This window comes from Stomoxys calcitrans, chromosome 5 (assembly GCF_963082655.1).
Source record: "Stomoxys calcitrans chromosome 5, idStoCalc2.1, whole genome shotgun sequence".
Classification (NCBI taxonomy): Eukaryota; Metazoa; Arthropoda; class Insecta; order Diptera; family Muscidae; genus Stomoxys; species Stomoxys calcitrans.
The window spans coordinates 22864868-22936956 of record NC_081556.1 but is presented as its reverse complement, the minus strand read 5'-3'; the positions used below and the strand labels follow the sequence as shown (position 1 = coordinate 22936956).

At 39.7% G+C, this 72089-nt stretch overlaps 1 long non-coding RNA gene across 1 annotated transcript; it reads left to right on the top strand.

Moving 5' to 3' along the window:
* The first annotated feature begins 19523 nt into the window (after positions 1-19523).
* On the top strand, positions 19524-54886 carry LOC106083153 (uncharacterized). Its single transcript, XR_009398359.1, has 3 exons — positions 19524-19639; positions 27353-27443; positions 54579-54886. It is a non-coding gene; the product is annotated as an uncharacterized LOC106083153 (long non-coding RNA).
* Positions 54887-72089: the final 17203 nt, after the last annotated feature.

The following is a 72089-nucleotide window of genomic DNA, read 5'->3' as shown; positions in this document are numbered from 1 at the left end:
ATCTGACATCCAATCGTCGGACCATGCGTTAGGGGGACCACCCCAACCCCGAAAACACCCCTAAATGCCTAAATGGGACATATTTACCGACCATGACAATATGGGACTGAAATGAAAGGTATTTGCTTGTAGAATACGAATCAAATATCCAAATGTGGGACCACGTTTCAGGGGATCCACCCCTTCCCCAAAACACCCTCCAAACATGGACTTATTTACTGACCATGTGGATATGGGACTTAAATTGAAGGTATTTCAGTGTAGAATTCGAACCTGATATCCAAATATGGAACGAAGTGTTTGGGGGGCCGCCACTTCCCAAAAACATCCACCAAAGGGGACAAAATTTACGAACATAGCAATATGGGGCTCAAATGAAAGGTCTTTGGGAGTAAAGCACGAATCTGGTATCAACCCCTATAACACCACCCAAAAAGGACGTATGTGCTGACCACTGCAATATGAGGCTCAAATTAGAGGTATTTTAGAGTAGAACATGAATCTGATATAAATTTTCAAGATCACTGAGTAGCCGCCCTAAACCAAACCCCAAACCGGTCATGTTTGCCGACTATGGAAATATGGGGCTCAAATTAAAGGTATTTGGGAGTAGACCACGAATCTGATATCAACATTAGGAACCAACTGCCTAGGAGAGTCCCACCACCATACAAACCCCCAAATAGGACGTACTTGCTCACCAAGACAATTTGGGTCTTCAACACAGTGGAGCTCGATATTGATAGTTTTTTGGGGCAATACCCAAAACGGAATTAATTGCTGATTTTTGCAATAAGGAGTTTAAATGAGATTAGAAAACGAATTTGATATCCAATTTTGAGGCCAATGGCTATATGGGGTTCAAATAAATGATATATAGATATATGAGAATAGAGTACGTTGCTGATGTATTTTCCGGTCTTAGTGTTTGGGGGACCACTCCAATCCCCAAAACACCCCCAAATCGGGCATGTTTACCGACCATGTCAATGTGGAGTTTAAATGAAAGGTATTGGGCGGTAGAGCAAGAATTGATACCTATTTTCGGGACCAATTTTCTGGGGGTCTACCCCTTACCCAAAATACCCCACAAACAGCAATTTTTCACTGACCATCGCAATATGGGGCTCAAATAAAGGTATTTGGAAGTAGAATACGAATTTGATATCCAAATCTAGGACCATGTATTAAGGGCATCACCCCTTCCCCAAAACAGCCCCCAAAGGTCTCACGAAAGAAAAACTTATTTTTAATTTTCAAATTTCATTAACGTAATAAAATTTTATTTGTATTTGAACTCCAAAAGGGAAACTATTTTGTTACCTTCCTTTGGGAATGAAACATTTTTCCAAATTCTAAAATGTGCTTCACTTTAACACATAGAATTGTCCCCAGAGCAAGGCATGTACTTAAACTAAAACCAGTAAGGACGGGCAAAAGTTTGGCGGTGCCGACTGTATAATATCCTATAAATAAAATGTGGGACCTATATCCAATTCTGAACCAATTTTGATGGACCTCGGCGAGCAAATATGTCCAAACTGTAAAAACTACGGTTGACAAATACAACATTATGGCAAATTACCTTAAATCTGACGAACATAAATATGGGAGCTATATCTACTTCTGATCGATTTCGAGAAAAACTTCTCAGATAATGTAGTAGTCGTCAAGAAAAGCACTGTGCAAAGTTTTGGCAAGATTGGTCAAATAATGCGCTTGCAGTGGCTCTTGGAGTGAAAATCTGGTCATATACATATATGACAGCTATATCTAAACCTGAGCCGATTTCTATAAAATTCAATATTGAGAGTCATAAGAAAATCCTTCCTGCAAAATTTCGACAAAATCGGTTAACAAATGAGCACTTTTTTTGTAATATTTCTCAAATTCGAACGAACATATATATGAGAGCTATACCTAAATCTGAACCGATTTCGACCAAACTCCTCAGATATTGTGGCAGTCATCGAGGAAAGCTTTTTGCAAAATTTTGGCAAGATGGGTCAATAAATGCGCTTGCTGTGACTCTAGAAGTTAAAATCGGGCGATATATATACATGAGAGCTATATCTAAATCTGAACCGATTTCAATGAAATTCACCAGTAATATTGAGAGTCAAGATAAAATCCCTCCTGCCAAACTTCGAGAAAATCGGTGTACAAATGACCATTTTATTGCATTATTACTGAAAATCGGACGAACATATATATGGGAGCTATATCTAAATCGGAACCGATTTTGACCACACTCTATGTATATTGTGATAGTCGTCAAGGAAAGCGTTGTGCAATATTTTGGCCAGATTAGTCAATAAATGTGCTTGCAGTGGCTCTAGGAGAGAAAATCGCCCGATATATATATATATGAGAGCTATATCTAAATCTGAACCGATTTCAATGAAATTCACCAGTAATATTAAGAGTTAAGAGAAAATCGGTTTACAAATAACTATTTTTTTGCATTATTACTGAAAATCGGACGAACATATATATGGGAGCTATATCTAAATCCGAACCGATTTTAACCCCACTCTATGTATATTGTGATAGTCGCCAAGGAAAGCGTTGTGCAATATTTTGGCCAGATTGGTCAATAAATGTGCTTGCAGTGGCTCTAGGAGAGAAAATCGCCCGATATATATATATGAGAGCTATATCTAAATCTGAACCGATTTCAATGAAATTCACCTGTAATGTCGGGAGTCGTAAAAAAATCTTTCCTGCCATATTTCGAGAGAATCGGGTAACAAATGACCATTTTATTGCTGTATTACTGAAAATCGGACGAACATATATATGGGAGCTATATCTAAATCCGAACCGATTCTGACCACACTCTATGTATGTGGTAGTCGTCAAGGAAAGCGTTGTGCAATATTTTGGCCAGATTAGTCAATAAATGTGCTTGCAGTGGCTCTAGAAGTTACAATCGGGCGATATATATATATGAGAGCTATACCTAAATCTGAACCGATTTCAATGAAATTCACCAGTAATATTGAGAGTTAAGAGAAAATCCGTCTAGCCAAATTTCGAGAAAATCGGTTTACAAATGACCATTTTATTGCATTATTACTGAAAATCGGACGAACGTATATATGGGAGCTATATCTAAATCTGAACCGGTTTTCAAGAAATTCACCTGTAATGTCGGGAGTCATAAGAAAATCCTTCCTGCCAAATTTCGAGAAAATAGGTTAATTATAGACCATTTTATTGCAGTATTACTGAAAATCGGACGAACATATATATGGGAGCTATATCCAAATCTGAACCAATTTCTATAAAATTCATCTATAATGTCAGGAATCAAAAGAAAATCCTTCCTGTTAAATTTCGAGAAAATTGGTTAACAAAAGACTATTTTATTGCAGTATTACTGCAAATCGGACGAACATATATATGGGAGCTATATCCAAATCTGAACCGATTTTTTTCCAATTTCAAATGGCTTTGTCTCTAGGCCGAAAAATATGCCCATACCCAATTTGCAGACGATCGGATGAAAATTGGAACCAGTAGTTTGTACACAAATTAACATGGACAGACGGACAGACAGACGGAATCAGAAAGTCATTCTGAGTCGATCGGTATACTTATCAATGGGTCCATTTTTCTTCCTTTTGGGTGTTACAAACTAATTCACTAAGTTATAATACCCTGTACCACAGTAGTGCTGTAGGGTAAAAAAAATTAATCTGTCAACTATGGAAACTCCTAAAATGAAGTGTTAAAAAATGCATTTTCCATAGCACTAAGAAATACTCAAAAAAATAAAAAAAATACGATATGAGCGACACATGCAATTGACAAATCAGATAAAGGAAAACCAAAAGCACTTAAGAAATTAATATTACACAAGGACATCTGCTCTACCAGCAGCAGTGTGCCACATTTACATGGCGACATGGAGCTACAAGTCATATCCTTTCGTTACAGCCAATGTCATACAAATTTGTACAAATTTGGAAGAAAAAAACTAAATGAAATGGAACAGAAAACGTTAAAATATTTACAGAATCTAACAAAACTGACAACCAACTAAATCGAAATGTAATGTAATGTAATGAAATGAAATGTATGCATTAGTACATCTGCCAGAGTAGATGTATGAGTCTGCCTATGAGTTTGTTATGTAAGAGCTAGGCAAAGGACAACTACATATCGCCCACAACACCATTTGAGTACAAGGGCTAGGTTATAACATACAGCATGCTTGCTAGTAATATGACCCAGAAATTATTTCCTTCACTTCATTTTTAAGAAATACGAACTGATTTTTTTAAATCATAAATTTCTGTTCCTTTGACATTTCAAAGTAATATGAGGCCCTTGCTGTAGTATTTTCATTTCGCGTCCTGAGTTTCTACTTCCATTGTCCTTTCTCTATCAGCTCTTTTTGTGTGTTAGTTTTACATGTTCAATGCCATATCAGAATTTTATTGATTATCATGTCACAAGTCACATGTTCAAACATGCAATTTGTTAAAGTCAAATTTATGAAGTTGTGCTGGTTAATGAACGATATCATTTTGTAGAGTCTTATGCAGGTATGGAAAGTCAAAAGAAACTGGGTTATTGCTGTGACAACTGAGCAATGTTAGTTGCATGCTAAAAATTTGAGGACAAGAAAGTCTAGGAGATTTTTGTGGTTCACTTCCATAAGGCAATTGATAACGCGCATATAAAGTATGCCAGACGAAATAAATAGTCCCGCAATAAAAACGAAGCTAACAAAACAGAAGTCAGCATGGACTTCCTTCGGTCAAAAGGAAATATTTAGTAGCCTTCCGCAGTCAGACTCACATATTATACTTCCTTACTTTACTTTAATTGGCTATTACAGAATATTTGTTTACTATCCGAACGTAGAATAGCTTTGCAAGCGCCTCGATCTTCTGCGCTCATTCTAAAATTTCTGACACCAAGTTTCGAGGAGTCTCCCACCACTTGATCTTTCCATCGGGCTTTTGGTGCTCCCGGTTTGCCTGTACCACCGTGTTTGCCTTCAAAAGACTTCTTTGCTGGAGCTTCTTCATCCATTCTGACAACATGGCCTAGCCAACGTAGCCCTTGTATTTTGATGCGTGTAACTATGCTATCGTCGTCATACAGCTCGTGGTTCATAAGTCGCCTATATTCTCCATTAACGCAAACTAGTCCATATATTTTAAGAAGAATCTTTCTCTCAAATACTCCTAGCACTGCCTCATCTGCTTTCACAAGTACCCATGCTTCAGAACCATATAACAGCACGGATAGTATCAGTGTCTTGTAAAGTGTAATCTTCATCTGTCGAGAGATGGTCTTGTTTCTAAACTGCTTACTTAGTCCAAAACAGCATCTGTTTGCCAGTATTATTCTTCGCTTTATCTCAAAACCGGTGTCATTCGTTTCGGTTACGGCGGTGCCGAGGTAGATAAAGTTACTGACAGTCTCAAAGTTGTGGTTCCCAACTTTTTCCATTTTCTTTATCTGCTCGGTTGTGAAAGGCTTTTTGGGAGTTGAATCCATCCATTTCGTCTTATCTCCATTTACTGCAACACCCATTTTCACTGACTCTCTTTCGATTCTTTCAAAGGTTGCAGTTACTACTTCCGGTGACCGACCTATGATATCGATGTCGTCGGCATAGGTGAGAAGCAAGTGTTCTCTTGGGATTAGTGTGCCATATCTATTCACATCTGCATCTCGTATAATCTTCTCAAGTAGGAAATTAAAGAGATCACACGATAGGCTGTCTCCTTGTCTGAAACCTCGTTTGGTATTAAATGGTTCAGAGAGATTCTTTCCTATTCTTACTGAGGAACGTGTATCAGCAAGTGTCATCCTGCAGAGTTTTATTAATTTTGCAGGGATACCAAACTCAGATATGGCTTGAAATACCTTCGAACGTAAAGGAGTATCGAAGGCGGTTTTGTAGTCAACAAAGAAATGGTAGATGTTGATTTGTCCTTCTCGGGTCTTTTCCAGAATTTCCGCAGTGAGAATATCTGGTCTAGTGTGGATTTACCAGGTCTAAAGACGCATTGATAGGGCCCAATTATCTCATTGACTTTAGGTTTTAATCTTTCACACAGTACGCACGAGAGTATCTTGTATGCGATGGGGAAAAGACTTATTCCTCTGTAGTTGGCACATTCCGTCTTGTCTCCTTTCTTGTGTATATAGTATGGTGAGATTCCAATCATCGGGTATGCGTTCTTCTAGCCAGATTGCGCAGATAAGCTTATGCATACGCCTTATCAGCATGTCGCCTCCGCTCTTAAATAGTTCATCGGGTAACCCGTCGGCTCCTGCAGCCTTGTTGTTCTTTAGTCGGGTCACTGGCACTTGGACCTCATTCTGACTAGGAGGTAAACATTCCACACCATCATTAGGGATTGGTTCTGCGGTATGCTCTTCGCCGCTACTATCGAATACTAGCAGCAGGGCAAAATGTTTTTTCCATTTTCTCATCACACTATCTTTGTCAGTGACCAGATTTCCTTTTTCGTCTCTGCCGAAGGATAATTATTTACCAGAATTTCCGAACTTCATTCTGAGTCCTGTATATCCTAATTCGCTCACGCTTACGTCTTTTCATTTCCTTCTTCTCTCTGCGGAATAGATGTTTTTCTTCTCTCCTCTTCTCCCGATAACTCTCGGCGCGTCGCTGCAGATTGCAGGGTTGCTTTGTATGACGCATTCTTGGCTTCAGTAGCATCTCGATACTCTTGGTCGTACCATGGGTTTCTTGGGGGAGGCGTCCTGTACCCAAGTACGGATTTCGCGACATTCTCCATGGATTGGGCAATGGAATGCCACTGCGCCGTTATATCATCGGGACAAGGAGTGCTTTCATCAAGCAGTTGGGTCAGTCGAGTGGAGTATGCAGTTGTTATCTGTTGTACTTTTCTCGCCAATACTCAAACGGGTGAGAACCGTTGCTGCAACAAGGTTATGATCCGAATCTATATTATTGTATCTCCACGGATCGATCGCAGTATGAATGCCTTCCATCTATCACAATGTGGTCAATTTGGTTTCTCGTGTTTTGATCGGGTGACAGCCATGTGGCTTTGTGATATGTTGAAATTTGGTGCTACTAACTACCATGTTTTGCCGCGGCGAAATCTATCAGCCTCAACCCATTACTGGACGTTATCTCGTGGAGGCTAAACTTTCCGACTGTTGGACCAAAAATGTCTTCCTTCCCTATCTTCGCATTAAAATCTCCCAGAACGATTTTAATATCATGGGCGGTGCACCGGTCATATTCTCTCTCTAGGCGCTCGTAGAAAATGTCCTTGGTCTGCTCGTCTTTGTCTTCCGTCGGGGCATGGGCACAAATAAGGGTGATGTTGAAGAATTTGGCTTTTATGCGGATTGTGGCTAGCCTCTCATTCAATGAAATAAAGCTGGAGACTAGGTGTTTCTGTCTCCGACTCACCACAAATCCACAGCCAAATTCATGCCTCGTGTCATGACAACTATAGTATAGTTCGTCACCGTTTGGTTTGTTGTGGCGCCATTCCCGGTCCATCGCACTTCCTGTAGGGCGGTTTTATCTGCCTTGTACTTCTCCAATACATCTGTTAATGCGTAGCTGCACCTTCTCTATAAAGAGTCCGGACATTCCAGGTGTAGATCCGCAAATCATGGTCCTTTTTTCGTTTGCGTGGGTCTTCAACGTTGGGGGGATCCGTTTTTACTATTCTTTTGTTTCTCATACTAGTTCTCAGATTTCCGGGGGCGGGTTACTGGCCCAGCGCTCCAACCGCATGGGTATTGTGGGATTGCACACGTACGCCTTGTTGTGGCGAACCATCCGATGCTCTCCTCCAGCCGTCCCTAACCTGGAAACAGACGCTGATGTTGGCCATTGGTTATTTGAAGGCGCCAATAACTCGCCTTGTCATCTCGAGTATCATTGGCACTCAGTATTTAATTAAGAGCCAGTGCCACCTGACTCCTCACTGAGACTCTCCTCTAGAAAATCACTGACTGCCCGTGGCCGCATTTGCAGCTACTCCGCATAAAACGGCGTTTTCCACCATCCGCAACCTGTGGACGCGCCCGGTAGCTTTCAGCTAAACTCAGTATATAATTAAGAGCCAGTGCCACCTGACTCCTCACTGAGACTCTCCTCTAGAAAATAACTGACTGCCCGTGGCCGCATTTGCAGCTACTCCGCATAAAAACGGCGCTTTCCACCATCCGCAACCTGTGGACGCGCCCGGTAGCTTTCAGCTAAACTTCCCGTGATAACGATAGGGACCACACAAGTCGGAACTCAAAGTTCCAGCCTGTGTGGTGCTTATAGTCATCCAGTATCGGCCGGGACGCGCGCAATGGATTTTGGTAAAAATCGGTTCAGATTTTTATATACAATAGCTCCCATATACGTGTATCGCCCGATTTGCATTCAAATGGCCGTTGTTACTTAAAATTTTCAACCGTTCTGCACATAATTGGGCACGGGTTAGCTTGTTACTGATCTTAACATATCTGCAAGATCAAAATCGGATTAGATTTTGATATAGCTTCCATACATATGTATCGCCCGATTTGCACTTCAATGGCCGTAGTAGCTAAAATTTTCAACCGATCTGCACAAAATTTGGCACGGATTGGTTTGTTGCTGACTTTAATATATCCACAAGATTTCATCCAAATCGGTTCAGATTTGGATATAGCTCCCATACATATGTATCGCCCGATTTGCACTTAAATGACCGTAGTTACCACAATTTTCAATCGATCTGCACAAAATTTGGCACGGATTGGTTTGTTGCTGACTTCAACATATCCACAAGATTTCGTCGAAATCGGTTCAGATTTGGATATAACTCCCATACATGTGTATCGCCCAATTTTCACTTAAGTGGCCGTTGTAAACACAATTTGCAATCGATCTGCATAAAATTTAGCACGGAATGGTTTGTTGCTGACTTTAACATATCCACAAGATTTCGTCAAAATCGGCTCAGATTTAGACATAGCTCCCATACATATGCATCGCCCGATTTGTACTTAAATGGTCGTAGTAACCACAATTTTCGATGGATGTGCACAAAATTTGGCACGGAATGGTTTGATGCTGACTTTAACATATCTACAAGATTTCGTCAAAATCGGTTCAGATTTGGATATAGCTCCCATACATATGCATCGCCCGATTTGCACTTAAATGGCCGTAGTAACTACACATTTCAACCGATCTGCACAAAATATGGCACGGAATGGTTTGTTGCTGACTTTAACATATCCACAAGATTTCGTTAAAATCGGTTCAGATTTAGACATAGCTCCCATACATATGCATCGCCCGATTTGTACTTAAATGGCCGTAGTAACCACAATTTTCGATGGATGTGCACAACTTTTGGCACGGAATGGTTTGTTGCTGATTTTAACATATCCACAAGATTTCTTCAAAATCGGTTCAGATTTGGATATAGCTCCAATACATATGCATCGCCCGATTTGCACTTAAATGGCCGTAGTTACCACAATTTTCAATCGATCTGCATACAATTTGGCACGGAATGGTTTGTTGCTGACTTTAACATATCCACAAGATTTCATCAAAATCGGTTCAGATTTGGATATAGCTCCCATACATATGCATCGCCCGATTTGCACTTAAATGGTCGTAGTTACCACAATTTTCAATCGATCTGCATACAATTTGGCACGGATTGGTTTGTTATCGACCTCAACATATCTGTAAGATTTCATCAAAATCGGTTCAGATTTTGATATAGCTCCCATATATATGCATCGCCCGATTTGCTCTTAAATGGCCGTAGTTACCACAATTTTCAATCGATCTGCATAAATTTTGGCACGGATTGGTTTGTTGCTGACTTCAACATATCCACAAGATTTCATCCAAATCGGTTCAGATTTAGACATAGCTCCCATACATATGCATCGCCCGATTTGTACTTAAAAGGCCGTAGTTACCACAATTTTCAATCGATCTGCACAAAATTTGGCACGGATTGGTTTGTTGCTGACTTTTAACATATCCACAAGATTTCGTCAAAATCGGTTCAGATTTAGACATAGCTCCCATACATATGCATCGCCCAATTTTCACTTAAATGACCGTAGTAACTTAAATTTTCAACCGATCTGCATGAAATTTTCCACGGATTATTTTGTTGCGGATCCTAAAGTTTCTGTAAGATATCATTTTGATATCATCTTTGCCCAAAATGCGTGTTTTGGGGATTTTTTAAAAAACTTTAGGCAGAATTAATTTATTTTTTTTTTATGTCACTTTTGTTTCCAAAACTCAAAAAGAATTATTAAGACATCTCTATTGGTTTTTTCTTAACAATTTTTTTACCACTATCCACCAAAAAAATGTCTAGAAAATCGGGCCACAAATGAAGATTTCGCAGTTCGAACAAAAATTTCGAAATGCCGAGATGACCAATTTTAGGGTCCTGACAAGAGACACCAGGTCCACCTAGGGTCTAAAAATTTTGATCCATGATCATGATTTCGATAATACCGCCGCTTAAACCATTTTAAATTTCAATTTGACCAATTTTAGGGTCCTAACAAAAGACACCAGGTCCACCTAGGGCCTTGAAATGTTGATCCATGATCATGATTTCGATAACGCCGCCGCTTAAACCATTTCAAAGAGTCATTTCTATTCGTTCTTAAATGGCATATTTTTTACTAGTTATATCCTCCACCATAAGATGGGGGGTATACTAATTTCGTCATTCTGATTGTAACTACTCGAAATATTCGTCTGAGACCCCATAAAGTATATATATTCTTGATCGTCGTGAAATTTTATGCCGATTTAGCCATGTCCGTCCGTCTGTCTGTCGAAGGCACGCTAACTTCCGAAGGAGTAAAGCTAGCCGCTTGAAATTTTGCACAAATACTTCTTATTAGTGTAGGTCGGTTGGTATTGTAAATGGGCCATATCGGTCCATGATTTGATATAGCTGCCATATAAACCGATCTTAGGTCTTGACTTCTTGAGCCTCTAGAGTGCGCAATTCTTATCCGATTGGGATGAAATTTTGCACGACATGTTTTGTTATGACATCCAACAACTGTGCCAAGTATGGTTCAAATCGGTCCATATCCTGATATAGCTGCCATACACACCGATCTGGGGTTTTGACTTCTTGAGCCTCTAGAGTGCGCAATTCTTATCCGATTGGAATGAAATTATGCACGACGTGTTTTGTTACGATATCCAACAACTGTGCTAAGTATGGTTCAAATCGGTTTATAACCTTATATAGCTGTCATATAAACCGATCTTGGGACTTGACTTCTTGAGCATCTAGAGGGCGCAATTCTTATCCAATTTGAATGAATTTTGGCACGTAGTATTTTGTTATGATATCCAACATCTGTGCCAAATATGGTTCAAATCGGTTCATAACCTGATATAGCTCCCATGTAAACCGATCTGGGATCTTGACTTCTTGAGCCTCTAGAGGTCGCAATTATTATCCGATTTGCCTGAAATTTTGTACGACGGATTCTCTCATGACCACTAACATACGTGTTTATTATGGTCTGAATCGGTATATAGCCCGATACAGCTCCCATATAAATCGATCTCTCTATTTACTTCTTGAGCCCACAAAGGGCGCAATTCTTATTCGAATTGGCTGACATTTACACAGGTCTCCAACATATAATTTAATTGTGGTCCAAACCGGACCATATCTTGATATCGCTCTAATAGCAGAGCAAATCTTTTCTTATATCCTTTTTTTGCCTAAGAAGAGATGCCGGGAAAAGAACTCGACAAATGCGATCCATGGTGGAGGGTATATAAAATTCGGCCCGGCCGAATTTAGCACGCTTTTACTTGTTTTTTTTCGTTTTTATCCCACTGTGCGTCGTTTACAAGTCCTTTCTTCTCTTTTAGCTCCCTTATATAATCGCCTCTTATTATTGATTTAGGATTTAGATAATTAAATGTAATATTTGCAGCATCGGTTAAATTATGTATTGGAGCTGGTATAATATACCTCAATTTGGTACATTCCCCGTTTCTTGCCGCACACACACACTTTGTATCTGAAAAATCTCAAAGTTGGACTTTCACAAAATCTCGTTTAAAATGCCGTCAAGTAGAGAAAAACAAACAAGAAACTATAACTAATAAAGGTGTCTTATCAAAAATATAAAATTTTAAGGGTTTCGATAAAAACGATTTACCTAACTGCTCATTATTATGGTTATGAAGCTGTTGCTCTCATTCATTAAATTTAGAGATAAACCAAATGAAAACACACTTATTTTTTAAAATTTTTAACCTTTTTCAGTTTGCCCGGTAAGCTTTTTGTGTTCATGGGCAGATCAGTTGGCTTTACGTTTTCGGCAGCAAAAAAAAACATAAACGCCAACAACTTTTTTCAAAAAAAAAAAAAATATTTCAAATAAAGTACACAACCAAATAGAGAATACCAGGCAGGAAGATGGAGAAAAAAAAATTGAATCGGCAATGAGACTTACAATTCACGCTATGAGATTTCATACTGCGGGAGTAGCCTTTTTTGGTAGCAGCTCTGGCACAAGCATGGATGAGGTCCGCACACACACACACACACACACAGCAGCCTTAACAGTGAATCTGGCCCGCTAAACAATAAAGATATAATTAATTATTTTTTTATTTAGATTTTGCGTCTTGGGCAAAGTTTTTGTTTTTCTTCGGATTTTATTACCTACAGTTCCCCCTGCCAGACAGAATGAAGCCATGCCAGCAGCATTTGATCCAGCATGCTTTGTGGCATGCCCAAGAAAGCCATCAAGCCATTCACTCATTCATGTTGCGGGTCTAGGAACACGGATGCTGGGCAAAAAAATAACCAAACAGTTAAAGAAATTTATTTTTTTTTATCAGTTTCGGTTATAGCCATTATCCAACCGAGCGTTGAAATCAGTTTTAGCCATTTTTCCCCTCTTCGTGGCTTCCACAGGTCAGGCTTAAATGATTAGAAGCAGAGAAAAGAGAAAAATTAGTTAATGTTGTGTATTGTTATAGAAAGGAAATTGAAAATTATTTAAAAACCAATTAATAATACGGTGCAGGTCAAAGCGATATCTCCCCCTACCTCAGACCTTTTCAAGTTTTATTCCATGCAAACAGATTGATTGGAAATTGGGGTATCTTTTTTATTCTTCCGTTGAGAAATGAATGATTTGAAATGTAAGTAAATATCTCGGAAAGTCGTGCAGCTGATTTTTTCTTTTCAATGCCCTAAAAACAGGGCTATTATTGTAAAATAATTACATTTGACCACATGGTGTGATGCTCCTACCAACAGAAGGCAAGTAAAGATATGTAAAATCAATGTTGCTTTTAAATGTTCACATATTGAGATTGAATGAATGAACTAAGACGACGATGATGATGATGATGAATTCAAGGGGGGGTTTGCTGGGCCCACAGCCTACCACCTCCAAATGTTTTTATGGCCGTCAATCATTGACGAACAGCCAGTAAATGATCTGTGAAAATCATTATCATTTGTATAGGATTTTGAAGAATGAAATTAAAATTTGCCATGGGAAAATTTTGTATGAAATTACACGTTTCTCCAATGGGTGGAGCTTTTGTTTAGGAGCTTAAAAGAGGGTATTGCCAAAAAAAAGGGAACATTAAGAAGAATTCCATGCATGGGATGCAAAAATAAGACAAACAAGTAAAAATAAGACAAACAAAAAAAATCTTAATCGATCTAGGCCGAATTGCAGAAATATGTCGAGGGGTATAACTTTTCTCGCTGTCCCAAATTTCGGCGACACCGAACAAAAAAATGAGCCTTTTATGGGTCCAAAACCTTAAATCGAGATATCGGTCCATATGGGAGCTATATCCAAATCTGGACCGATCTGAGCCAAATTAAAGAGGGATATCGAAGGGCCTAACACAACTCAATGTCCCAAGTTTTCGCGAAATCGGACTAGAAATGCGCCTTTTATAGCCCTGAAACCCTAAATCGAGAGATCGGTCTAAATGGCAGCTATATGCAAATCTTCATCGATCTAGACCAAATTGCAGATATATGTGGGAGGGGCCTAACACAACTCACTGTCCAAAATTGCGGCGACATCGGACAATTAATGCGCTTTTTATGGGCCCAAAACATTAAATCGAGAGATCGGTCTATATGGCAACTATATCCAAATCTGGACCGATCTAAGTAAAATTGAAGAAGAATGTCGCGGTGCCTAACACAACTCACTGTCCAAAATTGCGGCGACATCGGAAAATAAATGCGCTTTTTACGGCATCAACACTTAAAACCGAGAGATCGGTCTATATGATAACTATATCCAAATCTGAACCGTTCCGTGCCATAATGCAGAAGTATGTCAAGGGGCTTAACTTAACTCACTGTCCTAAATTTCGGCGACATCGGCCAATAAATGCGCCTTTTTATGGGCCCAAAACCTTAAATCGAGGGATCGGTCTATATGGCGGCTTTATCCAAATCTAATGCGATCTGAGCCAAATTGAAGAAAAATGTCGAAGGGCCTAAGACAACTCTTTGTCCCAAATTTCAGCAAAATCGGATAATAAATGTGGCTTTTTTGGGCGTAAGATCCTAAATCGGAGGACCGCTCTATATGTCAGCTATAACCAAATCAGGACCAATCCGGGCCAAATTAACGCAGGCTGTCGAAGGGTCTAACACAGCTCAATGACCAAAATTGCGGCGACATCGGACAATAAATGCGCTTTTTATGGCATCAACACCTAAAACCGAGAAATCGGTCTATATGACAAACTATATCCAAATCTGGACCGATCAGTGCCATAATGCAGAAGTATGTCAAGGGCTTAACTTAACTCACTGTCCTAAATTTCGGCGACATCGGCCAATAAATGCGCCTTTTATGGCCCAAAACCTTAAATCGAGGGATCGGTCCTATATGGCAGCTATATCCATATCTGATCCAATCTGGGCCAAATTGAAGAAAATTGAAGGTCCTAAGACAACTCTTTGTCCCAAATTCCAGCAAAATCGGATAATAAATGTGGCTTGAATGAGCCTAAGACCCTAAATTGGAGGATCGGTCTATATGGCATCTATAACCAAATCTAGACCGATCCGGGCCAAATTAACGAAGCATGTCGAAGGGCCTAATACAACTCACTGTCCCGAATTTCAGCACAATCGAATAACAAATGTGGAATTTATGGGTCTAAGACCCTAAATCGGAGGATCCGTCTACATGGCAAGCTATATCCAAATATGAACCGATCTGGGCCAAATTGAAGACGGATGTAGAGTGACCAAATTTCAGCAAAATCGGATAATTAATGTGGCTTTTATGGACTTAAGACCCTAAATCAGCGGATCGGTCTATATGGTGGCTATACCAAGATATAGTCCGATATAGCCCATCTTCGAACTTAACCTGCTTATGGACAAAAAAAAAAAAAAGAAATCTGGGCAAAGTTTCAGCTCAATATCTCTATTTTTGAAGACTGTAGCGTGATTTCAACAGACAGACGGACAGACGGGTGGACATGTCTAGGTCGTCTTAGATTTTTACGCTGATCAAGAATATATATACTACATAGGGTCGGAAATGGATATTTCGATGTGTTGCAAACGGAATGACAAAATGAATATATCTCCATCCTTCGGTGGTGGTTATAAAAATGTATTAGGTAAGGTAAGCTATGGTTGAAAACATGGTGCAGCTATTAATCCGTCCCATGCCACTATGGACATACACCTAAGCCAGTAATCGGCTTGTTGTACCCTCTAAAGAGGTACCTCGAAAAAGAATATTTTATATTAGAAACTTCATGCTGCTTACAAAATCCTTAATTTTTTGCCATAACACTCCCTTTAGTTGGTTGGTATCGTGTCCACACCTAAGTACCGTGGTCTGTGAGCCGCGAAAGCCGGGCAATGACAAAGGAAATGCTTCAACGTCTCATAATCTTCCCCGCATGAACTACACATGCTATCATTTGCCACACCGATTTCGCATAAGTAAGCTCGTAGTCATATGTGTCCCGTTATGACACCAAAAGCTATACTGACCTCATTCTTACTTCCTTTCAGTAATAGCCTCGTCTTCTCACGATCTGGATCACCCCATTGGATTTTCGCCTTCCTACCGACTGTTTCGCTTTGCATAGTATTACATGCGAGTTTGTCGCCCACGCCCTTAAATCGGACTGCGTCGAGACGGGTTAACCAAGTTTATCGACGGCAGGTACTCTATATCGTGAGATCGGTCTATATCCAAATATGGTCCGATCTGGAAGATATTCAACAAACGGGTTTAGAGGGGTACCAGAGCTTGCTGTGCCAAATTTCATCGAAATGCTCCTGTTATAGGCTCATTATACTTCATCAAGAGATCGGCCTATAAGGCAGCTATATCCAAATAAGGTCCGATCTGGACCACATTTGACAGGAATGTATCAAATTTAATCCAAATCGGATGAAAATTGCATCTTTTATGGGCTTAATACTCTACATCAAGAGAGCAATCTATATGGCAGCTATATCCAAATATGGTCCGATCTGGACGAAATTCAACAAAAAGGTGTTGGGGGGTACCAAAACGCACTGATTCAAGTTTAATCGAAATCGGATGAAAAATGCTATTTTTATGGGCTCAACAGCCTTTATGGGAGATCGATCTATATGGCGGCTACATCCAAATATGGTCCGATCTGGATGATGTTCGATACAAAGGTGTAGATGTTAATCAAAACTCACAGTTTCAAATTTCATTAAAATGGATGAAAAATGCTTATTTTATAGGCTCATTACACTATATCGGGAGATTGGTCTTTATGGCAGCTATATCCAAATATGGTCCGATCTGGACCACATTTGACAGAAATCGGTAGGGGTCTACCAGAACACATGGTGCCAAATTTTATCGAATTCGAGTAATAAATGGATCTTTTATGGCCTCAATACCCTATATCGGCAGATCGGGAGTTCAGTCTATAGGGCAGCTATATCCAAATATAGTCCGATCTGAACCACACTGCACAGAAACAGGTAGGGGTCTACCAGAACTCACTGTGCCAAATTTGATCGAAATCGGATGAAAAATTACCAATTTATTTTCTCAAGATTTTAAGTTTGAAGATGGGTCTATATAGCGGCTATATAAAACTAAAATCCGGTTTTTGGAGATCAGAAGTTCAGGCTTACGAAAGCCATGAAATCATACGAAATCATCAAAAATTGTTTGGAAAATGTTTTTATACCCAAGATATCTGCAATGTGCAAAATACCCAGCTATTGGGTATAAATGGGTAAATACCCCGGTATTTAACCTATTTACCGAGTAAACACTTTTTGGGTATTTACCCATCACCCATCTCTAGTAATAAGTTATCTATGGTGGTCACCCAAAGGAGTGGTCATAAAATGCCTCCCTTTGGCGTGCCCTATGGCACTTTCTCCCTTATATTTATGTCATGGGACTCGCAATTTATCCACTTGTTCCTTAGCATATGGTTTATCCAGTCTCCAAGGACCCGGTCTACCTTGGTCTAAGAATTCGATCAATGTGTCGGTCCGCACATTATTAAACGCCCCCTCGTCATTAAATAGCGTTTCTAACGTTTCAGTTTGGACATGGGATTTTGACAGAAACTTTTTCATCTTGGCGGCGTTATTAACGCTATTGACCTGGTCGCAGAAAAGCTTCCAGGAGGCACGTTTTGCCGCTCTGGCAATCTTATTGTATTCCTTGAGTTGTGTGTAATACACATCCCAATAAACTTCCGCCTTTTTACGACGTGCTCTGTTAAAAAGTCTGCGGACCTCTTTCCCAATATTGCGAATTTCCCCGGTCATCCAGGGTTTTTTTTGGGCGGATTTTCTTCGAAGGATCCCACCAGTGCAGTCGTAATCCTGTTGACATTTTCGTCAATCTCTTCTATACTTCGACAATCAAAATTATCTTGCCCAAGTCTTCTTCTGAGTAGTCTTCCGAATTTTGTCCATTTGGTTTTCAAGTTATTACGGAAGCTTATCGGATTTGGCGTTGGCCGTGCCATTCTAAACCTAATGTAGCGATGCTCTGCGAAGGAATGTTCCATGGACACCGTCCAATCCTGATCGCCATCGATTAGGTTTTCCGAACATATAGTCACATCTAAAACTTCCTCCTAATCCTATTAACGAAGGTAGCGGTGTTACCAATATTAAGTGTTATAAGGTCGTTAGTATTCAAGAATTCTGCCAGAGCTTGGTCCAGCATATTAATGTTGGTACTACCCCACGAAATATGGTTAGAGTTCGCATAGTACCCTATTAGTATCTCATTGCCTGTCTCTTTTGCTTTCCTCACCAATCGTTACAGCTCCGACCTAGGTGGCGGTATCGGAGAGTCGAATGGCAGATTACTGTAGCATCCGATATTGAAAACTCTGGGGAAAATATATAATTTAAATTTTTATGACAAATAACGCAGGTCCTCGGTCAAGTACCACTGTTAGCATAGAATAATTGGTAGTTGATATGGTTCAGTCCAGAAACGTTGTTTCGGGTCGTCCATGGCTCCTGAATTAAGGCAATATGAATCTTTAGTTTGCCTTGTATTTCAGGAGATAGGTTTGTATGTGACCTACAAATAAATTTGTACCGATCTGGGCCATATTCAGCACAGTTATAGAAAGATCTAATAAATCATCTCGTTCCAAATTTCAGCCAAATCGGATAAAAAAAACACTCATTTTATTAACTTAAGATGTTTAATCTGGAGATTGGTCTATATGGTAGCTATACAAATTAGCTTACCCCATCCAATGATACTGAGTTTAAAAATCCAAATACACCTTCAAAAGTCTTATTTATGACCTTATAGTTGATAACTTGTCTTTTAGTATGATTATTACTATCAGGCAACACAATCCACACAATTCCCTCGACATTCCTTTCTCCTAGGCTTTGGGTATATTGTGGTATAATATCCTTTTTGAGAAATATAAAATCTCTACTGTAATGCCACGATAACAATGCTGACCTTTTCGTAAACAACTGGGGGTTATTTGCCCGTCATTGCATATTTCCATATAATTATGGTAGAAAATTAAGCTGCACCATTGTTATGGTTGTTTTTTTTTTTTTTTTTTGGTTTGTTTTAGATCCTGTGGTCCATGATGACCAACCATTAACATCCCCATTCGTATGCATTTGTTTATTTTATTTGGCCATTTTCATTTTCTCATCTCAATGTAGCACCTCATGGAGCAATGGTCATCTATCAACAGAAATAGCAAGAACGACAGCAACAGCACCAGCAACCCATTGCGATGATATCACCAAAGCAATTCATCTAAATGCAAAATAAATTTTTCTTCTGCTGCTATGTAAACATTACTGTCAGCAGCGTGCATAACACAGAGCCAACTACTACCAACAGCCGCAGCAATAACACAGATGGCAAATAACTCCGAGGATGCCAAAAAAAAAAAATGAAAAAAATAGAAACAAATTCTGATACTGAAACAGAAACAGAAACATTTCAAATACAAATTCAAATTCATTTGGAAGAAAAATGAATATCTCTTTTCTGATTAAATAATACCCACAAGAGAACAAAACGTCGTACAAACGAACGAGAAAAAAATCGAAGGCAGCGCTAATATCAACAGCATGTAAGCAGCAATGCAGGATAACAGGTTGCTATCCCAAAGTACGAAGAGGATGTTTAAAATTTCATGTATTGTACAAAGAAGATATTTTTCATTCAAAGGATTGTAGGAAAATTTTTTTGTGAAAATGAAACAAAGAAAACTATGGAGGACATGGTTCACATCTTAAACGCCCTGAACAATTCACTTAGTACCTCTTAACAGCTGACTTGAGAAAATATATGAGTGAGTTGAGAACGGCTTGACACAAATCCTGGATGGAATTCTGCAGCTCCGCAAATTACACATCTCAGTCCTCCTGGCAAGTGAAGATTCTATACTCCATGTCTAAATACAAAAAACCAGAACTACTCGTCAATACACAATTTCGGTGAAACTCTCCACCGAACAACGTGATGACGGACAGATTGCAACTATAATGATTTTCCAGGGCTTATTGAAAAATTTTGTCAGAGTCAAGAATTCTTCAAGCGGTCGAAAATATCGGCTCTTTCTTAATTGGGAGGACCTGATATATCAGCGGTCGAAACATAAGCTGTGTCGGGTTAATTTGATGCTTAACCATCCTGTCACGTTGAAGAATCTAAGGAAACATCCTAAAAAACTGCAAATTCACCCCTATCGGAGAAAAACCCTCTCTACAAGATTCAAAGTATTTCTTCTCTTTTTCGGGAATATCAGTTGGGGTCTACTGATATTCCGAAAAAAGAGAAAATAGACTTTGAATCATGGTGAGGGGGTTTTTCTCCGATAGGGATGAATTTGCAGATCCCATCCTTAGCTTCAATTTGGAGCATGCTTCTCAGACACAACATCATTCTCTCAATCTTCTTATCCGGCAAAGCGTAATACCCAGATTAGAACAGTGGTCGTGACCGCCTTCTCTCGGCATTGCGAGCTCCCTCAGCCTATGCCCAATCTAAGCGAATATTAACTTAAAAAGGTTGGATATCCACAAAAAAAAAAAAAAAAATAAATAAAAAGTTTGGGAAATATTGCACGACAAAGAAAATACTTTTCTTACGAAGTTTTGCTTTTATTATAACCGTGTAACGTTTCGCTTTAACATATCAAACGTTAGCAATAAACTTAGTATTATTGAACGTAACTAACTGTAAACCCTTTAGCAGCTTCGTCTGCCATTTGTTGTAAAACAAAAACTCGGGATTCGAATTTGTACGGACCCTGAAGCCTTCACACCTTATATGGCAGATGAAAATTTCTAAACCAAATTACGAAACCCGTCCCATAGTTGTTGTTGTTGTAGCAGTTTGTTATGTTCAATCTTTCGTCTGCTTGATTCTGCTGATTGTCAAAATCCAGGAACTCTTCGATGTGGTATGTCCACAGGGATTTGGGACTGAATCGATTAGGTCTGGCTGAGCAGTTAAACAGGTGACTTGTATAGTGTGGTCCATGCTCACAATCGGGACATACATCTTGCACGTCGGCATCAATTCTTGCTCTGTAGGAGTTGAGACGGCTGCATCTGCCGGAACGCAATTGAGCCGAACTACTCTGTTTGTCGGGGAATGTCAATTTCTTCAGGTGCTATGGGAGGCGGTCGTTCTCCAAGGACTACATTCACCCGGTAGCCATTTACCGCATCTGCTGCCGTGTCTGCATGAGTGTTGTCTAGTCCCGCTTGAAATGCCACATGATCTAGAGCTTCTCTAGTGTAGCGCAGAACCTCACGCTCTAGATCATGTAGATCTACATTAAGGCTTCTGGGCGGTGGATACTATCCACAAGACGATGTTTTGCATGGTCTCTGCGATAAAAGCCCAAAAGGTATTGCTTTGACACCATGTAGTTATGTTTTCGCACTGGTAGGATCTTTTTCTCCTGATGCAGGTGATCCACATGTGAACTGGGAAGACAGCCCGTTGCAGTTCGGAGGGCGGCATTCTGACAGATCTGAATATTATTATACTGCGTGTTACAGAGTTGACGAGATCACACTGGCGTTGCATAACTTTACACAGACCGGCCAATTGCTTTGTATGTGGTCAACAAGGTTTCTTTGTCTGCACCCCAAGTGCTGCCAGCAAGTGACTTGAGGATCTTGTTTCTACTTTTGTCTTTATCGCAGATTGTTGTGGCCTGTGGGGAGAATTTGTACGAGCTGTCAAATGTGACGCCAAGTGTTTTGAAACACTTGATGGTCGGAATCATTTCTCAGTCAGCTCGGCATTCATCTCCCGCGTATTTGTAGGGAACAATGTTGCTAAAGATTTGGTGGCAGATATCTTCAGATTCCTTGCAGCGATATATGAGGCAAGTTCGTTGAGGTAGACATTCAACCTATCGCAGATGTCAACAATGGGTTGGGGGTCTGATGCCATGATCGTACAAACGCCCGCATATAATACGATCTCTATGTCGTCTCGAGGGGTTGGAATGGAGGATATATCACCCCGCCTTGGGGAACTCACTTTTTCATTCTACGGTGCTTCGACTTTTTATCCCTAAATTCCACAAATGACTGGCGACTACACAGATAATTTACGACCCAGCGTTTCAGGCCTGGCTGGGAGCAAGTGTGGGCGATGACCTCAAATAGTTTGGAATGGCTGACCGTGTCGAATGCCTTCAATAAGTCCAGTGCCACGAGGACCGTCTTAACACATGACATGGGCTGATTGAAGCTACGGCAAATGTGTACGGTGATGGAATGCAAAACAGTTGTTGTGATATCCAGTCTTCGAAATCCATGTTGATGCTCGGCGAATGGAAATTCTTCTTCGGAAAATTTTGTATGAAGTTTTCTGTTATGACTTCCAAGAACTGTGCTAAGTACGGTCCGCATCGGTCTATAACCTGATATATCTCCCATATAAATGGATCTCTCGGTTGGACTTCTTGAGCCCATATAATCCGAAATTTTTGTCTGATTTGGATGAAATTTTGTATGTAGTGTTCTGTTATGACTTTCGCAATTTGTGTCCTATATGCCTGAAATTTTGTGTGTAGTGTTCTGTTAAGACTTCTAATAACTATGCTGAGTAAGGTCCGAATCGGTCTATAACCTCATGTAGCTCTCATATTAACCGATCTCCCCATTTGACTTCTTGAGTCCTTACAAGCCCCAATTTTTGTCCGATAGCAAAAATTTTGAATGCGGTGTTCTGCTACGACTTTCAACATCAGCACCAAATACGGTTCAGTTCAGTCTACAACCTGATATGGCACTCATGTAAACCATTCTCTCGATCATCCTTGTTCGGTTTCTAGAAGCTTTAATTATTGCTGGTTTTATATAAATTTAAATTTACATAAATCTTTAGCAGAATCCTTGGTGGTGGGTTCCCAAGATTCAACCCGGCGGAACTTAGCACGCTTTTACTTCTTTGTTTTACAGGTTAATTTTTAAGCTATTGTCTTTTTGGCAACACTCGTTTAAACAGTTCACGCAAATTTCGTGTTTTGTTTCACTGTCAAACATCTGCAGTTTGGTCTATAATTTAACCATGAATCGTCTTACAAATGAGGAACCCTTGATTATTGCATTTCAATATCAAAATGCGTGCTCCGTTCATCACGCTCTTCTATTCCATCGACGAAGCTCATTTTGGGCTCAATGCATAAATGTAAATAAGCAGAATTGTCGATTTTGGAGTGAAAAGCAGCCAGCAGCATTGCAAGAGCTACCAATGCATTTAGAAAAATTACAGCTTGTTACTGTTCATGGGCTGGTGGTATCATTGGACTGCACTTCTTTAAAGAATAATTAAGCAAAATTATCCATTTTGGTGTAGAGATCAGCCAGAAGCATTGCAAGAGCTACCAATGCATTCAGAAAAAGTCACAGTTTGGTGCGGTTTATGGGCTGGTGGTATCTTTGGACCATACTTCTTCAAATATGACGTAAATCGTAACGTAACTGTGAACGGTGAGCGCTACCGTAATATGATATCCAACTTTTTTTGCCCAAACATTTTATTTCACCTTCGGGACCGGTCAATTGGCCGCCTAGATCATGTGATTTAACTACTTTAGACAATTTTTTTGGGGCTATGTTAAAGCTCATAGCTATACAGACTAGCCTGTTTCAATGCGTGCACCATCGCTGCATCTTTGTTACATTGCGCGAGTTATCCCTGTAGCATTTATCTGCATTGAAACTTCCATCGATATTGAATTTTTCTATTCACACTATTTTGTTTACCAAACAAAGAAAAAAAAAATCCAATCATACTCCTATAATAAAAGTTTCAATACCTTTGCTGTTCGAACTTAGTTTCATATGATCTTGGTTTCAGTCACCGCCCCACCATACACTATTCTGCTGAAGATGAAGGCATATTAAATGCAACAAAAGAAGTCGAAGAAGTATCCTTAGATTAGATCATATGCTAAAGGTGCAGGGTCTCCAGATAGACAACAACATAGACAAATAAACAACAACATTTTGCATAATGTTGATGTTGATGTTGCACTATTTGACAAAGACCACCAACACCATCACAATATCAACAGAAACTTAAGGTACTAGGTGCATATTTACAATTTTATATTGCACAACACTGATGCAGGTCAAAGAAGCAAGAAGTTCTGTCGCATCGAACTTTATTTACCCATCACCAAAGATTACCATATTTTATGAATGAATCTCTAATAAGTAATGAAAGAAGAAGAAGATTCGCTTATATGAAACTATACCTATCTTCAAACAAGTTGCTAGCACTGATAGAACTTAAGCATATATCATCATCCCCAACAAACTTGCCGAAAATCCTATATAGTGGATCACCAGCATACTACCCATCAAGTATCATCTCTCAATTTCTCAAGATTTTCCATACTAAACGCCAAATTTAATATACCTCTTAACCCATGCAGCCTGCTTTACGAAAAAAAAAGAAAAGTAAATCTCATTGTAAATGAAAAACCCCATGAAGCGACAACTACAACAATACTCAAAGAGGAGGCCCACAACTGAAGTTGGACTCTATCAAATGGATGGAATGGTTTCTTAAATGATGCCATCATTTCTGTGAAAATAAAGTGTGGCTCTTAAAGAACCGCAGCATTGGCATCAACATTTTCTTCGATTTCCTTCAACACGTAAGAAGTGCCTGCAAACACTCCAAGCATCATTCCCTTCACACTTCATCCGCCTAGACCTTCATTCGTGTCGATGAGACATACAACCAATATTGCAAATTTCCTTGCATTATGGTGTCCACAAAAGACACATTCACTTAAACACCTACCTTGTGAGTGAGACTGTGAGAAGACATGGTCAGGTCGATGGGCCGCCCGAAAGGCTGAATAAATACTCGATGGTGTTGGAAATTGGTAGGAAGAAAAAAGAGTGACAAATATCATTCGATGTTATTATATGAGGATGCTTGGAAACACCTACGTGTTGTGTTTTGTATATTTCTTTAAAGTTTCTCCCCACATATGATGATGGCTATGGGGACAATGGCAACGGCAAAGAGTGCAATACTGACTATGCTGCTGGGGCCAGTGATGGCGGATTGTCGATGACAATGAAGATGATGCGAATGATTGACAGTGGTTCTGCACTCATAATATAATGGTTTATTCAATAAGCAACGTCGGAGGTAGTGGTGGCGGATGTATTTATTAAAAGCAACACTGAAATGGGAAAAGCAGTTGAAAATGGAGAGATTTATAAGAAAATTGGTGAGGGGAGATTTGGTACTGGGTAGTAGCGACGACAAAGATGCACAAGGCCACACACTTACTATGCCAATGGAATAAATGCAACATATGAGTTGATATTAAAGCAAAACCTCTGATGGGAATCAAATAAACGCCCCGGTCGCTTTGAAGATCCCTTAGCTATGAAAATTACAACTGATTACATGACAGACAGACAGGCTTACATGGTTAGGAACACTTAGAAGAAGATTATAAGCAGAGTACGGCAGGCTGTGGTATTTCTTGAATTGATCTTAAAAATGCGGTGTTAGTACGTATCGACACCGCAATAGAAGCGGTGTTATTCTCAACACACTGAAATGAGTGGCCATCATTTGAATAGATACTTGAATATTCATGTTCATGCTCCGTGTACCACCTCTTTTAACAACGTCTTTGTCCATGGCTGTGTAAAGACAGATAGGCTAACATGGTTAGAAACACTCAGAAGGATATTATAACATCGTCTTTGTCCATGGCTATGTAAAGACAGACAGACTAACATGCTTAGAAACACTCAGAAGAGGATTATAAGCAGAGAACTGCAGGCGGTGGTATTTTTTTGATTTGCTCACAAAAACGGGGTGTTAGTACGTATCGCCACCGCAATAGATGCGGTGTTATTTTCAACACACTGATATGAGTGGCCATCATTTGAATACATTCTTGTATATTCATTTTTATGCTGCGTGTACCACCGCTTTTAACAACATATTGATTCAAACTATAATTGCGGTGATGCTTTTACGATAATGAGAATATTTTTTTTGGATTTATTCAAACTTTTCTATGCTAAAAATAAAATTGCGGTATTTGAGTTGTTTTTGACAAACACTCGTCATCGTACCGCATATACAGAAAACATGAGTATAAGTGTTTGCGGTATTTGCATAGAAGATATTGATGATAAGCCCATGGGCGACCCGGTAGCCGAGTTGGTAGCGTGCTTGGAATACCAGTGCAGGGGTCGTGGGTTAGATTCCCGCCAGAAGCCTTAGTCTATCGCTATTGTGGTATAACAATGGACTTAAAATTGTCTAAGTGAGTCTGTAAAGGACTGACACTCTTACCTTACCTAACCTAACTTATTGACGACAATATCAACAGGATTACGGCTACACTAGTGGAGTCTTTCGAAGATAGTTGTCCTCTTCGAGAAAGGAAATCAGCCGAAGAAAAATCCTGAATGACCGGATAGATTCGCAACATTGGGAAAGAGGTCCGCAGAAATTATAACAGAGCACGTCGAAAAAAAAACGGAAAAATATTAGGATGTGTATTATACACGGCTCAAGGAATACAATAAGATTATCAGAGCGGCAAAACGTGCCTCCTGGAAGCTTTTCTGCAACCAGGTCGATAGCGTTAATGACGCCGCCAAGATGAATTGATTTCAAAAACCCATGTCAAAACTGAATCAGTAGACGATATGGGGTGAGAGCAGAAACAACGGATAACATGTTGAGACTTTTGATAAAAACCCAATTTCCACAGAATACGACGGGACTCATGGAGACACCAGAATCTTGGAATGATGAGGTTGATCGAGGGTTTATCACATCGAAATTTATGGTGAAGATATCATTGAGGAGCTTCAAACCAATAAAGTTACCCTGAACTGATGGCATATTTCCGGCGTTACTACAACAGGCAGCATGGCGGCGGGCATTGAGATACCTCACAATGACTTCTGTAGGAGTTGACTCGATGAGGGTGAAGAGGAGACTATTGAGCACTTGCTGTGTTCATGTCCGGTTCTGTAGGGATGTAGGCTCTCTTTTCTGGGGAGCCGTTTCTTCTGTGATCTGGGTGAACTTGCGAATGTACAATACTTCTAAATACAGTGTCCTAAGATTTTTTGAAGGAATAGGATAGTTCCGACGCTGGATGCCATAAGCTCCGGCGTATGTACATCCGCGCTTGAGTGGGGATGGGCGTTTCTTCACCCCCCTCTAGGGTTCACCATTCCTCCTGTATTTTTTTATTCGTGTATAACCTCTAGTCCGAGGTCTCACATCTTCTTTCTCTTTTCTTTCTTTATAGGGTACCACAATGGGTAAGACTGGCCTCCGAATAAACTCATCTTTGGTGGGCAACGCAATCAACCTAGCCAAAATCTAACTTACTACCAAAGGTAATTAGACTATCTGGCGTCCCAACTGGCCACTATTTTCACAGCGTGCCTAGGACTTGCATTTACTCCGAAAGCCTGTCAACGTTTGGGTGCTGGGCCATAGCCGAGTAAGGGGGCATGAAAGGGCAGATTATTTTGCAATGAAGACTAGAGTCAACCCTGATGCCTTTCGGGTTGACTCAGCCCGAGTTAAGGGCGTGGGCGACGAATGCGCATAAAACACTGGGGAACAGCGAAACGGTAGGTAGGACGAAAATCTTACGAGGAGATCCGGATCGTGAGAAGAACAGGCTATGACTGAAAGGAAGTAAAAGGAAGGTCAGCTCACGAGCTCACTTTTGCAACTCGGTGTGGCAAGTGAAAGCAAGTGTAAGGCATGTAGGGAGGATGATGAGACGTTGAAGCGTTTCCTATATAATTTCCCTGGTTTTGGCGGCTAACAGTCACCGGCACATAGCTGGGGACAGACATGAAACAACTTACGGGAGTGGTATGGACAACATTTAGGGATTTTGAAAGTAGCACGAAATTTCTGACTTAGATTTTCTTTTTCGAGGCTACTTTTTATACCCTCCACCATAGTTTGTATACCCTCCACCGTTTGTAACACTTTGAAATATTCGTCTAAGACCCCATAAGGTATCGTCGTGACATTTTCAGTCGATCTTGCCATGCCCGTTCGTCTGTCCGTCAAAAACACGCAAACTTTCGAAGGAGTAAAGCTGGGCGCTTGAAATTTTGCGGAAATACTGTAGGTCAGTTGGGATTATAAATGGGCCATATTGGCTGCCATATTAACCGATCTTGGATTTTGATTTCTTGACCTAGAAGGCGCAATTCTTATCCGATTTGGATGAAATTTTGCATCAAGTGTTTCGCTATGACTTCATAGCCTGATATAGCTTCCATAAAAACCAATCTCGAATATTGACTTTTCGAGCCGCTAGAGGGCGCAATTATAATCCCATTTGGCTGCGATTTTGCATGAAGTTTTTTTTTTTAACTTTCAATAAATGCGTCCAGTATGATGAAAATCGGATAATAATCTGACATAGGCTGCCATATAAACCGATCTCGTATCTTGATTACTTGAGCTGCTAGAGGGCGCAATTATTATCCGATTTGGCTGAAATTTTGCATGAAGTATATTGGTGTGACCGTCAATAACAAGTATGGTCCAATTCCGTGCATAAACTGACATAACTCCCATATAAACCGATCCGCAAATTGACTTCTCGAGCTGCTAGAGGGCGCAATTATAATCCCATTTTGCTGCGATTTTGAATGAAGTTTTTTATTTTAACTTTCAACAAATGTGTCAAGTATGATGAAAATCGGATAATAATCTGATATAGGTTCCATATAAACCGATCTCCGATCTTGATTTCTTGAGCCGCTAGATGGCGCAATTATTATCAGATTTGGTAGAAAAATTGTATGAAGTGTTTTGGTGTGACCATCAATAACAAGTATCGTCCAATTCCGTTCATAAACTGATATAGCTCCCATATTAACCGATATCGGATCTTGACTTCCTGAGCCGCAATAGGGTGCAATTATAATCCGATTTGGCTGAGATTTTGCATGATGGTTTATTATTTTAACTTTCAACAATTGCATCAAGTATGATGCAAATCGGATCATAATCATAAATAGGTGCCATATAAATCGATCTCGGTTTTTGATTTCTTGAGTCGCTAGATGGCGCAATTATTTTCCGATTTTGCTGAAAATTGGCACGAAGTGTTTTGGTGACCGTCAATAAGCGTGCCAAGTATGGTCCAAATCGGTTCATAAACTGACATAGCTCGCATACAAACTGATTTCGGATCTTGACTTCTTGAGCCGCTAGAGGGCGCATAAAAACCGGTTTGGCTGCGATTTTTCATGAAGTTTTTTGTTTTTAACTATCAACAATTGTGTCACGTATGGTTCAAATCGGTTCATAACTAGATGTAGCTCCCATATAAACCGATCTCGGATCTTGACTTCTAGAACCGCTAGAGGGCGCAATTATAATTCGATTTGGCTGAGATTTTAAATGAAGTTTTTTTTATTTTAACTTTCAACAACTGCGTCAAATATGGTTCTCACCGGTTCATAATCTTATATAGCTCCGATATATACAAATTTTAAATCTCGACTTCACGAGCCACTAGAAAACGCAATATTATCCGATTTCGATAAAATTTTGCACAATGACTTCCATTTTGGTCTTCAACAGCCAAGCCAAGTATGCCCACAATCGGTTTATAACTCGGTATAGCTCCAATAGCATATCACTTATTTGTTATCCTTTGTCTGTATTTAGAGAGATATCGGAAAAAAAAACTTGACAAATGCGATCCATGGTGTAGGTTATATAAGATTCGGGCCGGGCGAACTTAGTATGCTTTTACGTGATAGTATTTAGATCGCACATCAAGCCAATTACTGGGTTAGGTGTATGTCCATAGTGGCGTGGAGGAAATTAATATCCGGACCCTCTTTTTGTGTAGCATTGCTGCACGCCGTTCGAACTAGGCTTTAAGAGGATTCCCCTTATCATTAAGCTTAATCTTTTATCAGAAAGCACTCAATGATATGTGAGAAGTTTTCTCCTATTTCTTAAACGAATGTTAATGGTCAAATTTGAAAGGCCTTTGAGAGTCCGTAAGGAAGAACCTGTTAAGTTAGATCGTCTGGATTCCAGGTCGAAAGACGCTTTTCGGGAATGGAAAAACTGACGGACTAGACAGAGCTGAATCCTCCAGAAGACACGCCAGTCATTAAAAGGGAGAACTTCAACCACTATCTTAGACAAGCAGAGGCCAGGTCGGACTGAAACATGTCATGCATCAAGGAATACCTGCACACAATACAACCTCAAGCGCACAGAACTTCAACCATTATCTTAGACAAGCAGAGACCAGGTCGCACTGAAACATGTCATGTATCAAGGAATGCCTGTACACAATACAACCTCAAGCGCACAAAACATCTGATCAGTCATTAAAGGAGAGAACTTCAAACACTATCTTAGACAAGCAGAGACCAGGTCGGACTGAAACATGTCATGCATCAAGGAATACCTGCATACAATACAACCTCAAGGGCACAGAACTTCAACCACTATCTTAGACAAGCAGAGACCAGGTCGCACTGAAACATGCCATGTATCAAGGAATACCTGCACACGATGCAACCTCAGGCGCACAGAACCTCTGATCAGTCATTAAAGGAGAGAACTTCAACCACAATCTTAGTCAAGCAGAGACCAGGTCGGACTGAAACATGTCATGTATCAAGGAATACCTGTACACAATACAGCCTCAAGCGCCCAGAACTTTAACCACTATCTTCGACAAGCAGAGGCCAGGTCACACTGAAACATGTCATGCATCAAGGAATAACTGCGCACAATACAACCTCAAGCGCACAGAACTTTAACCACTATCTTAGACAAGCCGAGGCCAGGTCGGACTGAAATATGTCATGTATCAAGGAATACCTGCTCACAATACAACCTCAAGCGCCCAAAACATCTGATCAGTCATTAAAGGAGAGAACTTCAAACACTATCTTAGACAAGCAGAGACCAGGTCGGACTGAAACATGTCATGCATCAAGGAATACCTGCATACAATACAACCTCAAGGGCACAGAACTTCAACCACTATCTTAGACAAGCAGAGACCAGATCGCACTGAAACATGCCATGTATCAAGGAATACCTGTACACTATACAACCTCAAGCGCCCAGAACCTCTGTTCAGCCTGGATCGATTGAACCCCGTAAAGACTTATCAACGTGCTGGCCGGCCCCTGGCCTTTTTGAAATCGTGCAAGGCATCTGAATTTTCCATGCAACGACTACTGCCGCAGCTTATAAGACGTGGAGCACTATAAAAGAAGGCAGTTGAACCTTCTCGGTTCCTATTCTGAGCTGATAGTCTTAGAGTCCTAGGTCGTCCGTTCCATCATGGCATTGTCGATATAATGGGTGACGTTCTTCTAGTGAATTGCTTATTGATTCCTTTACAGCAGATTGCTAACCTCACCTTGCTGGACCACTGTCCTTTGAAGGTTTTTTGCTGTCGGTATTTGTACGTTAAACCAGCACCTTTTACTTTACCACAATACAGAGCATCAATACTCAAGGTGTGAAATAATATTATTTACCATATACATATACATTGGCATGCCTTAACATTCCTAGGTAAAAACGACGACACTTACACTAAAAAGGTCCATTCCAGAGGAGTCTTGGGGCGCATTTTTTATGATTTGGTTTCTATGGTCTTTGTACTGCTTCTCTTTATTTCGAAATGATAAATATCATATGGGAATTTTCGACACACACACAATGCAACCAAAACAGCCAGTGTACATATTTGAGAGTGCAGTACAAAAAAAAAAAGTTTAGAACTTGTTGCGGGCATTATTGGCATGGTGTTACCATATTTTCCACACACCACAAATAAACATGAAAGAAACACTGGACACCGGACGAACGAATGTACAGAAGGATGGACGGACAGTTTTTCCTGCCTTTAGAAATGTTAGAAAAAGTTTTGCTTAGTTTTGGTTTTGTTTTGTTGGTCTCCCTCTAGTTTGTTTGCTGATGCAGCTTTGATGTTCAAACTATTAGCACGCACATGTGGTATATTGAAATATCTGTAGTGTTGCTGATGTTGATAGTGTTGCAATTGCTGTAGAGATGGTGCTGGTCCTGGATGTTGGACAGAATTCTCTGTCCATCTGTCTGTCCGTCTTGGCCAGCTTAGAGCCATTGATGCTTTATGTGTTCGCTTTTCCGTATTGTCAATAGTGTGGCGGCTATTGGTATCCGCATGCTAGTGTCCGTCCACCAATTTGACCATCTAAAGGTGGGTTGTTGCAATTGTTGCTCTAGTACTTGTCTTATTTCATTTGTTATTTCTGGGTTTCATTCCAAATTTTTTTCGTTGGTTTTTTTTCTAGCTATTCATTCCATGATCAGAAGACACAGTTGGTGTCACGGCACATTGCCAATAGCTGGGCTAACTGGGATGACGGGATAGTAGGACGGCTCACAGGCTGGCTGGTGTTGTGGAAAGTTATTTTTACATTAGAATTGAGTATTAATATCATGATCATTTCGTGACAAATTCTTAAGACAGTTGTTGCCGTTTTTGTGGCCACATATAAATGGTCATTTTATCATGCAAAACCATAAACTATTGAACTGAAGTTTCTTTGTATATGCTAAATAGTGGAAATTGACTATTTTCGTTGTCGTTGTTGTTGTTGTTAAAGTCTATTCCCTGAACTTAATACTTAATCAGATATGCACTCACATATTAAGTGCTGAGGTCATGGGGGCAATACACAAAATTGAAACCAGAAACTAACTTCCAACATGTGTACAAGTCCAAATATAATGGACATGAAGATATGGCATAAATGATACTGAAAGCTCCAAATGATTCTCAGGCTAAGGTTGACCAGAGAATTTGGCATGAAATTAATTATTATGCAAAATAACAAATTAGGCTTTCAACCAATAACGTAGCATAATTCAGTTGAACAGGAAACCATTTAGCTTAAAATTGAGGCATATTATTACTGTTGTGTTTATTGATATGGTACAAAAGTTCTTTTAATTGCTGCACTTGGAAAAATTGTCATTCGATAGCATCCGTTAAAGAAAATGCAAAGCAACACTGAAAATAAAGGTTATTGAAAAAATAAACGTAGTTCGTTTACTTTGGGGCACTAACGATCATCTTAAGAGCCCTCTGGGAAGAAAGTTATAAGCATTACTATTGGACGGGTGTAGGTTAATAGCTGTCATATATCGATCTACCTAGTTAATGTCTTGAACCAATGCCTACCATAGGCTTGTCAGGGTGGTTCCATATCCATCCATATATCCATAGTCTATACCTCATATTGTTCTTCTGCTAGAGCTGGCAAACTAGCGATATTTGCAGCATTCGAAATTTTCGATATTTTTAACAATAATTTTCGATAGTACCGATACTATCGTTAATTTCTCATCACCTATATTTTAAACGAAAATCAGAAGTAACAAGCAAGAGCGTGCTAAGTTCGGCCGGGCAGAATCTTCTATACCCTCCACCATGGATAGCATTGGTCGAATTCATTGCGCGGAATCTCCTTTTAGGCAAACAAAGAATAATGAATAAGAACTTTATGTTATTGGAGCTATATCAAGTTATAGTTTGATTCGGACCATACATGAATTGAATGCTGAACATTGTAGAAGTCATTGTGTACTATTTCAGTTCATTCCGATAAGAATTGGAGCTTGTAGGGGCTCAAGAAGAAGATCAGCTCCTTTAGAAGCCGATCGGAAGAGCTGTATTAAATTGGATAATAATTGCGCCTTCTAGAGGCTCAAGAAGTCAAGACCCATGATCGGTTTATATGGCAGCTACATCAGGTTATGTACCGATTTGAATCATACTTAGCACAGATGTTGGAAGTCAAAACAAAACATTTCATGCAAAATTTCAGCCAAATTGGATAATAACTGCGGCCTCTAGAGGCTCAAGAAGTCAAGATCCCAGATCGGTTTATATGGCACCTATATCAGATGATGAACCGGTTTCAATCATACTAAGCACAGTTGTTGGAAGTGATACCGAAACAACACGTGCAAAATTTCAGTCAAATCGGATGAGAATTGCGCCCTCTAGCGGCTCAAGAAGTCAAGATCCAAGATCGGTTTATATGGCAGATATATTAAAACATGGACCGATTCTAAGCAAACTATGCGCAGTTATTGGAAGTGATACCGAAACAGCACGTGCAAAATTTCAGCCAAATCGGATGAGAATTGCTCCCTCTAGTGGCTCAAGAAGCCAAGATCCAAGATCGGTTTATATGGCAGCTATATCAAAACGATGACCGATTTGGCCCATTTACAATCCCAACCGACCTACACTAATAAAAAGTGTTCGTGCAAAATTTCAAGCGGCTAGCTTTACTCCTTCTAAAGAAGGCATGCTTTTGGCCGACAGACGGACGAACGGATATGGCTAGATCGACATAAAATGCCGTGAAGATCAAGAATATATATACTTTATGGGGTACGCATAATTCGAGGTGTTACAAACAGAATGACGAAATAAGTATACCTCAGCCCTAAGGTGGATGGTATAAGAATCAAGAGATCTACACATATATGGAAGCTATATCAATGCACAGACCGAATAAAACCAAATTAAATAAAGTCAGTTGGAAGTCATGAGAGAAATGATTCTACAAAATTTAAGCCCATCGGTTGGAAATATCGCCCTCTAAAGGCGCAATGTGTGTTATAAGATACACTCAGTGTCGGATCGCTTATTTTTAAAAATTTTGTAAAAAAAATTTGCAAAGACTTTGCCGGTGGTATCGATAGGCAAAATATCAATCGATATTCAGAAAATAAATAAGATATCGATAGTGCCATCGATATTTTGCCAGCTCTATCTTCTATCTTCAGGGCTCTTCAAACTTGAGCCCTGAGTTCATTCAAAAATTCCAAACATTCCACTTCACACTTTGATCTAACCATCTTCGATTCCAAGGCCTGTAGCGCCACCTTACTGTTCACATAAATTCTAGTTTACGAAGGCGGCAAATCCTTCCCCGAATAGCAAAAATGTAAGAGAAAAGATGTTGTAAAGCAGTCCACTCCTGTGTGTGAACATTTGAAACGGCCCACTAAGACCTGGTAGTGGATTGAATCATTGAATTTGGTAAGTTTTACTTACTAGGAGAGGGGATCTTTAGAAAAGTTGAAGAAGTCTAAGAACAGTATAGTAGTATACCTGGCCAGATATTACATATTATGTAACATTTATCCGTACACTACTGGATGTGGCATTTCCCAGTCGGTTTACTGCCCTTCGGTTAAGTCCTGCAGAGCACGTTTTAAAAAAGCGGAAGTTTATTGGGATGTGTATTACACACGGCTCAATGAAAGTTTTTAGGCGAACAGGTCAACAGCGTTAATGACGCCACCAAGATGAAAAATTTTCTGTCAAAACCCCATGTCGAAGCTGTAAAGTTAGAAGAGCGAAGACAAGGGAAAACATGTTGAGGCTTTTGATGAAAACGCATTTTCTACAGGAAACGACTGGACTCACGCAGTCACCGGAATCTTGGCAAAATGAGGTTGATCCAAGGCTGTTCCTAATATAATTTATGATAAAAGAAGCCTTGAGGAGCTTCCAACTATTTTTGTCACTCAGACCTGATGGAATATATCCGGCGATACTACAGAAGGAGGCCTTTGTGGCGCCCCACAGCATGCCTTGAACTTGCATATCCGAAAGCCTGGCAAGGTGGTATTTGTAAACACTTACGTCTTTACGTAATTTCAACTCAAATCCATGGAACGTATTGTGGGTACCATGCTAAAGAGAAGCTCGGTGGAGACTGCCCTGCACCAGGTTCTGGAGAAAATAGAAGAATCCTTCGATGCCAAGTTCCTAGTCTCGCAAGCTCGTCCGCTTCACAATTATCAGGGATATGTCTGTGGCCCGGCACCCAGAACTGGTGAATTTTGAACTATTCAGCCATCTCGTTGAGAAATCTGCGACAGTAGAGGGTGGTTTTTGTTAAATACTTTCTCCAGGGATTCAATGGCTGCCTGGCTGTCTGAGAAGATATTAATGCCAATCGTCGTAATGACATTATTTCTTAGCCATACCACCACTTATATAGTTGTAAGGATCTTCGTTTGATACACAGTGTCGTGGTCGGGTAACGTTTTCTATATGACCAGTTCTAGATATTTAGAGTACACCCCAAAGACCACCTGGTCGTGTAGATGGAACCATCCCTATAGAAGTCTTTGTAACTTCTATTACCAGGTATATCGTAGTTCCAATCGGTACAACCAGGAATAGTTGTATAGTACTTTTTATCAAAAAGCGGCTCAGGTAGGGTATAATCCCTACTGCCTGGAACCTCGGACAATGTATCAAGGATAACAAAGTGTCCGTAGCAGCTATATGACCAGCAGTAATTTGTTTAACCACAATGTCCAGAGGCATAAGATGTAGCATTAAATTCAGTGCATCTGGTGGTGTCGTCCGCAGCGTGGCTGTGATGCACAAACAAGCCATCCTTTGGATCCCGTTGACTATTGAACAGTAGATGGACTTTTGAAGTGCCGTCCACTAGACCACAACACCATATAGCATTATACGTCTGACAACTGCAGCCTGTACCCAACGAATGACGCGCTGTCTAAGCCCCCAACTTTTGCCAATGGCATTCTTGCAGGTACATAAGGCAAGCTTTACCTTTGTTGCCGTTTCCAAAATGTTGGATTTGAAGTTCAATTTTCCTGTCCAGCAAAACACCCAGCTATTTTAGGCTTTCCGTAAATGGAACATTCTCTCCTGCTAAGTAGACAGGTGCCACTCTAGGCAACTTATATCTCCTGCTGAAAAGAACTGCTTCTGTCTTGCACGGATTTACTCCTAGACTAGGAGGGGATAACCACCACAGAAAATGTTTCTTATGTTCGGAGTCATAGCGGACATGTTAACCTCTGCCCTCCATTTTTGTGTTCCGTATAATCTCAAATACGGCTGATGGTTGTGAATGGTCCTGTGGAAAAACTAGGATACAGCGTGGCTGTGATGCACAAACAAGCCATCCTTTGGATCCGGTTGACTATTGAACAGTAGATGGACTTTTGAAGTGCCGTCCACCAGACCACAACACCATATAGCATTATAGGTCTGACAACTGCAGCATGTACCCAACGAATGACACGCGGTCTAAACCCCCACCTTTTGCCAATGGCTTTCTTGCAGATGTATAGGGCAAGCGTTGCCTTTTTTGCCGTTTCCAAAATGTTGGATTTGAAGTTCAATTTCCTGCCCAGCAAAACACCCAGGTATTTTGCGCTTTCTGTAAAGGGAATATTCTCTCCTCCCAAGCAGACAGGTTCCACTGTAGGCAACTTGTATCTCCTGCTGAAAAGAACTGCTTCTATCTTGCACGGATTTACACCTAGACAAGGAGGGGCTAACATCCACTGAAAACGTTTCTGATGTTCTCGCCAGGAATCGAACCCAGGCGTTTGGAGTCAGAGCGAACTTGTTAACCCCTGCGCTATGGTGGTCTCCATTTTTGTGTTCCTTATAGTCTCAAAAACGGCTGAATGGTCCTGTGGTAAAATTAGGATATTTCATTGTTTAATATCTAAAGGGGGTAGGACCCTACCTCTTATCCATATTTTCAAAAATGCTAGATCTCGGAGATTTGTAGTGCGGTTTACCCATATTTTTGTATGGATCCTTAAAAGAACCCAAAACACGAATGTATCATTGAATTTTAAAAGGACTTCCGGGGGGACCTCCCCACAAGAAAACCAGCCCTAACGGTTACAGTCTATGTATCAACGCAATATGGGAATCAAACGACAGGTATTTGAGAGTTTAGTAGGAATCTGACATCCACTTTTGAAGATAAGTGTTTGGAGATCTGCCTCAAACTAGACATATTTACTGACAATAGCCGTATGGAGCTCAAATGGAAGGTTTTTGCTGGTAGGGTACGATCCTTACATACACTTCTGGGACGAAAGTTTTGGAAGGCCGCCGCTCCTCCAAACGCCTACCAAACATATTTATCGAACTGACACACATATTTATCGAACAGACACTTAGCAATGGAGGCTATCGGGACTGAGCCTAACATCCTCACTTCCCTCACCCCAAAATTCGAATGTTGTAGCGTTAATGTACTTATTTTTGTTTTGCAGTCCTAATATACCCCCTACAAAAATACATAAAATTCTGGCTACCTCCCTGTTAGAGTTTGTATCAATAGGGGACTCAAATGAATAGGAGTAGGTTACTAATCGGATATCCGATTTCAAAGCCAAGGCCCACTGGGCCAACTTTTGTTCCTTATGCTGTTAAAGAGGAAGGAGAGGGTCTGGTTCATCCAAACATATTTACCGACTTAAATATGTCCTATTTGTGGCTAACTTCCTTGGTACAGCGTATCAAGTTTTCGAATAAGGACGCAAACCATAAAAAACTCAAATCGTGGCTAAGTCCCTGTTAGTGGCTATCAATAAGAGCCTCAAATGAATAGGAGTAGAGTACTAATCGGATATCCGATTTCGAAGCCAAGGCCCACTGGGCCAAATTTTTTTCCTTTTTGCTGTTTAATGAGATGCAGCACAACAGGCCTGGTTCAGTCAAACATATTTAGTGACTAAGTAAGTCCTTTTAGTGGCTTACTTCCCTGTTACTACACATTTAAGATCTCTTAAGTTTGTGCTTAGAAGTCTTTTCATAGTTACATTGTGTGCAAGAAAGTTTATTGCGTTCGAAATAACTGCCACTTTTACTTGTTCATCTTGCCTATGAGTTCAACAAACTTTTTTGTGACATCTACCAAAAACCCTTATCGGAAGCGATTATAATAATTAGACTAATATTTGTCAACGCCAAGTGTTGTTAAACAGCTACTGTGGGATTTCGGCGAGATAAAGACACTTTCTAGACAAAAAAAAATCTTTACATATGTACATATATGGAGATGCAATTAGTATGCAGCATGTTGCGCTAGCCCTTACCAAAGAAGGAGAATGCAAATAAAGCTGTCATCACTTGTTAAACAAAAATATGGAAGAGACGACTCCGAAATCAAATTTATACAGATGTAAACAAATTGTAAGGAAATGTCAACGCAGCCAGAAACGGTAACATGTTTGTTCCTGTTTTGATAACAGTTCAGAAAATCCAAACAACTGTATAAAAATCCAAACTTTTCGGTTAAGATTGTGAAATTGGGCGACAGCATTCAAGGCAACAACTCCCAATCTTAAGCACAGCAAGTGGGGGAAAAATTAAAGCTCTCGAAAGGGGTCTTAGTCTAGGAGACTGCTTTGAAATACGGCTACTGCGGCGATATGCGTGACAATTTGTTAAAGAAAACAAACAATTTTGTTTTGGGTCGTTGCTGGCAGCCAGACATCTTCCCCCACCCCCAATCCCAATCCCAACCAGCAATGAGACATATTCATTGCATTGCATTGCATTGCATTGCATCCCACCAAGATGCATGTGTCTGGAGCATGACATTGACTGGTGCGATGGTGCTTTGTTTTTCTTGGTGGTGGCGGTGGTGGTTGTGCCGTTGGCACAGCCGCCGTTTCTTCTGTTCGGCGGCAGTTTTGTCGTTGTTGGGTACTTGAACACTGCAATAACATCTTTTAATTTACGCCTGGTAATAAGGTGAGGTGGTGGTGTTGTTGTTCTTGCACTGCAACAACCACAGCTTCTGTCTGCCGGCGAACAAAATTATTTTGTTTTTCTAACTTTCCAACAGAAGAAAAACAAAAACGTTATTTTTCTTGCGGAAGGAAAACAAATTTTCATTGAGGTCGATGTCTAGCTGGATATGTTTGTGTTTTTGTTCGTTTTTTTTTTTTTTATTTTGGATGTTCATGATGCTACTCCCCTATTTTTGGAGATAAAGGAAACAGTAGTATAATTTCTTTGATGTTGGGAAGAAAAATTTTTAAATAAGAACAAATTTAAGGCTGACAAGCAAAAGCGTGCTAAGTTCGGCCGGGCAGAATCTTCGACCCTCCACCATGGATCGCATTTGTCGAGTTCTTTTCCCGGTATCTCTTCTTAGGCAAAACAGGATATAAGAAAAGATTTGATCTGCTATTAGAGCGATATCATGTTATAGTGTGGTTAGGACCACAATTAAATTATATGTTGGAGACCTGTGTAAAATGTCAGCCAAATCGAATAAGAATTGCACCCTTTGGGGGATCAAGAAATAAAATAGAGAGATCAGACCATAATAAACACGTATGTTGATGGTCATGAGAGAATCAGTCGTACAAAATTTCAGGCAAATCGGATAATAATTGCGACCTCTACAGGCTCAAGAAGTCAAGATCCCAGATCGGTTTATATGACAGCTATATCAGGTTATGAACCGATTTGAACCATACTTGGTACAGTTATTGGATATCAAAACAAAACACGTCGTGCAAAATTTCATTCCAATCGGATAAGAATTGCGCACTCTAGAGGCTCAAGAAGTCAAGACCCAAGATCGGTTTATATGACAGCTATATCAGGTTATGAACCGATTTGAACCATACTTGGCACAGATGTTGGAAATTGTAACAAAACACGTCATGCAAAATTTCATTCCAATCGGGTAAGAATTGCGCACTCTAGAGGCTCAAGAAGTCAAGACCCAAGATCGGTTTATATGAAAGCTATATCAGGTTATGAACCGATTTGAACCATACTTAGCACAGTTGTTAAATATCATAACAAAACACGTCATGCAAAATTTCATTCCAATCGGATAAGAATTGCGCACTCTAGAGGCTCAAGAAGTCAAGCTCCAAGATCGGTTTATATGGCAGCTATAGCAAAACATGAACCGATATGGCCCATTTACAAAACCAACCGACCTACACTAATAAGAAGTATTTGTGCAAAATTTCAATCGGCTAGCTTTACTCCTTCGGAAGTTAGCGTGCTTTAGACAGACAGACGGACGGACGGACATGGCTAGATCGACATTAAATGTCACGACGATCAAGAATATATATACTTTATGGGGTCTCAGACGAATATTTCGAGTAGTTACAAACAGAATGACGAAATTAGTATACCCCCCATGCTATGGTGGAGGGTGTAAAAATGGAGCTTGAATGGCATAAAAGTCCAACTTTAAGCATTATCACATGTCTGATCTGTCCTAGTTGTTGAAGAAAAGACCTCACCAAGGCTATAGAATGACCCGAATGAAATTTATGTTTAGGCGGTTATGTCTAAACATTGGTCTTATTGGGATCGAACAAGAAGTCTAGTGCAAATCACCATGGCAAATTTCAGCGAAGAAAACGGCGTGCCGCAGTGCGACACCTCTTTGGAGAGAAGTTTTAACATGGCATAGTACTTCACAAATGTTTTCAGCATTAGGAGGGGAAACCATGGCAGACAATTTTTTTCTGATGTTCGTGCCAGGTTTCGAACCCAGGCATTTAGCGTCATAGGCGAACATGATGACCTCTGCACTACGGCGGCCTGCTCATTGCTTATCATAGTCTTACCAATATCAGGAAAGTCGGTGGTAGTCTGATCGTTGGTACCCTGTTCGTTAGGCGGTATTGAGTCACCTACTAATGCACGGCCTGATGTCTAAATATGAGGATCCTTGGCTATCCTAGTCTTCCCAATGTTGAAGAAACCTGGCCCCCGTATAACGCCACGCCTTTAGTCTTACCCAAACTTGTCACGGAGACTTGATCAATGCCCACCACAAGGAGAGTTCCTTTCTCCTTCCCCTTCCCGTGGAAAACCTCCCATTTCTCCCTGTGAAAGACCTCATATTTCTGGTTTTGCTTGACTAAGAATCCCAACATGCGTTCCGTGGCGCATTTACCGCCATATGCTTTAATGAAGACCGACGCCTATATGAACTAGGGAATTACCACCTTTCTCACCAGGTCAAACTTTGCACCCCAGGGAGTGTGGATACTTCCGACGAGCTTTTTGAAGTTCTCAATACATAGACGCAAAGCGCAGCGTATAGATGTCCCCTCTATTGCATAAAGATGGACCCTCTTCAGAGTTTCACACGAGATCAACACATGTTCGAAAATCCGCTCGTTAACCCGATTCTCCACTTGGGATCGATGGTCTGGGGGAATCCTACCGGATGCACTGTCGATATCGATGGCAGGACCCTCTTCAGAGTTTCACACGAGATCACAACACATGTTCGAAAATACGTTCGATAACCCGATTCCCCACTTGGGACCGATGGTCTGGGGGAATCCTACCGGATGCACTGCCGATATCGATGACAGCACAAGTCACCTCATCTCTGTTGAGCTTGTTACTTTTTTCGACGACCATCTTCTCCTTCCGTGATGGCTGTGGCGTCCTTTTGGAAGTCATAGTCCTCCATGAAGACTCATGCGCGCTTCCTTGGTTGCTGTTCCGACTTTGTCTTCCTCCGCGGGGCACTGACTGGAGTCTCCATTGCAGGAGGGTTGGCTTGGCCTTTCCAGAGTACGTGAAAATAAGAGCTCTTTTTCTTCTTCAGCATTTTGGCAGTGTTATGCTCTTTGGTTATGCTGACCTTCCGTAAAAGTGCTTGAAGTGCCGTTGTCATACCCCGGATTCCTTTCGAGGTCTTCTTGTGACCTCTGCTAAGCTCACTACCTTCATAAAGCGTTGACAATGAAGGTCGTTGGGGATTGCAAATGGGCCACGTCGGTACAGATTTGAATATAGCTCCTGCATAATTGGTCTCTAGATTTGAATGCTTGAGGCCCTACAAAAAATGCAAATTTTGCACATGAACATTCTACTAAGGAACAGGGGCAAACTTCTCACATATCAATGAGTGCAGTCCGATTCAAGTTTTAAGCTCAATGATAAGAGGCCTCCTTTTTATAGCCGAGTCCGAACGGCGTGCTACAGTGCGACACCTCTTTGGAGAGAAGTTTTACATGGCATAGTACCTTACAAATGTTGCCAGCATTAGGAGGGGAAAACTACCGCTGAAAATTTTTTCAGATGGTCTCGCCAGGATTAGAACCCAGGCGTTCAGCGTTATAGGCGGACATGCTAACCTCTGCGCTACGGTGGCCTCCTAGGCCCTACAAGCTGCAAATATTATCTGATTGGGCTGAAATTTCGTACATAGTGATTTATTACGACCGCAAATGTACGTGCCTAGCTTGGGCAAAATCGGGGTATAACCTGTTATATATCTCTCTATATAAACCCATATCCCGATTTGACATATATAGCCCCTGGAAACCTCAATTTTTATCCGATTGAGCTGAAATTTCATGCGAAGTGTTCTGTTACAACCTCAAACAACTGTGCCATGTCCAAGGACTGCCACTTTTACCTAACCAGAGTTTATAGTTTGGGGCTCAGGCATGGTACAATGCCATGAATGTTTGCGGCAGTTTGTTCGGGCAATTCTCACCTATGAATATCTGGCGTGGCATGCAGGTGGCGCTCTCTTCGAAGGCCTTCTACATGGAAGTGAATTTTGACTAGAAACTAATTTAGAGAAAAAATGCCCAAGAAAGGCTCAAAAGGGGAGTGAATGCACTTTACTCCTCTGGGAACACAATACAAAGGTGTTGGGGGCTCATGCCGGGAACGGTGAACTGAATATTTACGGCACTCGTTCGGTCAATTCTCAACTATGGATGAATGGTGTAGCACAAGGCTCTGGACAACTGTGGCCTCTGCTGGATGATCGATAAAGTACATATCATGTACTTACATGTCCAAGTCGGTGTATAGCATGATATATTGTAGCTACCATATAAACCCATCTCCCGATTTAAAGTCTTGAGTCCCTGGAAATCGCAATAGTTATCCGATTTGGCTGAAATTTCGTGCGTAGTGTTCTGTTCCGACTTCAAACAACTGCGCCATGTTCGGTCCAAATCGGTCTATAACATTATATAGCTCCCATACAAACCTATCTCCGGAGTATAGTCAGATATAGCTCCCATATAAAGGGTGATTTTTTTGAGGTTAGGATTTTCATGCATTAGTATTTGACAGATCACGTGGGATTTCAGACATGGTGTCAAAGAGAAAGATGCTCAGTATGCTTTGACATTTCATCATGAATAGACTTACTAACGAGCAACGCTTGCAAATCATTGAATTTTATTACCAAAATCAGTGTTCGGTTCGAAATGTGTTCATTCACCGTAACGTTGCGTCCAACAGCATCTTTGAAAAAATACGGTCCAATGATTCCACCAGCGTACAAACCACACCAAACAGTGCATTTTTCGGGATGCATGGGCAGTTCTTGAACGGCTTCTGGTTGCTCTTCACTCCAAATGCGGCAATTTTGCTTATTTACGTAGCCATTCAACCAGAAATGAGCCTCATCGCTGAACAAAATTTGTCAAAATTTGAACACATTTCGAACCGAACACTGATTTTGGTAATAAAATTCAATGATTTGCAAGCGTTGCTCGTTAGTAAGTCTATTCATGATGAAATGTCAAAGCATACTGAGCATCTTTCTCTTTGACACCATGTCTGAAATCCCACGTGATCTGTCAAATACTAATGCATGAAAATCCTAACCTCAAAAAAATCACCCTTTATAACCCATCGCCCGAGTAAAAGTTTTGAGCCCCTGGAAATCGCAATAGTTATCCGATTGGGCTGAAATTTCGTGCATAGTGTTCTGTTACGATTTCAAACAACTGTGCTATGTTCGTTCCAAATCGGTCTATAATATTTTATAGCTCCCATATAAATCTTTTGGAGTCTTGAGCCCCGGGATATCGCAATAGTTTTTCGATTTAGATGAAATTTTACACGTAGTATGGTGTTATGACTTCCATAATCTAAAGTATTGTAAAAATCGGTATAAAACCATATAAGGCTAACTTCCAATCAGTCTTTTATGGTCCCCGGAAGATTTATTCCTGGTTTGGCAGAAAATAGGTACTTATAGTACAACTATGCCCCTTTTGTGAAAAATTTGTAAAATTTGGTGGTGGAGTCGTAGGATTCGGCCTGGCCAAATTTAGCATGTTTTTACTTATAACTAAACTTTCTTAGGTAAGTATTGATGCCTAGAGTTTCAGGCTCTTATACAAATGACATCGGTTTTACATTACTGAAGGCAACCTCAAAGTCCTGCTTACATTGTATAGTGCATCATAGCGAGAGAGCTTTCTATGTTAGCGACGAGGTCATAAAGATCAGTTTCTGTGGATTTGCTCTTGCTATAGGCGTGGTGTAGTTGAGACATAGATCTCCAAGAATCTTGTGGACAAGTGCTGAGGTTCAAGACTGTAGGTACTGTACCTACCTGAAGGTAGGTAGGCCTATGCCTCATTAGAATTTTCTATGACAAATTTCCCTTATCTTACCACTGTGCATTACAGGCAGCTAAAAACAACAACAGAGACATAAGTGAAATTAATGAAGAATGTTTTAATAGAAAAAAAAAACCAAAATTAGTTCATGATCTCAAAATGAATTTCAGGCCTCTTAACCAGCTGTAGTGCCAGCCAGCCAGCCACTTAACCAGCCGGGCGTCAAACATGACCTGCTGGCTTCAGGAAAAAAAATGGGGGGACTCTTATCTCCCCAAAATTCATTTCAACAAAGTTTTTGGTATGTTGAGTATTTTCGTTTATTGTTATTCTTTCAAACAAACCAATCCAAAATTTCAAAACCAGAAGGTGTTTTTCTCTCTCTAATTAAAGGCAAGGAAAAATATAATGAAACGCAACATTTCCATTGCGTTATCACAAAATTTTCATGAATAACTTTATTTATTTAGATAGCGAGAGAAGAAAACAAAAACAATAAAGACATCTTTAGTTAAGAAAATATTTTCACAGCACAAAGAAAAATATCGAGGCTGCCACCACATAAAAGCAAACAAAAATCGTATGGGCCTTTTGTAGTACTTTTTTTTAATTTTTCAAAAAAATAGAAAATCTCACCCCGCCATCATTTCACCTGTTTCCTGAGCCTAGGCGATTCACTAACCAACCACCTTATAACATATTCGCAGCGTTTTTCAACTTTAAAGGCCCATGCCACACTTGTCATGGTGTGCTGGTTGTTTAAATTTGACTTCTACTAGCCTTGTGGTGGGGTTGTGTGGCGTGTTGCTTATCTTTAAGTCCAATATCTTTGGTTTAAAAACTTGGGTTCGTTAGCAATTTTTTCCATCGGCTTTACTTCTTAGCGCGTTTCGTTACTTTTCTACACTTCGATTTTTTTTTTGTCAATTTTGTAGGTGTCGTTCTGTTCGTTACTCGCAAAATAGGATGAAGAAAAACAAAAACTAAACAAACGATATTTTTAACAAGGCTTTTGTTTATTAGTTGACATTTTTTCCAGCTACTTGCCTACGGGGATATGTCAAGTTGACTTTTTGCATGCTTTCATTTAGTTTAGATTTGGCGAAGTTAAGAGGAAATCTATGCTGTTTCATACAGAAACACTTTTTGTGGTTCTTTAAGTGTTAATTTTCCAAGAATTTAAAGCAGTGGTTAAGCGAAGGTTTCATAGTATCAAAAATTTGTTAAACATTGTTACAAAATATAGGCATTTTGATGCCTATAGTGGAAATGAAAGAAAACAGTTCGGCAGGGCCCAACTTTGGATGCACACCAACTTGGGGTATATATGTTAACCACCTTTTGCCATAATCCGGGGAAAAATTCATCATTTATGAAACCACTGCAGCAAGTTGGCACAAACGTCGAGTGGTATAATGAATACCATTCTCTGTGCAAGTTGTTAAAAGAGAGTAATGGTCAATATGGCAGCTATATCCAACTATAGACCGATCTGAACCATAAAGGGCACGATTGTCGAAAAGCCTATCATAGGTCACTATGCCAAATTCAAGCGAAATCGAAAATAAATGCGCATTTTAAATGCCCAAGAACTTAAATCGGGAGATCGCTTTATCTATGACAACTATATCCAAATATAGGGTCCATATTGAACAAGGATATCTTAGGGCCCACCACAGCTCACTGTGTCACATTTCAGCAAAATCCGGTTATCAACGCTGTTTTTATCGTCCAATGACTAAAATCGGGAGATTGGTATATATGGCAGCTATATGCAGCTACAGACCGATCTGAACCATATAAGGCACAGATGTCGATGGTATTACCTTACATAGGTCCATGTGCCAAATTTCAGTGAAATCAGATAATAAATTCACCTTTTATGCGATCAAGACTTTAGATCGGGAGATCAGTTTATTTGGCAGCTATGTCGACATATAGACCGATGAAGGCCATATTAAACACAGATGTTGAAGGGTGTAACACAGCTTACTATGCCAAATTTCACCCATCTTTCGCCATAAATCGGAGAAAAATGCATCATTTATGAAGCCACTGCAGCAAGTCGGCACGAACGTCGAGTGGTTTAATGAATACAATTCACTGTTCAAAATGTTAAAACAGAGTATAGGTCAATATGACAGCTATATCCTGTCCACTGCAGAACTCATGAGTATGATGCAGCAGTCCATGTCACAGCTATTGGATAAGAAACTGGAAAATCTGCCCACATAAACTGATATACTTGATATAAAATGTAGCATGGAGGGTGTTAAAGAGGATATTAAGCGTTTAACAACTGAGAATGAGGTACTAAAAACAGAAATAAAAGCACTGAGGGAAGCAAAGGAAGAGGACAGCAAGAGATTGCAAAAGTTGGAAAATCAATTAGGACGGACCAAACTGATTATACGAGGTTTACCAAACCAAAAAGGGTTATATGGGGCTGTCAACAATCTCTTTCGAAATAATTTAAAGATGAATTTTGAGCCAGAAATCGAAAATATAAAAAAGATGCATGAAACAAACGACAAAATGACTGTCTTAGTGGAGCTAAAATCGGCTAGAACGGTTTCGGAAGTCTTTAAATGTACAAAGTTACTGGCTGGTTCATCGATATTCATAGAGCGGGATCTAAGCGGCGTACGTTTGCAAAAAAAGAAGGTGATGTTGTTAATGAAAAAGGAACTACAGAAGCTAAATAGAGACAAAAGGATTGGTGTAAGAGGTGAACAGCTTGTGGTTGAAGGAAAAACATTTTACTGGAATGCTGAAAATAGGCTTATGTGTGGACAAAGTTGCGGTATAGAGGAGCTAACAAACATGTTTGGTGACGGTATGAAATCCCTTAATATGAATTATAATCATTTAGTTGGTAATTTATCTTCAAAAAACTATTAAAATTCAAAAACTCCATTATTCAAAATAATAATATAAGCGAAAATAATAATATATATGAAATAAATGTAGAAACCATAGAAAGCTATAAACATGTTACATTAAAAATTATAGCATATAATATTCACGGCTTGAGCAGTAAAAATCTTCACCACCACTTTTTTGAATACTTAGAAAACTTTGATATCTTTATGCTTTCGGAAACGCATGTTGAGACAACAAAACAAGATTTCTATATAAGAAAATTTAAAAAATTTAAAATATACTGGAATGCTGCTACCAGGAACAGTACAAGAGGTCGAGGCATTGGTGGCCAATTATATGGAGTACGCAGCGATTTAGAAAGGAATGGTTTTAAGCATGTTTTTACTCGAAGAGGGGGCCAAGATATACTTCAATGCGAGTTTAACTCGGTCCGGTTCGAAATTTTACCAGTATACCTGAGAGGTGCTGATTGGGCTCAAGATTTCGATAATTTAAAATCGGCGGTTGAGAGTAGTAAAGGAAGCAAAATTGTTATCGGAGATCACAATATTCGGATCGGAGAGGAGCAAGAGGTACCTACAGAGATGCTAGAAAATTGCCTCAGCACCAGGCAGTCAAATGATAAAAATATTAATTCGAATGGGAAAAAATATGTGGAATTTTGTAATGATAATGGCCTAGTAATTTTGAATGGACGAACGCCAGGTGATGAAGAAGGCAGGTTTACATTTACAAACAAAAATGGTAGCTCCGTGATCGATTTGTGTGCTGCTACGTTAGAAACTCTGGGATACATAAGGACTTTCAGAGTTGACGATCAGATTTGGTCTGACCATTTCCCGTTAGTCCTAACTGTATCCTTACCAAGTACGAGTCTGAACACACTGGACAGATTAAACTTATTGCCAAAATTGATATGGAAAGACACAAATAAAAACAGTTACCAGAGTTCTTTGAATCGAAATCTTCGCAGCCTACCACTAAATCCAAAGCTAGGAGATTTAACGAAGACCATATACGAGTCTTATCCGAAGAACTCAAACTCACAAAAAGTGCGTTTTAAAAATAAGTGGTTTGACACAGAATGTCTGAAAGACAGAAAGAAGACAATGGGGTTGCTCTCCAAGCTCAGGAGATCTGGGTCAGCAAAAGACAGAAACGCCTATATGGAACAAAAGAAATCTTATGATAATTTATGTAAAGCCAAAAAGTCAAACTATTATACCCAGATAGAGAGGAAGCTAGACGTTACTTCCGATAGTAAGGCATGGTGGTCGCTGGCGAAGGAACTCAGACAGCATAATAATGATGTTTCCTGTCATATATCAGTAGAAACATTAAAAAACTACTTTAAGTGCCTGCTAAACCCTGTATGCAAAACTCTACCAATTTTTTATGCACCCAACAATGTAACGGATTTCGTTCTGGATAGAGATTTTACAGTCGGAGAAATTAAACTGCAACTAAAAAATGTTAAATCAAATAAAGCGCCTGGGGAAGATCGAGTTCCCTATGAGTTTTTTATCCACGCTTCAGATGACTACTTGCGAACATTATGCGAGGGTTTTAACAAGATTTTGGATGGCTTCGACGACTTCGAAACATTTCGCGTCGGCGTAATATTCCCAATACACAAGAAAGGAGACCCAAACGATGTAAACAACTTTCGGGGCATCACGTTCATGAATTGTATTGGAAAACTCATGATTGGAATGATCAATGGTAGAATAACAGAATGGGTAAACAGATACCAAATATTAAATGAGTACCAGGCGGGTTTCAGAAAAGGCTATTCTACAGTCGATAATATCTTTAACCTAGCAGCAATAGTCAATCTTAAATTAAACGAAAACAAAAAGGTTTATGCGTACTTCGTAGACTTTAAAGCAGCTTTTGATAGAGTGCCAAGAAACCTCCTTATATACAAGCTTCATGATATAGGACTGTCGTCAAAAATCATCGGTTTTGTAGAGAAGATCTATGGAAACACAAAGTCCGCAGTATGGTCAGGCACCGAAATGTCGGAGTATTTTGATACTTGTACTGGCGTAAAACAAGGTTGCTTATTGTCGCCAGTTCTATTTGCTATATATCTAAATGATTTACATAGCCATCTTGAGGGCGGTCTTTTCGTAGAGGAAACAAACATTCGTCTTTTAATGTACGCGGATGACATAGTTATAATGGCTGATAGCCCAATGACTTTGCAGCGGATGATAGATAACCTAGAATCGTATTGCGACAGATGGGGGATGGAAGTGAACCACACCAAGTCCGAAATAATGGTTTTTAGAAGAGGAGGAAAGTTATCTGCAAATGAAAAATGGACATTTAAAGGAGAAAGCATAAGAATAGTAAACGAATATAAATACTTGGGAATTATATTAACACCCAAATTATCTTTTACTAAACACCTATTGAAAAAGGAAGAAGCTACGAAAATGGCAATAAATTCAACGTGGAGAAATTTTATTTCTAAACCCTCTGTAAATCTGACGGCGAAATGGAAGATGTTTTTGGCTGTTTGTCGTTCGATCCATAGTTACGGAGCACAGATATGGGGGAATTCCCATTTTAGTGAGGTTGAAAAATTGTATCGTTATTTTATAAAAAGAATTCTGAAACTACCAGAGTCTACTCCAAATTACGTCCTTGCCTTGGATACCGGATACGAGCCGGGGTATATATATACGTATTCTCTACATCTACAATACCTGGCAAAAGTACTATTTGATCTGGAGAGTCACAGACTACCACATATACTTGCCAAGAAACTTTCAAATAAAAACTTAAGCTGTTTTAAGGAGTTTTCTTGCCAACTAACAGAGCATAATATCCAGAGCAGTAATGTAAAATTGAATAAGAACTGTTGGATGGCTGCAGTTAAAAAACTTTTGACGGAAATAAAAAGCAAGGCTTATATAGAATTTATACAACATGCGGAGCGAAGTGAGAGACGAATTTTTAAATTCCTTGACTTTAGTGCTGGCCCACTTTACTGCAATGATAATTACGGTCAAGAACAAATAACCTTGATAATGAAAGCTAGAGGAGATCTACTTTGGCTGAATTCTAATAAAAACGGAACTGCAGATGAACAAAGATGCTCTCTGTGTAACCTTGGAGAAGCAGAAACATTGGAACATTTCATGGGTTGCTGCCCAATACTTAAAAGTATTCGCGAGAGATATTTCAATAAAATATTTTTGTCCCGAAATGAAATTATTAATATCCTAAATGGTGGGGAAGTTTTTAGCTGGCTAAGCCTGTACAAATTCTTGAAAGAAGCACTTAAATATAGAAAAGTTCTTATAGAAGAGTTCAACTACTAATTATTTAAAATAAATTCATTAGAAATAATAAAAAAAAAAAAAAAAAAAAAAACTCAATTTTCCGGCAGACTGTTTGAATAAAACCATGCTGTATAATTCTTTATTGCTAATAAGTTAACATTTGTAAATTTCTATACCTTTTATAACGTTACATGAAAATAAAGAACAATTGAATTGAATCCATCTATAGACCGATCTGAACCATAAAGAGCACGAATGTCGAAAAGCCCATCATAGGTCACTATGCCAGATTGCAGCGAAATCGGATAATAAATGCGTCTTTTTGTGCCCGAGACCTTAAATCTGGAGATCGCTATATATATGACAGCTATATCCAAATAAAGACCGATGGGGCCATATAGAACGCGGATGTCCTAGGGCCTAGTACAGCTCACTGTGTTACATTTCAGCGAAATCGGGAGATCGGTATATGACAGCTATATTTAGCTAAACAGATCAGAACCATATAGGGCAAGATTGTCGAAAAGCCTAACATAGATAATGGAGCAAAATTTCAGCGAAAAGGGTAATAAAAGCACTTTTTATGGGCCCAGGACTCTTAATTGGGAGATCACTCTATATGGCTGGTATATAAATACAAATATAGTCCAATCTGGTCCGATCGACTCAGTACGAATATTGAGAAGTCTAACTCAAACCATTGTGGCCACTTTCAGCGAGATCGGGTAATAAATGTGGCTTAAATGGGCCTAAAACCTAAAATCGGCCCATCGGTCTATATGGGAGCTATATCAGGATATAGTCCGATATAGCCCATCTTCGATAGACACAAAAAGGATATGTTAAAAGTTTCAGCTAATTATCTTCATATTTAAAGCGTGAAGCGTGATTTCAACAGAAAGACGGACACACGTACGGACAGACGGACCGACGGACATGGCTAGATCGTCTTAGATTTTGACGACGATCAAGAATATATACACTTTATAGAATCGGAAATGGATATATCGATGTGTTGCAAACGGAATGACAAAATGAATATATCCCCATCCTTCGGTGGTGATTATCAAAATGTGGATTTAATCTTAAAACAAGTTAAAGTGTGCTGAGATCGGCCGGGCCGAATCTTGGGAACCCTCCACAATGGATTCTGTTAAAAATTTATAAAAAAAAAAATTAGTTGAAGGTCATAATTTTGGTCCACATACCAAACTTCTGTCACCCCAACAAAAAATAAAGCGTTTAGGAGCCGACAAAGGATGATCGAGAAACCGGTTTACACGGGAGCTATATCAGCTTATAGACTGATTTGGGCCGTCTTTGGCACAGTTATTGGAAGTCGTAACAGAATACTGCATGCAAAATTTCAATCGGACAAAAATTGAGGCTTGTAAGGACTCAAGAAGTCAAATCGGGAGATCGGTTTATATGGGAGCTATATCAGGTTATAGACGGATTCGACAAACATTACAGCCGAATCGGATAAACTTTGTCTCCACATACAATTGATGCCGAACCGTCGATGTGGTTTTTGTTACTCCATCTGGTGACAGCCAAGCTATTTTATGTTTGGTCTTATGTGGGCATAACGTGCCTCCAATTGTTTGTATGTTGTTTGTCCCACAAAACCCTTTAGCAGCTCTCCGTTCACGTTTACTTGCCAGATAGGCTGTGTACCCATGACACTTTCAAAATTCACGTTATCAGAGTCCACTTTGACTTAATGTCACCCATAAGAATTTGTATGTTTTCTTCAGGAATATGTTGAAAAACTTTAGATCCTTTTTCGTTTGAGTCTGCCGCTTCCGTTGGCGCATAACACTGATCAACTGTAACATTTTCTACCTTGCATTTAAATCTGGTAATAATTATGCGTTCATTTATTGGCTCCCAACGCATAAGGGTCTCAAAAGAAAGCTACGCCATGTGTATGTGGTGCATTGTCTCCCCAGACTCCGGAAAATATAAGAGATTTTCCACTATTTAGTTTAGGTTCGTTGAAATTAATACATCTTGCCTCGGAGATACCCAGTATTTTAAGGTGCAGGAGGCCAAATTCCAGCTGGGCTCGTTTATCAGTTTGAAATAAAGTCCTGACGTTCCAGAATCAAATTCGTGTCCGTTGTTTCATTACAAAAATCGTTGTCTTGTGTCCATCAGCAACTATTCTTTTATTTCTTACGGCTTCAGAAACAATTTGATCTTAAAGCAGTAGGTCGTTAATCTAAGGTCCAAAGCCTGTTATCTTAGGTGGGCAGACACACCAAGTAGTGATTTTGCAGTCTCTAACATGGGAAAACAAACGTCATTTGTAGCCGCTCCACTGGAATATTGACGCTACGTTGTGGACTGTTCTTAACTTCGGTGCTCACCATCTCGCTGTTGCACAGACAGACGATCGCCAATAATCTTTGCCCTAAAATATATTTCTACTAACCTCTTTAGCATGAAAAATAACAGACAGATAGGGCGGATATCTTTCGGCCTCGTGTGGTTTGGTTCCGAGTTCTCTGATGAAAATGACCTTTGTGTCTCTTCATCCCACAGGTATATATGACATTCTGATACAAGCTGAGTATACATATCACTGAGTACTGGCCTATTCAAGTTTGAGCTCAAGGATAAGGCGCCTCCTTTTTATAGCCAAGTCCACACAGCGTGCCGCAGTGCGACACCTCTTTGGGGAGAAGTTATTACATAACATCATACCTCACAAATGTCGCCAGCATTAGGAGAGAATAAACACCGATGAAATTTTTTTCTGATGTTCTCGCTAGGATTCGAACCCAGGCATTGAGCGTCATTGGCGGACATGCCAAACTCTACGCTACTGTGGAGTCCAGTATTTGACCCAGGATTTATTCCGAGCCTTTTTCAGCTCTCTCTAGTATTTGTTTAGCTCAGACTTATAGACGTGCCAGTTGTGTGGTGCCCTTGTGGATTTCACCCCGTTGAAGAGTTTTTTTAAAGAGAATTTAAAAAAAAAAGAGAATTTTCATTGAAATTTTTCCTTTAGAGAAAATTTGATTGAAATTTTGTTTTTGAGGCATACACCTAAGACAGCAATAGGCTTTTTTGTCTTGCTAAATACAGAAAAGAAACCCCGAAAATTTGTATGTGTGGACTTCCGAGCTTCCTTCAGTAATAACATAATCTTTTCAAGGTTCCCCTATAGAATTTTCATCATTCTTCCGTTTAACAATACCGCAGTGATATATGGTAGCTTGTTGTCCACGCTCTTAACTCGAATTGCATGGCTTTGCCTTCGTCCTGTTTGTTGAAGTCAGTCAACTGGCCCCTACATCCAAGTCATCTGCCCTCTGGTTCTCCCTTATTTCGCTATGGTTCGGCACCCAAACGGATCGTGTCATCTTCGGAACAGACCTTAAGCTGATTTGTGTTTACTTGACTAAAAACCAAAAAACTATGAAAAATTGATCCGAAAATCGCTTTCATTTTATTTATTTTTTTTTTTTCTTTTTAGAAAAGAAATGTTCATTTAACCCTGAATTACCTTTCGCTTCCCTTCAATGTATCATTTGTGTTTTTTTTTTTTTCTGTAGAATAATAAGTTTCTTACCCATTTTTCGAGTCACAGTACCTCGCCGTTTAGCCATACAACATTTCTCATTTGATATTTTAATAAATTCTGACATTTATGAATTGTTCATTGTTTCTAAAGTGAACGGATACGATACGCCACATATATTTCATGGCACCGTTGGCTGTTTGGATGATTATTTGATATGGAAGTTTAGTTTGAAGTGCAATACCAAAACACTTGATATCAGTTCAGCAGACTAAGTGAATGAGTCGTTTCAAAACTTAGCCCTGGTTTGTGTTTTATGTCAGTCTTTTAGCCAGCCAACCCATGTGATTGCATGTCTTTTAGCGATTTAAATCGCAAAATATTACCAACACTTCCCCGCCATATAGAGTGGGGTGGTTAACAGTATTTCATTTTGCAACCCAGAATTGATATGTACGATACATATGAATTCATTTGCCACATTTGTTCTGTATGCATACATATGTATTTAGGTGTTATTTGCGGATAACATATACAATAAGTGATATATAAAAAGTTTGTTTGTTATTATGCTGCTTAAATTAAATTGGCAACAATTAACTAGGGTTCCGGTTCTTAGCACCCTATTCTTATTGTATAATATACCTCATTAAAAACTAACCAGAGGACCGAGGTTGTCCGCAACAAATCGCCGTACTATGTAGATCGACCTCCATTTGCCGAGTAGAATAACAATAGCGGACAAAGCAGCCAAATGAGAATCTAACCGAAGAAAGCTGCAAAATCTGTACAGCATTTCAACTCAAAAGTTAACCAATCGAAAATGCATTAAAAATGTTTACAAAAGTCTTTTTTGAGCATAAATGCTATAATAGAGACATGTAGATACTAAACTACTAAATTTCCATTAACATTCCATTAAGGAAAAGGGAATACCTCTCTCATATGAAAATGTGCAGTCCAAATAAAAGTTTAATCTCATAACCGATTAGGGGCCGCCCTTCACCGATCCGATTAATGGTTATACCCTCCACCATAGGATGGGGGTGTACTAATCTCGTCATTCCGTTTGTAACTCCTCGAAATATTCGTCTAAGACCCCATAAAGAACTAGCCATGTCCGTCCGTCCGTCTGTCTGTCGAAAGCACGCTAACTTTCCAAGGAGTAAAGCTAGCAGCTTGAAATTTTGCACAAATATTGTACTTCTTATTAGTGTAGGTCGGTTGGGATAGTAAATGGGCTGTATCGGTCCACGTTTTGATATAGCTGTCATATAAACCAATCTTGGATCTTGATTTCTTGAGCCGCTAGAGGGCACAATTCTTATCCGTTTTGGCAGAAATTTTGCAAGAGGTGTTCTAATATGACTTCCAACAACTGTGCTGAGTATGGTTGTAATTGGTCCATAACCTGATATAGCTGCTATATAAACCGATCTAGGGTCTTGACTTCTTGAACCACTAGAGGATGAAATTATTATCCGATTTGGCTGAAATTTGGCATGAGGTGTTTTGTTATGACTTCCAACAACTGTGCTAAGAATAGATCAAATCGGTTCATAACCTGATATAGCTGCCATATAAAACGGCATCTTGACTTCTTGAGCCACTAGAGGGCGCAATTATTATGCGAGTTAGCTGAAATTTTGTATAACGGCTTCTCTCATGACCTTTAACATGAGTGTCATGGCATGAATGGCATGAATCGGCTTATAGCCTAATACAGCTCCCCTATAAGCCGATCTTCCTATTTTACTTCTTCACCCCCAAAAGTGCGCAATTCTTACTAGATTTGGCTGAAATTTTACACAATGACTTCTACTATGGTCTCCAATGTTCAGTTCAATTGTGGTCCGAAATGAACCATAACTTGATATTGTTCCAATAACATAGCCATTCTTTTCTTTTATCCTATGTTTGCCTAAAAAGTGATACCGTGGCAAGAGTTCGACAAAAGCGATCCATGGTGGAGGGTATATAAGATTCGGCCCGGCCGAACTTAGAACGCTATTACTTGTTATGCCTACTTCGAACGGCGTGCCGCATAACGACACCACTTGGTAGAGAAGTTTTAACATGGCGGGATACCTCACAAATGAAGTAGGGGGATAACCAGCATTAGTAGGGGGATAACCACCGATGACAAATTTTCTGATGTTCTCGCCGGGATTTGAACCCAGGGGTTCGGCGTCATAGCCGGATATGTTAACCACTGTGTCACGTTGGCCCTCATGAGACATGTAGTTAGGGTGGGTCTTAGTGTTAGTCTGCAGAAACTTTGACATTTTAGTCCATCATGATGGATATAAGGGCAATAACAACCAGGACGGTAAGATCACAACAGTGTTGGAATGTCAAATGGGGATTAACACCTTCTCTAAAGATGACACGATCCGCATCGTTTAGGTGCCGGGCCATAACTGAGTAACAGGGAATGAGACAGCAGACGATTTGGCAGTGAAAGCCAAAGAACTGCCGTCAATAAACTTGATTAACCCAAAGCCTTTCGGGGCCATGCAGTCCGAGTTAAGGGCGTGGGCGACGAATGCGCATGGAACATATTTCCATATAACTGCTATGGGACATAAGGTATGCAATTTTAACCGGATTTTGATGAAAGGTGGTTTTTACAAATATACCTGAGGTGGTGGGTATTCAAAGTTCGGCCCGGCCGAACTTAATGCTTTTTTACTTGTTTTTTTTTTTTTATTTCGCCGAAATTTGAAACAGAAAGTTGTACCCGATATTCAAACTGAATATGGCTCATATTAGACCATATTTACATATAGCTGACATATAGACCGATTTACAGGTTTAGGGTCTTTGGGTCTGTAACAAGCGCATTTATTATCCGATTTCGATGAAATTAGAAATAGTGAGTTTTCTCGACATCCGACTCAAATATGATTCAGATTGGACTATATTTAGATATAGCGGTCGTATACACACCGATCTGCTGATTTAGGGTCTTAAGCTCATAAAAGTAGCAATTGCTAGCCGATTTCGCTGAAATTTGAATTAGTGAGTGGATTAAAGCCTCCCGATATCCGACTCAAATATAGTACAGATCGGTCTATATTCAGATATAGCTGCCATATGGAGCAATCTGCCGATTAAGGATCTTGAGCCCCTAAAAGCTGAAATAGTATATAGTATAACTATATCTGAATAAATACCAATCTGAACCATATATGAATCGGATATCTTTAGAGGCTTTAATCAACTAAGCCTTTAAAGATATCCGATTCATATATGGTTCAGATCGGTATTTATTCAGATATAGTTGACATATGGAAAATCTGCATTTATTACCGGGTATTTGACCCAGTGACTTATATCAAGCCTTCCAGCATATTATCCAAATTAAACTATATTTAGATATAGGCCGATCTTTCAATTTAGGGTCTTAGTCCCATAAAAAGCGAATTTGTTCCCGATTTCGCTGAAACTGAACACTATATCATCATAATATTCATAGACGATCTAGGCATTTCCGCCCGTCTGTCTGTTAAAATCACTCTACAACCTTTATTTCAAAAATAACCTATATCTTAATATAGCACCCTTTATACTAATCTCGCGATAAAAATTTTTGAGTTCATAAAAGCCATATTTCTGCACCAATTTCAAAGAAAAGCCATGCCGAGTTGGAATAAAGCGATCTTCCGATTTAAGGTCATGAGCCCATAAATGCGCATTACTTACCCATTTTCGCAATGAGTTGCATGTACCCCCCAACATCTGACTCTGGATCAGATCTAGCCATACATGATAAAGCGATGTTCCGATTTAAGGTATTGAGCCCATAAATACGCATTAACTACCCATGCATATACCCCGTGAGTTGCATATAACCCCCATCTGACTCTGGACCAGATCTAGCCATAAAGAATAAAGCGATCTTCCGATTTAAGCTCTGTAAGGCCCATAAATACGCATTAACTACCCATGCATATACTCCGTGAGTTGCATATACCCCCCAACATCTGACTCTGGACCAGACCTAGCCATAAAGTATAAAGCGATCTTCCGATTTAAGGTCTTGAGCCCATAAATACGCATTTACCCATGCATATACCCCGTGAGTTGCATATAACCCCCAACATCTGACTCTGGACCAGATCTAGCCATAGATCTTGCAATTTCAAAGAAAAGCCATACCGAGTTTGGATAAAGCGATCTTCCGATTTAAAATCTTGAGCTCAAAAATGCGCATTAACTACCCATGCATATAGCCAGTGAGTTGCATAGACTCCCCAACATCTGACTCTGGACCAGATCTAGCCATATGACCCAATTTTCTGATTGAAGGCATTGAACACCAAGGAAGCATTTCTTACCCAGAATTTACGAAATTTGGAAGAGATCCCTTGACACTCTTACCAGTTACAGTCAATACCAAAACTTGATCACTTTTTCCCCGAAACTTGAAACAGTGAGATCCCATGTAACACTATTATGCCCCCCGACATATATGGGTTTTTTCACCACTCTTAAGGAATAAAGAAACGACAAGAAGTGACATAATTTTGAATTATCCTGGCAATTTGTTAAGTAATTGACTTGATATTTATATGTGGGAAAAATTTACCAAAAATTGGGGTCAGTCTACCAACCTATCAAGGGAATAGAAACCTACCAATTTTGGTAGGAACCTACTAAAAACGGCGATACTAGTGATAACATGTGTAGGGTATGCGGGAAGATGTTGAGACGTTAGAGTATTTCCGATGTCATTGTCCAGCTTTCGGGTCTAACAGATACCGGCACACAATACCAGGCATGAACCAACATAGGCGCGTGACATAGAAAACAATTAAGGATTGATACAATAGCTCGGAATTCTTAACTTTGATTTTCTTTTTCGAGATTACTATTTTAGTATTTAGAGAGCACAACAAACCGATTAATGGCTTATGGGTAGGTGTATGCCCATAGTGGCGTGGTGTGAATTAGTATCCGCAACCTCTTTTCAACCTTACCTAACCTAACCTATAGACATGAATAATTGCTTCACCTCAAATTAATAAGAAAATATTTTGGGTAAAATGAACACTTGTCTCACCATTTTACAAATTAAAAAAAAAAAATATTTAATTTCTTCTCAAATACTCTTTTGTTCAAGTTTAGTACGTTTAAATGTTGTTAACCTTCCCTTCTCCACAATGTTCCAAAAATTTAAATTTGTATTAAATTTCACCTACACCAAAGCACTGTTTTTTTTTTTCACTTCCACTTTGTACTCCATCAGTATCGATTTTCATATTGCCCCCTTAGCTTAACCGATCATTATGGTCAGTTAAGAACCACAAAAGAGTCTCATGTCTGTAAAGGCTCTAAACTTGACACCATATTGTGTTCTAGGAAAAAAATTAATTTAATATTTTTTTTCAATTTTATTTATTCCCCACACAAAAAAATTTTTCCACATATTAATGTCACCTCAAGAAGAATGTGTGAAGCAAAGTGTTCCATAACATGCAAAAAGACGTAAAGCTCAAACATGAGTTAATGTTAAGTAACTGCTTCAACTGATGGGAGAAGAGCGAAACAAATTTCAATAATACCACAAAATATCGAAGTAAGAGATACTTTAAATTTTAAAACGGAACAATTTAAAAATTATTGTAATTCAATATAGGTTTAGTCTTGTAGACACTTCTTTGCTCATCGCTAACCAAACCGATGATGTTAATTTTCTACCTCTGTAAGTTATAAAAATAAAATTTCCATTTTTTTAAGAAATTAGATTATTGAGCAGTTATCTGTATGAGATTCTTATGTTATTAGCATGCAGGAGCATATATCTCAAACTTATTTTGGTATTTCCTTAAAGACTTATCTGAATATAGAACTTTCGGAAGTAATCGGACCTTTAAAGCAATCTTCCTGTCTTAACGTCAGGGACTAGAAGACATCTACCTTTCTATGGACTATGGGCGGAAATCGTAAAACAGCTGTAAAAAGTCAAATTTTCAACATTAAATTTTTTTAATGTTCTAATTGAAGGTGAAGGTCCTCGGCCGAGTACCTGTGTTGGCATTGAACAATTGGTAGTTGAGATGGTTTAGTCTAGAAACTTTGTTCCGAGTCGTCCATGGCTCCTGCTTTAAGGCAATATGAATCTCGTGTGTAGCTGTCTCGCTACTGCGCAGGTTTATCTGAATAACCGCAATTATTGACCCTCAAGTAAATGTGCTTCTTTAGAGTGGGCGACTTTCCTGTCACTGCACAGCCTGATGTTTTTGTATCAGATTCTTTGTCTATCATAGTCTTCCGAATCTTTGTAAAGGGTGATTTTTTTGAGGTTAGGATTTTCATGCATTAGTATTTGACAGATCACGTGGGATTTCAGACATGGTGTCAAAGAGAAAGATGCTCAGTATGCTTTGACATTTCATCATGAATAGACTTACTAACGAGCAACGCTTGCAAATCATTGAATTTTATTACCAAAATCAGTGTTCGGTTCGAAATGTGTTCAAATTTTGACAAATTTTGTTCAGCGATGAGGCTCATTTCTGGTTGAATGGCTACGTAAATAAGCAAAATTGCCGCATTTGGAGTGAAGAGCAACCAGAAGCCGTTCAAGAACTGCCCATGCATCCCGAAAAATGCACTGTTTGGTGTGGTTTGTACGCTGGTGGAATCATTGGACCGTATTTTTTCAAAGATGCTGTTGGACGCAACGTTACGGTGAATGAACACATTTCGAACCGAACACTGATTTTGGTAATAAAATTCAATGATTTGCAAGCGTTGCTCGTTAGTAAGTCTATTCATGATGAAATGTCAAAGCATACTGAGCATTTTTCTCTTTGACACCATGTCTGAAATCCCACGTGATCTGTCAAATACTAATGCATGAAAATCCTAACCTCAAAAAAATCACCCTTTAAAACCGGTAATCGTTCCATCGTCGGGTCCCTGTACTGCTTGATGTTTCAATACTAGGATCTTTGCCTATCTTAGCCTTCCAAATCTTAAGTAAATGGGCTTCTTGGGATTAGGTAATGGTTCCATCGTCAGCTTCTTGTTGGTTAGGCTACATTGAAACTACTGACGCTGAGCTGCCTGGTGTTTCAATATTAGAATCTTAACCTATCCTAGTCTTCCGAATCTCGAAGTCGTGGTGGTTCCATCGTCGTTAGGTTGCATTGATTTTCCCGTCCCTGTACTGTCTGATGTTTCAATACTAGGATCTTTGCCTTCCAAATCTTAAGTAAATGGGCTTCTTGGGATTAGATAATGGTTACATCGTCAGCTTCTTGTTGGTTAGGCTACATTGAAACTACTGACGCTGAGCTGGCTGGTGTTTCAATATTAGAATCTTAACCTATCCTAGTCTTCCGAATCTCGAAGCCGTGGTGGTTCCTTCGTCGTTAGGCTGTATGGAGTTTTTTGTCCGTCTACTGCCTAATGTTTTAATACTAGGATCTTTGCCTATCTTAGCCTTTCAAATCTTAAGTAAATAGGCTTCTAGGGAGTAGGTAATGGTTCCATCGTCAGCTTCTTGTTGGGTAGGCTACATTGAAACTACTGACGCTGAGCAGCCTGATGTTTCAATATTACCTATCCTAGTCTTCCGAATCTCGAAGTCGTCGTGGTTTCATCGCCGTTAGGCTGTATTGAGTTTTTTGTCCGTCTACTGCCTGATGTTTTAATACTAGGATCTTTGTCTATCTTAGCCTTCCAAATCGTAAGTAAATGGGCTTCTTGGGATTAGGTAATGGTTCCATCTTCAGCTTCTTGTTGGTTAGGCTATATTGAAACTACTGACGCTGAGCAGCCTATCCTAGTCTTCCGAATCTCGAAGTCGTCGTGGTTCCCTCGTCGTTAGGCTGTATTGAGTTTCCCGTCCCTGTACTGCTTGATGTTTCAATACTGGGACCTTTGCTATCTTAGCCTTCCAAATCTTAAGTAAATGGGTTTCTTGGAATTAGGTAATAGTTCCATCGTCAGCGTCTTGTTGGTTAGGCTACATTGAAACTACTGACGCTGCGCTACCTGGTGTTTCAATATTAGAATCTATACCTATCCTAGTCTTCCGAATCTCGAAGTCGTGGTGGTTCCATCGTCGTTAGGCTGTATTGAATTTCCCTCCCTGTACTGCCTGATGTTTCAATACTAGGATCTTTGCCTATCTTAGCCTTCCAAATCTGAAGTAAATGGGCTTCTTGGGATAAGGTAATGGTTCCATCGTCAGCTTCTTGTTGGTTAGGCTACATTGAAACTACTGACGCTGAGCTGCCTGGTGTTTCAATATTAGAATCTTTACCTATCCTAGTCTTCCGAATCTCGTAGTCGTGTTGGTTCCATCGTCGGTGATGGTTGCATCGTTGGGTCCCTATTCGTTAGGCTGTGTAGGGTCTCTCGCCCCTACACTGCCTGTAATTTTAGTATTAGGATCTTTGCCTATCCCAGTCTTTCCAATATTGAGAGCGACGGTGATTGTCTTGTCGTCAGCTCCCTGTTTGGTGGGTGGTATTGAGTCATTTGACACGCTCAATATGAAGATTTTTGCCTATCCTAGTCTTCCCAATCTTAAAAAAGACATCCTTGCTGCTGTAGTGTGCCATGCCTTTTGTCTTAGCCAAACTTGTCACGGGGACTTGATCAATGCCAACCACAAGGATAGTTCCTCCCTCCTTCTCTATCCTGTGGAAGACATCCCACTTCTCTGCGACCAAACCTTGGTTTTGCTTGCCCAAGAATCCCAACAGGCGTAATGTCGCAAATTTACTGCCTCATCCCTTGATGAAGACCGTCGACATTCATGACAGTATAAATAACGAACGAAGTTCGGCCGGGCCGAATCTTATATACACTCCACCATGGATCGTACTTGTCGAGTTCTTTTCACGGTGTCTCTTTCTAGGCAAACAAAGGAAAGGAAAGGATAAAAAAAAGAATTGCTGTGTTATTGGAGTTATATCAACTTGTGGTCCGATTCGGACCATAATAGAATGAATGTTGGAGACCATAGTAGAAGTCATTGTGTAAAAGTTCAGCCAAATCGAACAAGAATTGCGCCCTTAAGGGGCTCATAAAGTAAAATAAGGAGATCGTTTTATGGGGGACCGATTCAGACCAAATTTCACACGTATGTTGAAGGTCATGGTAGAAGCCGTTGCACAAAATTTCAGCCAAATTGAATAAGAATTGCGGACTCAAGTGGCTCTAGAAGTCAGGATTCAAGATCGGTTTATATGGCAGCTATATTGGTTATGGACCGACTTAAACCATATTTTGCAAAATAATTGGAAGTGATAACGAAACACGTTATGCAAAGTTTCAGCGAAATCGGATAGGATTTGCGCCCTTTAAAGGCTCAAGAAGTCAAGACCCCAGATCGGTTAATATGACAGCTATATCAGGTTATGCACCGATTTAACCCATACTTGGCACAGTTGTTGGAAAGCATAAAAAAACACCTTAGGCAAAATTTCAGTCAAATTGGATAAGAATTGCGTTCTCTAGTGGCTCAAGAAGTTAAGATCCAAGATCGGTCTATATGGGAGCTATATCAGGTTATGGACCGATTTTAACCATACTTGGCACAGTTGTTGGAAGTCATAACGAAACACGTCGTGCAAAATTATAGCCAAGTCGGATAGGAATTGCGCCTTTTAGACGCTCAAGAAATCATGACCCCACATCGGTTTATATGACAGCCATATAAGGTTATGGAAGAAGTCAAGACCTAAAATCGGTTTATAAGGCAGCTATATCAAAACATGGACCGATATGGTCCATTTACAATCCAAACCGACCTGGACCTAAAAGAAGTATTTTTCCAAAATTTCAAGCGGCTAGCTTTACTCCTTCGAAACTTAGCGTGCTTTCGACAGACAGAGGGACGGACGGACATGGCTAGATCGACATAAAATGTCATGACGATCAAGAATATATATACTTTATGGGGTCTGAGAGGAATATTTCGAAGAGTTAAAAAAAAAGAATGACGAAATTGGTATACCCCCATCCTATGGTAGAGGGTATAAAAAAAGGAATGTGATAACATTGTTGCAAAATGCAAATTTTGCCCAGGGGCAAACTTCTCACATATCAATGAGTGCAGTCCGATTCAAGTTTATGCTCAATGATAAGGGGCCTCCTTTTTATAGCCGAATCCGAACGGCATGTCGCAGTGCGACACCTATTTGGAGAGATGTTTAACATGGCATAGCACCTCACAAATGTTGCCAGCATTAGGAGGGGAAAACCAATGCTGAAAAATTTTTTTGATGGTTACGCAAGGATTCGAACCCATGCGTTCAGCGTCATAGGCGGACACGCTAACCTCTGCGCTACGGTGGCCTGGTAACATTGTTACCAGACCCATTAAAAGTGCATTTATTTACCGATTTCGCTGGAATGTGGTATGGTGATTTGTATTTTAACCCCTGAGTTTTGTACTTAGGTCCAGATCGGACCATATCAATCCGATATTGTCAATCTCTGGCAATGTAATCAATCCCTTGTAATACCTCCAAATAATGATCAGCGACCCCATAAAGTTGATATATTCTTGATCGTCTTGACATTCCAAGTCGATCTAGCCATGCCATTAAACTTTAGGAAATTGCCATAAATATTCCATATTTGTTTTAGCTTTAATTGGGTCTATACAACATTAAGCAATTTTAAAGTTTTGCATCCATAAATGCAACGCATCACTTTCGGTTTGAAACTTATTTCCTTTCATACATGAATACTCCAGATCTTAGTCTGACAAGTGCAATAAAAATATAAATTTTCGACCATATGTATAAAAAACCGATCACATATTTCACATAGGTAACATAATATAGGGTATCACATAACATTCGAAATGGCCATGTCCGCAGGAATAACTCTTATTGATTACCTATTTGCCCATAAACAACATATGATAATGGTTTTTATGTTCGATATACATATGTATGCATTTAGAATTTTATGAAGCTCCTCTGTGTTTTTGTGATTCCATTCGAAACGATTGTCCACTTTTCAAAATGTTGGTCTTTTAAAATCATGTTATTTGTTATGGAAAACGATCTAATATTTCAAGGGGTCACAAAGAACAACCAAATCGTTGACAAGTTCTTTTTCTTCCTCTATTTTAGTGTATGTGAATGGCGAACATCGCCAGCATCAATAGCAGCATCCATCTCCACCTCCAGTTGGTATGACACCAGCAGCTTGTCGCCCCAAAAAACCCGGTATGAGACCATAAACATACCGATGGCACTGTTGTTGATGATGATGAAATGTAATCATGGTCTCTAGTGGAAGAACACCAGAGAAAAGTTCGAAACAGTGCATAAGGTTGGTCATAGAGCAGACCCTTCTAGCTAAGCATACAACACACAAAATTTAAGCTTGAGAAACAGAAAATCATCTACATATTCCAAAAAAAAGAAGAGAAAGAGAGATTGGTGCTCCAAACAATCAAACCGAATAGCCAGGCGACCAAGAAAAGAAAACGACATTGATAAACAGTCTGTTAAAATGTGGACAAATAAATGTCAACCAACAAAACTCTGGACGAAAGATGCAAATCAAGCATGTAAAACACAACACCAACAGCATTCAGCCAGCCCGCAACATTCCCCAGTCCAACAACATGAACATTTTCCTGACATGAAATAAATATTAAATGTTTTTTCTTTTTGTTTTTTTTTCCAAACGCAGAGCATTGGGATGAAAACAAATATAAACAATGTCCAATTTGATAGATACAATTAATTTCAATAGCAGCAACAAACAACTACAACAACAATACATCTTATGATCAGGCCAAAATCCCGACGTATGACTAACCGCCAATGGGAAATACAAGGCAAGGTGTGCTGCGTGTATAAAATTCTTTGGGAATACAAGAATTTTACCTTACCCAAATTATGTGTGAAGTAATTAGTGGTCTTCGAAAATGGAGCTGAGGATGCCATACAGTAAGTTTACCTTCATTGGTGTGTAAAGATCATGTTTATATTGATTTTTACCTATGATGTAACCAACTTGCATTCATAGGTTCATGGCGCTTAGTGATTAAACCATGAATAGGTGAATGCCAACTACAGAGGAATAAGTCTCCTCCCCATCGCATACAAGATACTCTCGAGCGTACTGTGTGAAAGATTAAAACCTAAAGTCAATGAGATAATTGGGCCCTATCAATGAGGCTTTAGACCAGGTAAATCCACCCTAGACCAGATATTCACACAGCGCCAAATCCTGGAAAAGACCCGAGAAGGACAAATCAACACCTACCACCTCTTTGTTGACTATAAAGCCGCCTTCGATACTACTTTACGTTCAAAGGTATTTTAAGCCATGTCTGAGCTTGTCATCCCTGCAAAATTAATAAGACTCTGCAGGATGACACTTGCTGATACGCGTTCCTCAGTAAGAATAGGAAAGAATCTCTCCGAACCATTAAATACCAAACGAGGTTTCAGACAAGGAGACAGCCTATCGTGTGATCTCTTTAATATCCTGTTAGAGAAGATTATACGAGATGCCGATGTGAATAGATATGGCACACTAATCATAAGAGAACACATGCTACTCGCCTATGCCGACGATATCGATATCATAGGTCGGTCATCGGAAGTAGTAACTGCAGCCTTCGAAAGAATTGAAAGAGAGTCAGTGAAAATTGGTCTGGCAGTAAATGGAGATAAGACGAAATGGATGGTTTCCACTCCCAAAAAGCCTTGCACTACCGAGCAGATAAAGAACATGGAGAAAGTTGGGAACCACAACTTTGAGATAGTCAGTAACTTTATCTACCTCGGCACCGCCGTAACCGAAACGAATGACACCAGTTTTGAGATAAAGCGAACAGATGCTACTTTGGACTAAGTAAGCAGTTTAGAAACAACGCCACCTCTCGACAGACGAAGACTGCACTTTACAAGACACTGATACTACCCGTGCTGTTATATGGTTCTGAAGCATGGGTACTTGTGAAAGCAGATGAGGCAGTGCTTGGAGTGTTTGAGAGAAAGATTCTTCGTAAAATATATGGACCAGTTTGCGTTAACGGAGAATATAGGCGACGTATGAACCACGAGCTGTATGATGACGATAGCATAGTTACACGCATCAAAATACAACGTCTGCGTTGGCTAGGTCATGTTGTCAGAATGGATGAAGAAGCTCCAGCAAAGAAGTCTTTTGAAGGCAAACACGGTGGTACACGCAAACCGGGAAGACCAAAAGCCCGATGGAAAGATCAAGTTGTGGGAGACACCTCGAAACTTGGAGTCAGAGATTTAAGAATGAGCGCAGAAGATCGAGGCGCTTGGAACGCTATTCTACGTTCGGCTAGTGGAAGAAATATTCTGTCATAGCCAATTAAAGTAAAGTAAGTGAATGTTTCCCCAAAATATAGTTTGAATAAGTAGATGAACTCATATCAAACAACTTGCTAAAATATATGAAGTTGGTATTGTAGATGAAGGATGCCACAAGGGCTCACATGAAGGTATTCGCAGATATCCATCAGACCTATGTGAGAGCAAAAGAGATCCAAGTATACATGTAAAAACCAGTAAGGAAAGCAAAAGTCGGGCGGAGCCCTATTTTAGCCCTTATATACTTATATCCAAATTTAGTGAGACTTTAATTTTGCATACCTTTTGAAATATCGAATAGAACCTTATACGATTTTCTTACGATGGTACGAAATTTGTGGCTTCTACAGCCTTGAAAGTCGAAACGCATAAAAATTTATATATTGGAGTTTTATCTAAATCGATTTTGATGAAATTTTGCACACGTATTGGGATGCCTTAAAAGGCCATATCGGATGAAAAATATATATGGAAGCTATATCTAAATCTGGACCGATTTTTAATGAAACTTTGCACACATATGAGGACGTTGAATAAACGACCCATGCCAAATTTTGTAAGGATGGGACCAAAATTATAGCAACTTCAGCTTTAAAAGGGCATATCGGATGAAAGATATACATGGAAGCTAGATATAAATCTGATCCGATTATAAAGAAATTTTGCACACATATTGGGACATCCCAAAAAGCACTTCGTGCCAAATTTTGTAAAGATCTGACCAAAATTGTGTCTTCTATAGCTTTAATAGGTCAAATCGGGCGGAAGTTATATATGGGAGCTATATCTGTATTTAGACCGATTTTTAATGAAACTTTGCACACATATGAGGACGTTCAATAAAACGCTTCATGCCAAATTTTTTAAGGATGGGACCTAGATTGTGGCTACTACAGCTTTAAAAGGGCATATCGGATGAAAGATATATATGGGTGCTATATTTAAATCTGATCCGATTATGATGAAATTTTGCCCATATATTGGGACGTCATAAAAAGCACTTAGTGTCAAATTTTGTAAAGATCTGACCAAAATTGTGCCTTCTATAGCTTTAATAGGTCAAATCGGACGAAAGTTATATATGGGAGCTATATCTAAATCTGAACCGGTTTAGATGAAATTTTGCACACATATTGGGACATCACACGAAACATTTCATGCCAAATCTGGTAGAGATCGCACAAAAAATGTGGCTTCTATAGCTTTAAAAGGGCATATCGGATGAAAGACATATATGGGAGCTATATTCAAATCTGAACCGATTTCAATAAAATTTTCCAAGCATTTTGGGTTGTTAGAAAAAACACTTTGCGTTAAATTTTGTAAGAATCGGACCTAAATTGTGGCTTCTACAGTTTTTAAAGGGCACGTAGGATGAAAGATATATAAGAAAGCTATATCTAAATTTGGACCGATTTTTTTCAAAATCAATAGCGTTCGTCCTTGGACCAAAAAAGATACTTACGCAAAATTTTGTGAAAATCGAACAACAAATGCGACCTGTACCTTGATTACAAGAATACATAGACAGACAGACGGACATAGCTTAATCGAATCGGGAAGTGATTCTAAGCCGATCCGTATACTTTTCGATTGGTCTAGCTCTTCTTCTTCTTAGCGTTGCAAACAAATGCAAAAATTGCAAATTTTGTCCATAAACATTCCACTAAGGAACAGAGGCAAACTTCTCACATATCAATGAGTGCAATCCGATTCAATGATAAGGGGCCTCCTTTTTATAGCCGAGTCCGAACGGCTTGCCGCAGGGCGATACCTCTTTGGAGAGAAGTTTTACATGGCATAGTACCTCACAAATGTTGCCAGCATTAGGAGGGAAAAATCACCGCTGAAAATTTCTCCTGATGGTCTCGCCAGGACTCGAACCTAGGCGTTCAGCTTCATAGATGGACATTCTAACCTCTGCGCTACGGTGGATTTCAACAGGAGGCCACTCTCCAGCAAGCGATAGTGTGTTTCTGAATAGGACGATCATCGCTCTTACGGATCATGATAGACCGGATTCTTGGAAAACTTGTGACAAAAGGGTTCATGGTATGTGGTTTCGCTGATAAAACAGGCTAATTTGTATTTACAGTGTCGGAGGTGCTAGACAGAGCTCTGGTTGTACGGCTTCTTGGGCTGAAGAGTGTGTATTGAGCATGACCGCCAGAAGGGCGAAGTTGGTATTGTTCACATAGATAAAGAGAGTTTTCGAGTTTAGATTTCCCTCTCTGTAACGTGTGGCACTGGAGCTGTCAGCCAAATTCCTTGGTGTGGGTCTAGAGAGTACGTTGAACTGGAATCTAAGGAATCTAGGATAGAGAAGGCGTTTGCGGCACTTTACTCCTGTCAGGGGCTCGTGGGTAGTAGATGGGGATAGAAACCAAGATTGATGCGTTCGTTGTACTCGGTGATGGTACGGCCGGTACTGATGTATGGTTACTACAGCTGATGGCCGGTAATCGACGCATCCGACGCATGTAAAGGATATTAGTAGGGTTGACCGAGTAGCCCCAAGATTCACTCGTGCCATAAACTCCACCGCGCCTAGATTCTTGAAGGTATTGATAGGAATCCAGCCCATCGATCTATACATAAGGGAACAGGCTGAAAGGAAATTGTTTAGACTACTGCAGCTACGCCTATTTAGGGGGCTGCCGTCGAGACATAATCGTATATTAGAAAATGGCATGATTGACCGTCCGACAGATTTCCAGGTGGAGAAGGTTATTGTTAATAGAAGATTGGTGGTTCAGGTGAGTACTATATAAGAGTGACAGAAAGGAAGGAAGGTTATGATCGGCACCGTATGTCCACAGCCTCGAGCTTGGCATTGTCAGACAGTGGGATAGAATTGAAAAAAAAAAAAAAAATAGTAAGAAAAAATGCCATTGGTGAACAGATTTGAACAGTAGGAATTTCGCTATAATTTGGAACAGCGAGTTGTATGAGACATCCTTGCCAAGTTTGGACGTGATCGAACTAACGACATTCTTACCACTCGACATTCTTGCCTAACTGTGCAGATCGAAGCAGCTGACATATGGATTCATCTTGGTCTTGATCCAAAAAAAGAGCATTATCCACTTTCGCTGTAGTTTGTAACAGTGAGTTGTATTAGACCTTTGTGCCGAGTATGGTCGAGTTTGGGCTACCGATTTATGGTCATGGCCCTACAAAAGAATTATTTATTAAGTGAGATCGATAAAATTTGGCAAAATTTGTAGTTTTGATCACCTTTAATCTAGTATTCTTCTGTTTTACAGTAAAGGATATACAAATATTGGTTGCCCAAAAAGTAATTGCGGATTTTTTAAAAGAAAGTAAATGCATTTTTAATAAAACTTAGAATGAAATTTAATCAAATATACTTTTTTTACACTTTTTTTCTAAAGCAAGCTAAAAGTTACAGCTGATAACTGACAGAAGAAAGAATGCAATTACAGAGTCATAAGCTGTGAAAAAATTTGTCAACGCCGACTATATGAAAAATCCGGAATTACTTTTTGGGCAACCCAATAATTCGTAAATTTCTACATTCTTCATTTCTCTTCCCATATCTTAGATGAATAAATGAAGTTGCCAGAACACTTGGGATCTTTTGATTTTGAAATGGGGCAACACATTTAAACTTTTTCTACCAAAGGAGTTTTTCTAACGAACTACAAAAAATCACCTTTACAAGGCCACCCAACAGCAAAGACAACTTTTATGACATGATGGCAAACAGAT